Source organism: Perna viridis, chromosome 12 (assembly GCF_037379345.1).
Source record: "Perna viridis isolate PV_CMFRI_1.1 ecotype Kerala chromosome 12, ASM3737934v1, whole genome shotgun sequence".
In the NCBI taxonomy this organism is placed as follows: domain Eukaryota; kingdom Metazoa; phylum Mollusca; class Bivalvia; order Mytilida; family Mytilidae; genus Perna; species Perna viridis.
The window spans coordinates 14,728,061-14,791,734 of NC_142456.1; the positions used below are offsets into that span (position 1 = coordinate 14,728,061).

The following is a 63,674-nucleotide window of genomic DNA, read 5'->3' on the forward strand; positions in this document are numbered from 1 at the left end:
AAAGGCAATCAATAATAGAATTTATTAACCTTGACTAATACTGCATGCGTTTATTACTGTTTATTTAAGCCTATTGATACTTCGTAAGACATAATTCAGATTTTTTATATGACGTCTTCATATCGTCAAACAGTATATGTTGGTACAACCCTACCTTTAGCACCTGCGCACTGTCTCTTTTCTTTCGCTGTCGCTTCGACACAAAACACACGTTTAAAAAGGTTTACGCGATGATTTAACGGCTGAGAGCTTATCTAATTGAAATCAAATGTATTAATACACACATTTTACACATACGATTACATAAATATACAAATTCAATCAAACTTCCATACGGGAGAGGTTAAAGGGAACAGCCGTTATTTTGGCTACGCCTAGGGAAATTTTTGTCACAAAAATTACGTATTTGTCATATAAAAAAAATAATTCCCTTCGGGGTAGATTTGTACTAGTTTTAACACGGGTTTGACATTCGCTCGGTGTTCAATATTCAAATATAAATGCAGTACTCATGTTAAAATGAGTACAAATCTACCCCTCCACGAATTATTACCTAAATAATCCGTCCGTTCAAAGATACAAATAAGTTGCATCACGTTGCTAATTGACCTGTGATATAATTCCATTGAAGTACGCACTGATCACATGTCATATCCGCCGGAAGTCCCAACTTCAGGTAAAAAGATTCAGCTCCGCTGCCTATCTTGTGCTTTGTCACACCTGGCTGTCCCGCTATTTATAGAACATGTTTGTCGAGGCAATTCTGTGTTATCTGTGTAGTGACATCGTTCTGTGGACATATCTTAAACTGCATGTAGCCTAAGTGGTTAGCTGTAATAAGAATCTCGACGTCGATGTCTTGACATTTCTGATACGTCCGTCCGATGAAACCAGTAGTATAAACTCCTCCGGCCTCGTGTTCACCCTCACCATCATAAGGGTCGTCACAAGCGCCATATTCTCCATCGTTTTGGTACCACTGTTTCTTAAAAAAAAAATTTAAGTGCAATTAAATTTGAAAAAAGTGCTATAGTCTATCTCAGAATCGGGTAAAGAACGAAGATGAAGTAGCAATGTTGAGGACCAACAAGTGGTAATCCGTACACAAAACAACACCAAAACGACAACAGACAATAACAGACAATAAATGAATCTCACTACTTATATATTAGTTATAGATAAACTGGTCAATATCGTGATATTTGGACTGTCCACAGGACAATGGTGTTGACTAAGACAGTGATAATGACCGAACAGCAGGCAGTCTAAATACAAATGTATCACGATATTGACCTATTGATCAACAACTATCATGTTTATTTCATTGAGGAATCATATCCTTGATTTTTGTTTGTTTGTACATGTTATTAAACTTTAAGAAGTATGACTTTGTCACACGCATGTCTGAATCGCAACTGCGTTTTATTAAAGGGTCGTTACTCTAAATCCCCTGCTAGGTATTATCGTGAAATGTTGTGATAATGGCCGATTTTTTTGTCTGTTTTTCTTCGTGGTATTGAATGATGGAGATTCTACCGTGGAATTAAGAACGATGCATGACCGCCTTTTATCCAATCAGAAAATCGGATTTTTCACCGATATGAAACAAAAAAAATTTAAGGTAGGTCATAACTAATATTTCTAGTTTATAATTTTTCCTAGTTTCTCTCCGAGATTACCTTTAACCCTTAAGGATTTTAATCTAAAAAGTCTAAGTGAGGGCAATTTTTTTACAACATTTCATTTGGATTCTGTTCACTATTTTGCAAATTATTTTAAACTGGTACATAAATATTTGTTTTATGGATTTATTTAAAGAACACTTAACTGACATTTTTTTTTATTGGAGATCACCGAATTCGATCTTCCAAAAAAAAAACTATAATCATCATTACATAAAACATATATAAAACAATGCTTTTTAGAAAAAAAATCCCCGCCAAATTTCCCCTTCAGAAAAAAGACTGTTTTCAATTATTTATTTTAATTAACTTAAACAAATCATTTTTACATCATTTTAAACTCTTAGTTTATTGAAAATATACTTGTATGGATGATTTCGCAAAATACCATAAAAGAATGCTCCATGTAATAGGTACATATTGTATGATAGACCTTAAGACGGTTAAATTACATAATACTGAACCAACCCTGTCAACAAATACCACTTTCGTAGGTCTTAAAGTAGATTTTTACTGAATTCCTACGAAGATTTCATTTAGATTTTTACCGAATTGATATTCATTATTAAGTTTCAATACTCCAGTTCTGAGATTTTTCTATAATTTTCATTTATAAGTGTTCATACTAGATGTGTGTGAATAATTAATATAGAAAAATACAATTTTGTCAAATTTGTATGTTTTTTTTCTTGGCATGATCCTTTTTTTTTTTCCAATTTTGCCTGATTCTTATAGATTCCATTCCTCAATTAAACACTTACCATCAATCCGCCACAGAACAGTTAGTTGTCGTCATAGTTAATTTCAAATCCTTGTCCGGAGAAATATCGCCACATACCAGAGCGCTGTGGAGGAACTACGATCCGTCCGTGTCCTTCAACGTTTGTAAAAAATAAACTTTGTATGATGAAATCTATTCTTGATTTTTTGGAAAACATTTTCATAATAACCACTTACTAGCAGCAATAAGTGATGTCTGAACTTAAAGTGATTTCATATGTATTAGTTAGAATATATTTTAATTTTAATATTTTATTTTCTTAACCATTTAAATTTCCCTTAATATACTTTTTTACAAAGTTTTTGAATAAACCTTATTTTAATACAAATTAGTGTAGAGAAGTGTCTCTGTATAGAACACTACTGAATCATGAAGTGTTTCAATAGTTACGCCATGGAAACGAATCGGAACCACGTGAACGACATTGATTGACAGACCTAAAATAAATATTCGAATATATTGTAAACACGGCGGGTGTGTCTAGAAAAGAAGAGGACGCTTACCCTACCGGTGCACTTGGTCCATGCTCCCAGTTTTTCGTGGAGTCCGAGTTGCTCATTTGCTTTTGTCTTTTTGTATGTATGATTTTAGTTACTTTATGTTCTTTGTTGTGCATGTCGGTTTTCCGTGTCTGGTCTTTGTCCCTGGATCACATTCTTTTGATTACCGCTGTAACATTTGTTCCCTTGATTACTCTTTATTATGACAAATGCACTTTCGAATTCGAAATAGGTTTTCTGGAAATCAGTCATAGTAGAAGATAAAAAAGGTACACATGGAAAAGAAAATAGAATAGTCACAAATTTTCTGAAATTTTCCATTTTTATTTTAGACTATAAAACGAAGAAAAATAAAAATTATCCAAATTTTATCATATTTCTAAATCCATCTTTATCTGGCCTTTCACGATTACAATTCTATTAACAGTTACATGAATTTCGATTCTCAAAACTTCAGTAGAAACATGTTTTTTTGGACCCAACACTTTTAACATCATCTGTATGTTCTTTTTTTTTGTTGTTTTGTTTTTGTTTTGTTTTGTTTTGTTTTTTGTTTTCCATTGGAACCAGATTAAATTTCGCGTTGACGGTTTCTTGTTAGGTGTCGGTGCACCTAAAGTGTTGCGTATGTCATCTAAACTCTTGAAGAGTTCTCTTTAATACGTATGCATGGCATTACTATGGTGATAACTCCTACTAATAACAGTTTTATCAGAAAACCATTGATGCTAAAGGAGAAGACTATGTTATTGTGCAAGTTATAGATACTCTTAAATGTTCATGAACATTAATTTGAAACAAAATAATTTTCTTTTTTTTAACAAATTAATCGCGATCAATAATAAGGGTATTTGAATTTCCCTCGCTATGGGCGCCACCATGATCGGTTGAGCTGTGACGTCACGAGTCGGTTTGTAAAGTGAAAGTAAATGGGTAACTGATTTCGATGTCCGAAGAAAGCGCAAATTTGGGATTTTTCCCATTATTTCAACCCAAATATACAGAAGAAGAGATTGAGGCACAACGTGTCAGCAAATGTCAGACAACATTGCCGAACAACGAGAATTGCAGCCAGAAGACTAGAATGTCTGAGGAAAATCTAATGGCTTCTTCGGAAGAATGTTGGTGTTGCCGGTCAAAAAAACTTTTCAATATTTCTCATTAATCATTTGTACAATCGTAAGCTTGACAAGACGACATGTTTTGGTGATTAGATGAACAGGATCGTAAAAATATTTACGGAATATTCTTTGTTTACATATTATATGCAGTACTTATATCAGTATCAAACCGACTTAATGACTTCGGAAGTGATCGGTGAAAATCGATAAAGTAAGCTGCAAGATGACTTTCCACATATATATCAAAGATTTCGAATTTTGCATAGCCTTGAGCATTTTACAAAGGCGCATTTTGCATTGAATTTTTTTTAAATTTTTACTTACATGGGTATGATTTTTCATGAGAGCCTAACTTCATGCAAAGGTGGGCTTTCCCTTTAAGGCATGTGCAGCTATTAACGCGTCCAGAATGGTTAAAAATGTTCGTGTTATGAAGTCGTGACATAACAATTGGCCTTCTTAATGCCGGCCAATGAGTACTTAGGTTAAATTCTACATACATAATACCCATTATGACGTATCACCGACTTCTTATATTGAAGTGCGCATACATGTATCACTTACTAACATTGCACGCTTGGCGCAAAATTAATTATGCGCACCCAGGCATAGCTCGACTGGGCATTCTATAATTGATTAACTGCGAGATATCCTAGCTTTACAAAATATTTACAGGTATAGTGAATTTGCATTGTTTTTATAAAGTTTACTGGAGGGTACATTTACAATTTAGCTTTAATTTTGTTTAGGATTAGATAATCGTTTTATTTGGCTCTACTATATTTTACCGTTTGTCTAAAATTTACATATTATTTGATGAAATTTGCGATAGAAATCTTTTTATATTTTTCTTGTCTTGCCCCAATGTTCTAATGGAGATATAGTCTCAGTCCATACGCCCTGCGACAAATTTGGAGGCTCCAGCGAGATTTATATTTCACCCATGCCACCGAGCCAAACATAATATTCGTCACCCGTTTGCCGTAGTTGACAGTCTGATGGTCCAGCTCTCAAGACTGAAAAATGGTGCCCGTGAAATATATAGCGTTCGTAAACGCCGTGGGAGTGTTAATGGTCGAAATTATATCTATGTTAGCGTTTACTGGTTATTGAAATTAATTATTTCAACATAAGGCCGCCATATTTGCAGTTATGTGCAGTTAATTGGTGATTTAAATCTACAGTGTCATCATGAGGGAAATATTTCATTGATTCATATTATAAAGGCGTTCCGATTCCAGTTGATTGACTTAAATAAACAACGTCGTGGGATAAATGTGTATTGATTTTTCGAACTGACCGTGATAATGCTATGCATTCCGCGTTTTGGTTAATACATCAATGAGATCCACCTGTTTGAATTCCGTCTAGAGAACATTTTTTAACCCATTTGATTTAGACAATTGTATTGTTTGTATTTTTTGTTGAACCTTTTTTAACATTTTGGTTTAATTTTGTTGTATATTTTTAGCTTGAATTTCTTCAGCGGTTAGTTTTTGCAGCATGAACACCTATTAACTTCATACACTGAGCACTTTGTTTAATTTTTTGGACAGTGAGTTATCATTAATGACTAAATAGTGCTCAGAACCCTAGCCGGGGGCTAGGCGCTCTGCAACTGGGATGTGTGCATCAGATGTTGGAATGGGATACCACTGGCGTGTTACATGCTGGGGTTGTCAGGATATAATACGAAAACCTGACCGAAAACCATAGTGGTGCACCGTGTTGGGAAAGATTCACGTTCCTTGCACGTTAAAAAACTGTACTGTTGTATTCAATAGGAATAGGTTCTTTTGCGCTCCGCCACAGGAAGCTAAATTGCCTGACCCTACCCATCCGTCTTTTTTATCTTGTGGCAATCAAAATTTGTTGACCCTATTATCCTTGTGTCCCATCCTTTTTTTTCATGTCATCATCATCACTTCATGTTCATCGCCTATTATAGCTGAAATATTGCTGCTCGGGCGTTAAACCCAAACAATCAATCAATTAATCAACCGAGTGCGAGGGTAAAATTGTAATCTATTTTACAGAGACCATACGATAGAGGTAAGTTGAGTTCACAAGTTAGGAAAGATATGCTCAGAAACAAGTTTTGGTCTGGTCTAACAGACTCAGTATTGAAAAATGCTACTCACTACAAAGATGACACTGTTCATGATTTTGAGGAGCTACGAAAAGAGGTAAGAGTAATTGAACTTGAGCTTGAACTTTCTGGTACTTCTACAACCGAAACTTAAGTTTCTCTTCAGCTTGTTTCAGCGGTTTCAGATATGAATGATCTTTTAAAAACAATTGAAGATCTTAATAATAGACTAACAACCTGTGAAGGTGAGTTAAAGGACGTTTAAGATGGAAAGAGACAAAACAACTACCAGGTTAGGAACTTTACTACTGGTAATTATGGAGGAAATGATCGAGGTCAACAAAGAGAACGCGGGTGTAATGCATTTAGAGGACGTGATGGTAGAAGGCCACCTAATTACGGAGGTAATAGTAATGGTCACAGTGACGACTCAATCAATAAAGTTCAGGATCAGGATTTAAATGGGTAGTAGTCTCTGTTGTGGGGTGAACTAGAAGCTCCAAAGATGGTGACAGCCCTAACATTGATCAAAGTTTATCTAAAACGAAAACGCTTTTAGATAGGATGTTAGGTATGGAAACTCAGTCAATTGTGTATGTGAGGTCTTTAGAGTGTAGTGCCTTCATTGATAATTATTCTATGATCTCCTCGGTTTCTGATGGTATTTTAAAGTTAATGAAGCCAGTATCTATAGCAAAAATTAAGACGAGTCTCAATTGTCTCTTGGTGTAACAGGTAGTTGAAAACTTCCTTATTTTCGTTATATTGAATTCGATGTTCAGATACCTTTTCTACATGAGAGCCCTATTTATTTACCTATGCTAGTTGTTCTTGAAACTGAGTATACTGATAGAGTTCCTATCATTATTTTGAAGATATGTCTTGAGAAGTGGATGAGACAGTTAAAGTTCCAAACAAGTGGGAAACTGCATTTTTGTCTTTGCAAGGTTCTAATTCTTGTCATGTATATTCGTCAAACAGTCGTCCATTGAATTAAATGTCCTCATCATTACGTACAGTTTCTGGTTTGGTTAAAATGAAGGGGTCGTACGGCGATAATGGAATTTTTGTAACAGATAATTGTTCTTTTTCTGGTGACATCTCCGATCAGATTTTCGTTTTTCCTAGGGTAGTCACTATCAAAGGTAAGACTAAACAACGAGTTCCAGTTACATGTAGAATTTGTTGTGTAACAGCAAAGCCTGTTATAATTAAACCAAGCTTTCTTCTTTGTGAGATAAATGTGGTAAAGGATGGTCGTCATGGTTTTGATTTTGAAAGTCAATCGAGGATCTCTAGATCTTTGACTAGTAATACCATATAAGGTAAATCCGTGAACGATTTAGGTTTCAAGATTGGAGAAGACTTGCCAGATGAAATTAAGGAGAATTTGGAAGGTATGTTAAGTAATTGGAAGTCTGTGTTTTCAACTGGTCCTCCTAACCATGTGTGTACCTCTTTGATCGAACATGAGATCCACTTGACAAACGATACTCTATTTAAGTAGCCGTTCAGACAGATTCCACCGTCGATGCATGATGAGGTACGTGAGCATCTTAAATAATTGTTAGACACTGGAGGAATACGAGAATCTGATAGTCCATATTCGTCTGACGTAATACTGGTACGTGTGATGGATCTTTGTGCAAGTGTATATTTCAGATTACTGAATAAGCGAACAATTCGAGATCAGCTTAGCATCCCGAGAATAGAGGAAACAGATTGTTTAGCTGAGAGTAAGTATTTTTTTCAAAGTTGGACTTAATATCAGCTTTTTTACAGAGTAATCTTGAGGAATCTGACAGGTATAGGACAGCTTTTAATTTAAGGCTATTAGGTTATCCTATGTGTGTACGAGATTGCCGTTTGGTTTAACAAACGCATGTGCTACTTTTCAGTGTCTAATGGAGAGATGTATGGATGAGATACATTTGAGGGAATGTCTAATTTATCTTGATGACATTGTTATTTTCTCAAAGACTACCAAAGAACAAATACAAATGTTGGAATTTGTTTTCAGGAAGTTGAAAGAGAATGGTTTGAAGTTAAAAGGAAGTAAGTGTGAATTTTTTTCAGGAAGGAGATTAAGTATTTGGGTTTTGCAGTTTCAGAAGATGGTATAAAAACTGACGCTGCAGAAGGTAAGTGCTGTTCATCATTGACTAAAAAATTGGATATCAAAGACATTTGCAACCTATTATAGGAAATTCGTTAAGGATTATGCTAAAATAGTAAAACCATTAAACGACCTTTTTGTTGGACACCAGACTAATAAGAAAACAATGAACAGTTAGAGAAAGAACAAACCTTAACCTGCCAAATGGTCTTAGGGACCTGAACAACAAAAAGCCCGGGAGATGCTTATACGGGTAATAACAATGTCACCTACTATAGGTTATGCTGACTACAGTTTGCCGTTTATCTTAGAGATGCATGCAAGTGAAAGTGGTCTTGGTGCAAAACTCTATCAATTTCAGAATGGTAAAAAAAGGATAATAGCGTTTGCTAGTAGAGCATTGTGCGCCACTGAGAAACTTTATCCTGCAAAGAAGAGAGAATCTCTCGAACTCAAGTGATCAGTTACTAATACATTCAGTAACTATTTATGTGGAAATAATTTTGAGGTACGTACTGATTACAATCCTTTGACATATGTGCTGGGTAAGGGTTAATTTGATGCTACGTCTCAAAGATGGATAGCAGCTTTAGCAGACTATGATTTTAGCATAGTATATCGGTGAGGACAGTCCAGCGTAGCCGCAGACAGCTCATCCAGGATTGACGAGGATAGACAGGTAATGTTCACTGAAGTTGTTAAAGCTTTTTGTGATGCAATGTTGGTTTTATCTAGTTGTCTACTGGCTGAACATATATTGATGTCCCTGAGTCTAGATGTAGTAGAGGGTAATGATTTTCAAGTAAGTGAATTTTGTTTAATTTGATGGTCGGATTAACAGACAAGAGATGAATATGTTGCTATAGTAATTGAGATCAAAACGAGAGGACATAAACCTATAAAGAGACAACTAATTAAGGAGTCACAGAAGGTACGTAAACTTGTATATGACTGATCGATTAAAAAATAAAGGATGATGTGCTAAATAGGGTAAGTACTATCAACAGTGAGACTACACACATTTACCAACTTGTACTACCAGTTGACTATAGAGAATTAGCTTTGAAATTGTATCATGGAAGATTATACAAACTAAACTAATTCAGCACAATGATTACCTTTGTTTTAAAGGTAATCATTGTGCTGAATTAGTTTAGATTGTATAATCTTCCAAACCCCTAGAATTGGTATGTATTGATTTTGTTTAGTTTAGAACCGCCTAAGGGTGGTTATGAAAGCATAATGGTAATAACCAATCATTTTACTCGCTATGCACAGGCAATTCCTACCAAGAAACAGACAGCCCAGACTACTGCTAAATGCTTATGGGAATCGTTTATACAGCATTTTTCTTTTCCGGCGCGTATACATAGTATCAGGGTAGGAATTTTGAATCGAGAGTTATAGGTAAGTTGTGCAAGATGGCAGAAATATAAAAGTCAAGAATAAATCCAGCACACCCATCTGGAAATGGTCAGTGCGAGAGATTTAATTCTACCTTATTAGGCAGGTTATGTACTTTTAACGATGATAAGAAGGCTGATTAGAAAAGCTACGTAGCTCCTTTTGTACATACATATAATGCAACGAGGCATGAAAGCACAAATTACAGTCCGCATTATTTAATGTTCAGATGACAACCACGCCTTAGTATCGATGCTTTTGTAGAAGTTGACATAGATTTAGCTCAAGGTAAAAATATTGAGTCCTATGCCAAACAATAAGAAAAGAAGTTGTTGCAACCTGCTTATAAGATGGCTTCCAACGTTTGTGAGAAGGTGAATAGACGGCATAAAGCCAGGTATGATTTGAAAAGCAGAAATTCAATCTTGAAGAAAGGTGATAGGGTTTTACTTAAAAACATACACATTAAAGGTAAGCAGAAGTTATCGAATCAGTGGAATAGAGAATCATATATTGTTGATTCTCAACCAAATAATTCTCGTGTATGTCATTAAGCCAGAATTTGGGAAGGGTAAATTTAAGTCTAAGACAGTACACAGAAACTTACTTCTTCCGATGCATTATTTACCAATTGAAAAGTTGGTATATCTGAGTGAGAAATTAGTTATATTGGTAAAGTGCAACAAGGGGGTGAATGAAACAAAGGACTCGACAGCAGACACGGTGGATAATTCAGGTAATGAAAGTTTATAAGAAGAGAGTGAATCTGACGATGACTCAGCTCCTTTGATAATTTCAGGTCATAAAGTTTCAATACATCTTAATCCGCTGGCGGTGTATTCAGTCCTTCAGAGTTGATAAATACTGAGTTTTGATCAAAGGGACGAACAAAACTACAGTTATTGATGTAAGTGGTAATGCTAGCATGACTGGTCTATCAAAATCTAGGCATGACTATGACACAAGTTAGTCAGATGATTCATTTGGTGGGGATCAACAGGTCGAGCAAATATCAATATCCGATTTTAGAGGTCAGATGTAAGTAGTCAGATTGACGGTACAAAAGGCTTACATAGTTAAGAACATACACAGCAACCAGTGTTACGTCCAATTGGTAGACCGACAAGGTTGCCTGATCGATATGGTGATTAAATATTTTTTACATGTTGCATTGTATTTGTATATTTGAAACTTTTTTGTGAGAGAACAAATGTATCCTTAGAGAGGTATAGGCCACCTAAGTATATTATGTCGTCATTCAGAATGGTTTAATGTTTAATCTCATTTGTACATGAAGACTTTTTTTTTACATTATAATATAAGTATGTACGCTAATTCTTACATTTTCACATCAGGTCGTGGTCGTGACATGGAGCAGGTAAAGTGAAAGCAGTTCAAGGTTGTTCCTGGTGGAATTTATAATAAGCTTTGAGATTCAGCTGAAAAACGACTTCAACGATTTAAAGTCGCTCTAATGCTGAAACAATATGTTTACAGGTATATGGATTTGAATTGTTTTAATAAAGTTTACTAGATATGGTGTTTATAATGTAGCTTTAAGTTTAAGATAAAATAATCGTTTTATTTGGCGATACTACATTTTACCGTTTGTCTAAACTTTAGCTATAATTGTGCTGAGAGTAATCAAGGGAAATATATACATTTTGTGAATAATATATTTACAGTTTATAAAGAATTTGGCTCTTGTGAAACTTGTCATGGCCCAATGCTCTGTTGGAAATATAGTCTCAATATACACGCCCTGCGACATATAAACCAATTGATATTTGAAAATATCAACAAGCGCGACAGAACATCGAGTTTTTGAATGAGCGAGCAGCATATTGTTTCCCCGAGTCAAAAATATCAACTCCTTCAGAAGTGCAAACTACGGAATTATCATGCCATTAGAGTGCATACTTTTATATGCAAGCCATAAATATCAACGATTATTGTTAAATTGATCCGCGTATACAAATCGTTGACCAACGTCATTCCACACAATTCTTCAATACAGTTAATAATTCTGGAGTCTGTTGTTCAACTTGTCATTTATCTTAATTAGTAATTAAAATAACTAAATCAATTGATTAAAATTAATTATGAAATTAACTTGTTGTTCAACTTGTCATTAATTTTAATGAATCATTAAAAATGCTAATCATGTCATTAAATTTAATTCACTCACTGGACCTGAATTAAAGTTTAATCAGACAATTAAAATCACTAAATATGACCGCCCTCGCTATGCAGAACTTGGCAGGAGTACGTAGAGAGTGTCATTTTAAGGTTTCAATCCCCTTTTAAGAGATTTTAGCAATGAGGATTTGAGACAAAGATATAGATTTGGCAGGAATTCTATTCAGTATTTAACAAATATTCTTAAACCTGTGTTAGAACGCGATACAAGAAAGATCACAGATCTATCCGTTGAGCAGCAAATTATGATTGCCCTTAGGTTTTATGCCAGTGAGAGCCAATTACAAGTTATTGGGGACACCATGGGCTTTGACAAAAGCACTCTGTCAAGAGTCGTTGATAGGGTTACCTCTGCTTTGTTTGACATAAAGGATGATTTTATAAAATGGCCATCTAAGGCAAAGCAGCAACGGATTAGGCAAGGATTTGACGGCATAGCAGGATTTCCAAATGTCATGGGTTGCGTGAATGTAAGATTAATCAAGGGAACCAAGGTTATAGCGGTAATCAAAAGTAATCCAGGGACAAAGACCAGACATGGGAAATAGACATACACAACAAAGAACATAAAGTAACTAAAATCATACATACAAAGTAACAAAACTAAATGAGCAACTCGGACTCCACTAAAAACTGGGAGCATGGACCAGGTGCACCGGTAGGGTAAGCGTCCACTGCTTTTCTAGAAACACCCGCCGAGTTGCTCATAAAAAGTCAAGTCCGGGGTAGACAAACGAGGAAAGGAAAACTATGACCCGTTGAATACATCAGTTTTCATGGTGCAGATGGATACATCATAACGATCCACAAGTTCATGATGACGACCATAAAACTTTTGTAGTGATGACTTCAATCTTGTAGCAACATAACCCTGTTCCAGAAGCCTATTTGGTAGAGTTCTACCGCGATACAAAAAGCGTAGTTTCGGCAAGCCCTGGCATAACGAATGAGTTGTGATATGAACACTCCATACGCAGGAGCCGAAGGGATGTTGCCACAGATGAAAGGAAAGTTGACAATTCTGAATGAAAAATCATCACGTTTGTCGTAAAGTTTGGTCAATAGTTTTCCTTTACCATCGATTTCTATGTGTAGGTCAAGATATGAGGCTGACTTCACAATGTCTGTAGTATCCTTTATCTCAAGTTCTTTTGGGTAGATGCGATGTATCAAATCCCCGAAATTAGGATTGTTTTAAGATAATACGTCATCTATATAGCGGAAACTCAGATTGAAGGATCCAGCCAAACGAATTCTTTCTTTCTGATCAGATCTGAGTGTGGTGATCCAGTATACCACCCTAAACTGCAGGCAGTATGTGTTATATTATCCTGAATATCTTTTTAACCAGTATACCATCCTTCTATTGATAGACAAATATCAAAAGATCCATTGACTTAACATTTCTCATTGTGAAGTGTTTTTTCCTCTGCAAAATCATCCTTAAAAATGTTGGTCTGCTATTCATTCTGGTAGTAAGGTGAGCAAGTGAATTTTCATGGAAATGTCAAAAGTGCCCACATATTTAAGGGATTTAAATAAGTAAAAACATTTTACCTGGAAAAAAGCGAGAGAAAAATACGTTCAGTTGGTAGGGTTTCTAATGAGTTGGTTGATAAAAAGCAAATCAACATCTTTGGTGTCCTTGTTTGCTATAAGTTCATTAATTGCATCGTCCTTAACCTCGGCAAAAGTCATTGTAACTGTCGTCTGGTGTTTTTGTTTTGGGCGGAAATTAGAAAATGTACAGTAATAACGGACTGCGCAACGATATGGACAAGATGCTTTTCCGGTCGGAGCGGGTGATATACTCGAAGGAAGGGTGGTATACTCTAAGGAAGGGTGGTATACTTAAAGGAAGGGTGGTGTACTGGAATACCACATATCCTTTTATCCAATCAAAATTCTCGAATTTAATATGAAGTATAATATAATTTGTTATTATAAATGATCTGTGGCGGCTTTCGTTGGTCAATGAAACGTTTTAAATGGAGTGTTTAGAATATAAGTAATTTCATTTGGCTATTTTTATGTCTTTTTGTTAGTTTTCAACGTCAGATTAAAAAATGCTAATCGAATGTCATTATTACTTGGATTCAATTCATTTCATTTCAGCCTGTGCGGCCATCAACAAACAACTTTTTACCGGTAACTTCATAATTATTGCATTAAAAAATAGTCATTATTTATTAATATTTTGTTTTGTAGGAGAGTTTATTCTGGATCAACAAGCATCAGTAACAATTGCCTGGGTAATACAAATGTACGGTACATGTGTTCAACGGAACATCATCAAGCATATACACGGAGAGAATAAAATTGCATATGGGTGCTAGGTGTTTGTTATAATATTCGAAATAATGTAGAATTTGTGAACATTTTTCATTTGAGAGGGAAAAGGATTAGTGACTTTCGTGAGGAAGCTCTTTCATTAACCTAATAGTGTGTTAGTGTTTTATCCGCGTAATATAACATCACATATCTTAGGTCATGTTATAAGAAAGCATTGGATACTGTAGATTCTATCAATCCTTTGCCTGCTACAAAAGTGGAATTCCCAATTCTATTCATGTATTCGACCTTCACCTATCTGTATGGCACTATAATGTCAACTAACTTACATAGTTTCATTTTGGTTCTCGCTCATTGCCTCCATGAATAATTCCCTGTGTACACAGCTGCCATGTATATCTAAAAATGGGAATTATGTAGCAGACGACATATTTATGCTGCCATATGTACTTTTGTTGGGGTTTAACGCCCGAGCAGCAATATTTCAGCTATATTCAGGCGGTGAACATGAAATGGATGAAAAAATGAACATGAAATGATGATGAAATGAAAAATGGGATGGGACACAAGGATAATGGGGTCGAGAAATTTTGATTGCCACTGGAAATTGGGAGAGGTGGGTAGGGTCGGACAATTTAGCCTCCTGTGGCGGTGCCCTATGGTGCCTACAATCATGCAATGATTCAAAAAAGTTCAGCAACAAAATTTGATCATTTGATTTACTAGTCACTCCATTAAGTTTTAATGACTCATTAAAATTAATTACGGATTAATTTTAATGACAATGTGAACAACAGACCCCAGGTTAGTTACATAAAACAAGGATATCTGAGCAGGTAGTTGTTAAAGTCATTATAGATAGTTTTATATAATTTATTATGTTAATTAATCTCCGCTCAATCTTAAATACAACATTTTTGCTTGAGACATAAACGATGAGGTGAGCCGTTATTGAAATCGCAGTTGTTATGTTTATGGTTTAAAATTAAAATAAATTGGTGATATTCTCTGGTGACTGCTAAAACGCAAATGATAGATCACATGTTTTAATTTTGTTTTGTTTTGTTTTTGTTTTTGTTTTTGTTTTTGTTTTTTTGTTTTGGTTTTTTTTTTCTTTATTTTTTGGTTTGTTTGTTTTTTTCTTTTGTGGGTGTATTTTTTTTGAATTTTAAAAAAAGTGTTTTTATTATAGATTTCTTTTTTTTTGTATTTTTCGTTTTGTTTTGTTTTGTTTCGTTTTGGTTTTGGTTTTTGTTTTGTTTGTTTTTTGTTTTTGTTTTGTTTGTTTTGTTTGTTTTTTGTTTTTAGTATTTGTTCTTTATATGAGTTTTCTAGCCATATGTATCTTTATTAAAAATTTAGTAATTAAAAAACACAGTGTATTTGTGTAATCGTATTAAGTCAGCAAGATATACGTTTGCGCCATAAACGCTTATTTTCCTATTAGTGTATCAGGAAGTTTGTACCATACAAAGACTATAAACTGAAAGCGTTACACTCGTATATAAAAGTGAATGTATGCCATAGAGGAAACGGTAAGTTATCAAAGTGTGCAAGTATAAAGTGTAGTGCTACATGGAGAAAAAATACTGAAATGTGTTTTAAAACTGTTCTGTATTTTTATCATATAAACTGAATAGTGTGTTTTTGTTTTCAGTATCCTGTTCTTAACATTTTATGGTAACATTTGCCAAAATGTGTAAATATTCGCCACTTCTAATGTTAAGCGGAATTGTGTTTTACCTCCTTGTCATTATTGTTGCTACATATGGCAAGAATTGTAATTTTTATAGTAACAGCAGAACCATATATTATTATCCTGTTATTCCAATCGAAATTAATGTAACGGAATGTAATATTAAGGAAGCTGACAAAGTTAAACTTCGTAACAACAGGCCAAAAAGCTGGGCACTAGAAACTCTCCCGCTCTATATGTTTGATGGAACAAATGTTAAGGAAATCTATTGTGAAAATGTCGGGATTTGTTATTTCCATGATGGAATATTTCAGTCAATAAGGTGGTCTCTCAAAATACTGAGAATGGATAGGAATTTACTTGAGACTTGTCCATACAATGCATTGGTAGGATTACAGGAATTGCAAGAGGTAACAATGAAATTTCAAAGGACGGGAATGAAACAATGTTTCTTTCCATCAAGTATGGAATTGAAATCTTTAAAGAAAATTGACATTTCAGGAAACAAGTTGATATCAATTGAATTCAAAGAAATAAAGAACGAACGTTACAAAACATCAATTCTTGATTCGAATAAACTCACAGAGTTAGATTTAACGGAAGTGTATAATATTGATCATTTTGCTGCTAAAAATAATAGACTGATGAAAATACAAGAAACATCGTTTCTTGAATCACGACAATCACTTCAATATTTGTACCTGTCTAACAAGCAGTTAACTGATCAAATCTGGAATTATTTGGCATTGGTTCATAGTCTAGAGGTCATTGATCTTGGAACATACAATATCTCTTTTCTAGAACCATCGGTTATTAATATGCAAGCACATCTAAAACGTTTAGATTTGTCGAGAAATTCTATCCTTACCCTTCAAAATGTCCGATTACGATCCGGAAATTTAACATATTTATTGATAAACGAGAACAGAATTCAGACTATTCCTCGTGATTTTATATCCTGGAAATCGTTTTGCGATCCATGGTCGGGAGTTCTTTATTCTTGATCTTTCAACAAATGACATAAGAGGTGTTGTTTATTTATCAGTTCCTAAATGTAATGGAAATTGCAAAATTGATCTCAATAAGAACAGAATCACCGAGCCAGCCTTTCAACTGTACCCGGACGCACAAATAAATTTACTTAATATATCGTATAATCGATTGGAAGAGGTACCGACAAATTCGCCAAATGTTTACCAATATGATATTTCGTATAACAGGTTCAAAACATCTTGCAGGCGATGACAAGTAGTTTAAGAAAAGCAAACAAACTAGAAATGGAAAACATAAGTTTGTTTTGTGACAAAAACTTTCATGTCAAAGACGATGCTGTTTTCGAACTTGATAATGTACAAGTTCTCAATCTAAAGAATAATTGCCTAAGTTTGGATTTTCTCTGTAGAATAAAAACGAAAATGAGATATACACCCACGAATGTTTTGATAGATGGTAATTATTTTAACATCAGTCAAACTCATTTAAAAAAAAAAAACATTTTGCTCATTCATTGCCGATAACAAAACGTCATATTCTATGAACGATATGAAAATGGGAAATGTGGACTTCATGAGAATGTTATTTTACAACACAACAGCTACAAGACCGTTGACCAGCATATATGTCAGGAACAATAATATTAAGAATGTTAATCCAATGTCTCTTATTTTGGAAGGACGGTCGGACTTGAGAGAACATTTACGAATTGATTTTAGGGACAATGAACTTACAGTTATTCCTAACATAACTATTAACTTCGGAGATGCAAGGATAGATATGTTTTCTAATGCAGAGTTTGAACTTAGTTCTGCAAATGACTATATTACAGAGGTAAATGGGATGTATCTGAGACTAAATGATACGCGTATATTATGGGACTACCCTATCAATATCAATTTGAGCAGGAACTTTCTCTCAGAAGTAAATAACATTATCGACGTCGAGTGTCCTTCCCGCAAACATTATATGAGACGTGTGAAAATCGGTATTGACTTGAGCTTCAATAACATTGAACATTTTGATACTCACACAGTTATACAAATTTTAAAAGAGAAGGAAGAATATTACCTGGACATTATAGATATAGATATTTCATATAATAAATTAACTTCAGTACCAGATTGTGTAGATGAGAATACAGCTTATTATTACAATCTGGACGTATCACACCACTCTGTCAATTCTGCAACACAAATCGTTGGATGTACAGTACGTGTAATTGATTTAGGCTTTAACCAAATAACATATATTCCAGCAGATTTCGGGGGACAAAGGATAGATGAACTGCACTTGGAGCACAATTTGATTAGTACCGTACATGATTTAGGGTTTAATTTGTCGTCAGATATTCGATATTTACATTTCCAAAGAAACTTACTTGAAGATGTTCCTTTGGCGTTAACTGAAATAAAATTTCTGAAATATCTTGATCTAAGTTTTAATAAGATTGAAAAGTTCAATAATATACATCTTCTGATAGACTTCAGACACCTAAGAACTCTCATCCTCACTAGAAATGATTTTGTAGTCGTTCCATATTAAATGTCTCACTCAAGTTTACACTGTGATTGCAATCTCCTCCCTCTAAGAAACTATACAGTGGACGTGTTTGGTCGCTGCACATCACCATCGAAAGCTAGAGGATACCACGTGTTGTGTTTTCCGGTTAACGAATGTCCAAGATCAGAACCGTTATACATTTATCGGCTAATATTGCCAAATGTCAGAGTGACAACTTTATAGATTTTTCTCTTTTGTATAATATGACTGGCTCAGTACCAAGTTTAGTATATAGACAAGCTGGTATTGTAATGCTTACATCTTTAGAAATAGAGCTGTTCTCGAAAAATTAAAGCATAGAAAAACAAATAGTGATTTATAGTGACGTAAAATTTACATTCATAACAAACAAGATAGGCAAAAGTGACTTTGCTTGTGTTAAAGCAACATTTAAAACAAATGAAACTTTTAAGAGGTGTGTGACGATTTCAAGTAATAAAATGGTTGAAACAATTGAAATCAAATGTTAGCGTGGAGAATGCAACACTAGGGAGCTTGCTTTCAATGAGTCCACATCATAATATTGTACTCGTTCTAAGGCATTATCGGCAGAATTCAGATCCGACTTGTTCCAGAACGTCATCGAGGAGGAAAATGCAAGTAGTTGCAGCCATTTGCGAAGAAGATGCAACGAAAAAAGAAAACCATATTTACGAGGGACTTCATAATCTAACTCAATCGACTGCCAGTAATGTTCAGCTTAATAGAGCAAGAATAAAGAAAAAAGTACGCCTTCGAGAGAAAGGACTTCTCAATCGACATATGTTAATGCAGCTTTTGATAAGTAAGTGTCGAAAACAAGTTGTTATACAATTAGACCAAAATGCTTTGATGTTACTACCGCTACTTTTGGATACCAAAATATTTAAAATTGGTTTGAATTGGTTAAACAATATTTTCCTGATGTAATATGTGTCAAGAGTCAATTGTTCACAGTATCATATTCTGTGCATAAAACACATTGCCATTATGAAGTATCTATTCATCATTTTTATTTTACAATTCCATTATAACTAGAGTATATATATATAAATTTCTTTATGTAAACTCCATACAAATAAAATTACTCTTAATCAAGGATAATACAGAATACATGTATGTTTTATAGCAAATATTTATTTTAATCAGATGTAGTTGTTGACAATCATGTTTATTGTTTTCAAATACAGAATATTAATACTATAATAATTTTTGTTACACTGCAAAATTTTGTGAAACTGGGTGTCGTACATGTATATCTTTGTGTTTGTCAATGCTGAATTGATGTTTCAAATGTATGATCATTAATTTATATGTTTTTAAGCAAACTTAAAGTTGTTAGTAGGCTAAGACAACCTTGCTCTACTTATCAATACTAATATGATTTCGGTTACCTTAACACCTCTCATTAACGAATCAATTTGATTTGTCTCCAAAACGTAAACTATGCTCATTTTTGTTTTGTTTTGGTTTTGTTTTATTTTTTGTTTGTTTGTTTTTCTTTGTTTTTGTTTGTTTGTTTTTCTTTGTTTTTGTTTGTTTGTTTGTTTGTTTTTTGGTTTGTTTTTGTTTGTTTATTTTTTGATTTTTTTTTTTTTTTTGTTTTTTTGTTTTGCCAATTTTCATACCTAGTTAGGGCAAATAAAATGTTGAATATATCTTTATCTACATCTTAATGCCTAAATTGTTTTACAGTGGTTATGTAATGAAAAGTAGCCCTTTGAGTTTATTGGAAAGGTTGGCAATTTTTCATCGAACTAAACTTGAAATAGTTATTCCTTTGATTAAATTGAAAGATACTACAAAACCCACTGCATCTGAAACTCTTGTATTTTTTAAATCCCTCTTACAGGTGTAATAGAAGACAGTTAAAAATTCAATAATTATAATTGAAAGACTAATCAAGGGAACCAAGATTCTAGCGTATATCAAAAGAATGTAATCCAAGGACATAGACCAGACATTAAAAACAGACAAGCATAACAAAGGGCATAAAGAAACTAAAATAATACAAAAAAAATAAAAGTCAATGAGCAACTCGGACTCCACAAAAAACTGGGAGCATGAACCAGGTGCACCGGTAGGGTAAAGATGTTTGAATATAAAAAAGCAGTATTTGATATATATATTTTTTGTATAAAATTAAATGAAAAAAAGTAATGCGATAGATGCCTTAATTTACAATTAATTCAAAACATACTAGTATTTAAGTGTCAGTATCTGTAAGAAAGCACTGAAAATGACCATTTCAAGGACAGACAACTCTGTCAAAAACCTGATTTTTTCTAACATTCTATTGACAAAAATTCTGATTAAAGCCAGTGATGCAGGGATTTAATAATGGTCTTTTCAAATAGAGAAGGTATCCTTAAGTGATATTACATTATCAGATTGGTGGGTTTTTGACATGCATGTTTCTATTTTTTTCCGCCCCGTGCAGGTTCGGGTGATAAAAGAATAGGCCTGCAGCAGCGCTAAGCTTGTCGTATAAGGCGACTAAATAGTGCTCAGAATCCTAGCCGGGGGCTAGGCGCTCTGCCCACAGAGCAACTGGGATGTGTGCCCCAAGTGGTGGAATGGGGTACCCCTGGCGTGTTAGATGCTGGGGTTGTCAGGCTATAATACGGAAAACCTGACCGCAAACCATAGTGGTGCACCGTGTTGGGAAAGATGCCACGTTCCTCGCACGTTAAAGAACCCTGCTGTGGTATTCGATAGGAGTAGGAACCTTTGCGCTCCGCCACAGGAGGATAAATTGCCCGACGTTACCCATCTCCCCTTTTTCCAGTGGCAATCAAAATTTGTCGACCCTATTATCCTTGTGACCCATTCTTTTTTTTTTTATTTCATGTTCATTTTATCATCCATTTCATGTTCATTGTCTGAATATAGCTGAAATATTGCTGCTCGGACGTTAAACCCCAACAAACAAACAAACAAAACTATTTTTTTCCCATTTTGCCTCATTCTTACAAACCCTTACAGTTAAAGGACGATTGATGCTAAACAATCTAAGTAGTGCATCTAATTACCAACAAAACTAGTCAACTTTTGCATCGTTGATTGCGTATGCCTAAACACATAAAATGTTCAATAAATATTAAGTTTAAACTTATCATAAATAAATAACACGTACATTTGTTATGATAATCTTGAAAAGAACGCTTTACGAAAAGATTCTTTAAATGAAATAAAAGAACAAAAACAGGCGTAAAAAATCTTTTTTTTATTTTTCGAAGGTCGGCCAATTTGAAAATTTCACTTTCAGTGGGAAAATAACAGGAATGGAGAGAAAATTATTTTTGTTTTAATACTTTGCTTCCTGGTGCTTTTCAAAAATAAAAGGTAATGTATAATGCTATATTAAAAAATGTCCTCCTTGATAAACATCACGGTTATTTAATACTTCCTGGACGTTAAATAAGAACAACGGATATTTTTTTTTATAAAATGAAACCGATTATAGTATTACATACATACATTGCAATTTTTTGTTTAAATCTTGAACTGGAATGCATTAAATTAAAAGTACTTTGCTATGACATGCTACGATGATAAACACAGTACTAGACCTACAGACAACGGGGGTTTTCGCGCAGAGTAAAACCTTGTTTCCAATGCTGCACCCAGTAAGGACCATTGCTATGGTTTTCTACTCTCCAGTTTTTGACTTGATTTTGCCATTTGTTATAAAACCGCATCATTTGGAAATTAACTAATATATAATTGAAAGAACATATTTTTTTAGTCACATCGAGGTATAAAATTATGTTCACTATGATTTGGTCGTTTGATCTACTTTTTTTGCGATATCAAAGCATTGACTATGTGATACGAACTAGTGATAGACGGATGATAGCTAGAATTTCCACAATGACACATGGCAAAGCTCAAACGGCTAACATATTTCAAAAGATTCAGAGAGAAAAAGGTTACATAATATTCTTTCAGCGAATCCACCGGTCCCTTATTTGGAAGTCACTAAATGTTGTAATATTCAACTGTAAAAAAAAATATATGAAATGGATTTGTTGTACTGATACACACAAAAATAACATCAAATAAACGCTGTTAATTGTTTAGCTGTGAAATATTCGAAATAGAAATGTGTTATTTGATATAAAGGAAAATAGAATCAAGAATTATTTTTCAAATCTGTAAAAGAGTAATCAAGGGAACCAAGGTTATAGTGGTAATCAAAATCTCCCAACCTTTAAACAGAAATAAGTATTATCGATAAACCTAGACTAGCCTAAATTTCTCAGGAGTGGATTTGTTAGAAACATTTGATGAAAAGGTCCATTAGAATATGTTAAAGAGTACATTTATCAAAACCTGTTCTTTGATAAAGTTGTAAAATAATTCCAGCTTAATAGTATGATAAATCATTCTAAAGTAGTAAAAATACTTTTTACCTGTCATGCTGTCGGTGTATTATAATTTTGAAGAGCATTTGAGTTAAATTGTCAATATACTTATAACATAAATGTAAAAAGTAAAGGAAAATGCAGCAAACATACGTGTGCTTAACATATCTCTGAATGTGCGTATCACATTCCGAAATGAAGTTAATCTTGAAATTTGGTTGATAAGTTTCGTAAAATAATGACTAGTTACTTTAACTATGAGTTCAATTTCTTCCATTGTCGTTTTTAGTTTAAAGTACAATGACAATATTTCAAATTTCCATGATGAATGACAGATGAGAAGATTAGCGGCATCACCACTGAAATACGGAGATCAGGTAACACGAAGACCACGGAAGAACGAAAGGGATCGCCACTCTTTCATGTGATAATGCCTTTGCAAAGAACAACTTTCTATCTTGTATCCAGCAAGTGGTACTTATTAATCATTTAAACGTATTTGTCGATCATAGTTGGAAACGTTCAGTTTAAATAACGGAAGATTAGGTTTAGTGATACTTTTTCATTCATATAGCTAAATCAAATTAGCAGACTTTATTAAAATCAGATAATAGGGGGCGTCATGCATGTCAAAATCCTACCAAATTCTTTTTTTTTCTTTTTAATTCAGTTGTAGACCTCTAAACCAGTCTTATTTGCACTTTCCGCATAAAAATCACATAGACTGTTTATGATATTGGGTCTTTACAGGAGTTTCCGTTCTTTATATGGTAAATGAATGCGGAAGATGTATGCAAATACAAATCTGATAAAAAAAAAAAAGGATTATCATTGCAAATCCTATAAACCAAGAAAACGTCGTTTGTTTGTTGGAATTTTTTTCTGTGCCTCGTTTCACAATTACAAATGGCAGTGCCTGAGTTTTATATGGATTTTACTTCAAGTTAAGGTTCAGTTATGTTTCTTTGTCCATCTCATTTTGATTGTGCAACCATATGGTTTGAAGTCATCACGCTTGTCGTAAAGTTTGATCAATAGTTTTCCTTTACCATCGATTTCTAAGTGTAGGTCAATATATGAGGCTGACTTCACAGTGCCCTTTATCTCAAGTTCTTTGGGGTAGATGCGAAGTATTAAATCCCCAAAATTAGGATTGTTTAAAGATAATACGTCATCTATCCTGTCATCTACACAATCCTGTGAATTGTAGTTGTTTGAAAAATTAAGTTTAAATCCAAGACTTTGACTTCGGTTTATTAGTTTGTTACATGAAACATCCATATTATTATGTTTAATATTCGTATGTCATAAAAATACAAGTCAAGATGTATCATCAAATAATTGTCTACAAACTTGCAAAAGAACTTTCGAAAGCCAAATGTTACTATACATTTGTCAGAAGGTTCCGGCTAAGGTCTAATTTCGTATCATATTAATCAGCTGTTACATTATTGAAAGAAATTGCATTTTTTTTAACATTTTAGTCGTTTTTAGCAAAATATAATACAGTAGAATCCCATAAATATTTTAGGTTTTGTCCCTTCTTCCCATTACCAATTGTCAGATTCAAGGAAGTTTTAATATTGTTCTCCGTGAAATCAAGCGTCAAATGTCCAAGCATGCAACTTGTACAGCCAAAAAGAAACATTAAGTATGAGTTTAAAATATTGATCCCATTCAGCAAACGGCTGGTTAAGACCCATCAAGAAAATAAAGTTAAAATGTCGTTAAATAACATGGTCATCAATTCTGAATTGTTCGAAATCATGTTATTCATTGAAAAAGATGATCTGTTGTCAGACACTAACGAACAAGACAGCGGCTTTTCCCTGTTATCGGTCTGTAGATTAATAATGTTGTCGATAAAAACACCCTCTTAACCTGCTTTTTTCTTTAAGCTTTATACTGCAATGAAATTCTAATGGCGTGCAATTGTTCCGTAGATTTTAAACTTAAAGGTGTTTACTCTTGAAAACCGGGAGAGAAAAAATTGTCTACTTAAAAAATCCTTATATTTTTTACCAAAAAAATGCCTGTATCGGGTTAAATCAGGGTAAACTTCCACACCAACTACGCCACTTATACCATTCTTCATAAAACATAAAACATTACAGGAGTAAAACATATATTAGAAAAAGCAGGTAAATCAGTTGTCCTTTTTAAAACTTAACAAATAGTGGTTCAAAACTGTGAATGTTTTATGGTCAAAAGACCAGGGTAGAAAGTTTAAGTTTTAAGTAGTAAGAGAATTTTTTCTTGTATTACAAATTGAAAGGCCAAGTTTGCAAAAAAAAGAAACGTTTAAGTATTCATAAATACGGCGATTCAGCGGAAATGCGTTTCATCTACTCGTCATTGCATTATTCTAATATAACGTCCTTAACAGGCTTCGAGACCAAAACTGTGGTCGATTTACGATTGTTATAGAATATATATGAGCAGCACACGAATTATTTGGCGAGGCTTTTGTATGTGTGAATTACTGTCCACCTCAATCATGTAAACAAACACACGTAACATTCCGATCAGTATCTGCTGTTTTCATTCATTTCAGTAGCGTGAATGAACATCAAATTCATTATTAATAAAAATATCAAATGTCATGCTTTAGAAAAAATATATTGTATTCCGTGAAAAAAACTTACACACATACTCGGTAGCATTCTCCACGTGCCACGTGGGCCATCTTGTATGAAACCAAACAGTAACAATCGTCAATGAAGGAAACATTTTACCTGTCCATGTTTGAACACTGTGACCTTATAATCCTAACGACTATTGCAATATCTAACATCGTTCTACTTAATTCGCACTTCCTTCATTATAAAAACATACAAAGCACAGTTTCACTAGCGACCAGTTCAACTGACAAAATAGCGTATAATTCATAATGAAATATCATAAAAACAAAACAAGTTTTCTCGTAAATTGGCTTTGTTTAGCCCACATAATTACAATGGGCATTGGGAGATAACTCTAATAAAAATTTGGGAAGGAGTAATCAACGGAACCAAGGTTATAGCGGTAATCAAAAGAATGTAATCCAGGGACAAAGACCAGACATTGGAAAGTAATATTAAAGGCGCTATCGTCATATTTAGAGATAAAAACAAGACATTTTCGCAAGTATATGAATTTTCAAAAGTTGAAACAAGTATTTGTATCAGTTTAGCGTACAGAAAGGATTATAGTACCAGTAATACATTGTTTACTTCGATAATCGATTAGAGAAGGTAACAATGTATTTGCCATATGCTTACAAATGTAATATTTCGTATGACAGGTTTAATACGGAGATTATATTGCAAACGATGAAATGAAAAATTCGTTGACAAGTGATGTCTTTAAAAAAGATAGACGACGTAGTAAAATGTATTCTTTATACTCATAATTTTCTACATTTCATTAAGGAAATAACCATGGCATTCAACTTCAATTTTCGATACATTTTTTTTTTCGAACGCCACTAAGTTATTGGTATTTGCCAATTGGGAAACAGAATCACGATCAGGTGACTTGCGTTTCCATGGAAGAGCGTCTTTAAGGTCAAAGAGTAGAAACCAAAACTATACCGACTGCGTCGGAAAAAGCGCAAACAGAAATTGATATCGAAGAGAATGCAGTTTTTGAACATAAAAATGTACAAGTTCTGAACCCAAAAAAGATTGGTGGGGATTTCATCTGTAGAATAACAAAAAAACGGGATCCACAACTATGAAATGTTTTATTGATGGTAATATTTTAAAAACTCATTCGGGAAAAGTATTTTCTTCAGAACTTTTGGACAGAAAGTTTTACTCTATGGTCAATATTATCTTGACATATACAGAATTCATAAGAACGTTAGTCAACAACATAAAAGATACATTACAAAGACTAATTACTAATATTTATCTCAGAGGCAATAATATAAAAGATGTTTTTTTTTTTTTCAAATGAATTTTGTTTTCGGCATACGGTATGACTTGGTAGAACATTCACTACTTGCTTTTTCGAAAAATGCAATGAAAATTATACCCCAAAAACATAAGCCTCGGAATTGTTGCTAATATTAATATATAAAGTACTATAATTGAGAAAGGTTTCATGTCATTACACGATTGTTTTTCACTCTTAAAACTGAAGGAACATCATGTGTTCTCTTATCACATACAGAGAATTCAAATGAAAGAGTAATCATGGGAATCAAGTTTATAGCGGTAATCAAAAGAATGTAATCCAGGGACAAAGACCAGACGTGGAAAATAGACATAAACAACAAAGAACATAAAGTAACTAAAATCATACATGCAAAGTATCAAAAGTAAATAAGCAACTCGGACTCCACTAAAAACTGGGAGCATGGTCCAGGTGCACTGGTAGGGTAAGCGTCCTCTGCTTTTCTAGAAACACCCGCCAAGTTGCTCAAAAAGAGTCAAGTCCGAGGTAGACAAACGAGGGAAGGAAAACTATGACTCGTTGAATAAATCAGTTTTCATGGTGCGGATGGATACACCATAACGATCCACGAGTTCATGATAACGACCATAAAACTTCTGTAGTGATGACTTCAATCTTGTAGCAACATAATCCTGTTCCAGAAGCCTATTTGTTAGAGTTCTAGAGCGATACAAAAAGTCTGTGTAGTTTCGGCAAGCCCTGGCATAACGAATGACTTGTGATATGAACACTCAATACGCAGGAGCCGAAGGGATGTTGCCACAGATGAAAGGAAAGTTGACAATTATGAATGAAAAGTCATCACGTTTGTCGTAAAGTTTGGTCAATAGTTTTCCTTTACCATCGATTTCTAAGTGTAGGTCAAGATATGAGGCTGACTTCACAGTGTCTGTAGTATCCTTTATCTCAAGTTCTTTTGGGTACATGCGATGTATCAAATCCCCGAAATTAGGATTGTTTAAAGATAATACGTCATCTATATAGCGGGAACTGAGATTGAAGGATCTAGGCAAATTTAGACTTCATTTACTTCATTGTACTTCATTGTCTTTTTAAAACATGATTTTATCATTATATAATTTGATTTCAGAATAGTAAATAAACGTTTAGGCATAACGCAAATTATCATGAAAATCCATTTTAAATCACATCTGCTTATAAGGTGCACAAATTTATTGACTACCAATTTAAAATATTGTTTACTTTTATTATTTTTGGAACCGGTGTGCAGTTTCTACAGTAATGAAAAAGTACAGTGTTTCCAGTGTGTTCCTTACAAATGAACAATCAATTGTTGAACGAATGATACTGTTGTAAAACCTTTGTTTCTTTTGACTATGATGTATACATGCATTTTGACTTTCTACTGTCGTAAATTGGAACACAAATAATTGTGATGTATTGAAACTCCTAAAAGCGTTTTCAGAGAAAATATGTTTCTACAATATCTATCTTTAATATGTTAGCCGCAGCAGATTCGGTGCAGGCATTTTCGATTGAAATGGTGGGATAGACAAGTTTTATAGTGCATTAAACCTTTTGCTTCAATTACGGTATATTTCAACATAAACAGGCAGCATGAAATGGCCAATTGTAAGTTGGTAAAATCAGTTGTCAAAAGAGATTAGAAGATATGAACTACAAATAAGTGAATAAGTCGCACTTAAGATAAATAGGAGCTAAATACAATTTAAATACAAATAAAATTGAGACGACGCCAACTACCACTACAGCAAATGATAATTTTTTTTCCATAAAGTGCACGAAATAAGAAAAAACTTTGTTGAAAGAGACAAATGAATTATGTTTGCAAAATTTATGTAATCGGTACGTATCACGTTTATTGACTACTTCGGTTTAGTCGGGTTTAAACAGACATTTGAATTATATTTACTGCTTGATAAGCAGGTATGTTATTGCGTCTCCACAATGGATATTTGATTCTGGGTTTTGTTATTTTTAAAAATACAATACAAAGTGTTTTTTGTTTTGTTTTGCATACTTTAACAAATCTTAATCATTTATAAAATCAGTACAAAAACATACTTGTAATAAAACTTAAATGTCTTTATTGGTTCATGTTGTTTTGTTATGGAAAGTAAGATAATACCATATATAACCTGTCAGTTGAACTCATTTTATCCAAGGACATACAACTAATTCATGAAGGAAGTATAATTCTATTTATAAATAGTTCTTTAATATAAATTTTACCTGAAAGCGGTTTCCGTTCTACATTTTAAAATTATTGAATCTTGACAAAACTTTTTGAATGTGGGGAATATACCATCAACAACACATTGAACACTCAGTAATAACGGTGAATCATGGGCAAACTTATCCCGTCTCTCATAATTAGTAGAATTGTGTTTTTCTTTGTATTCATTGCCGATGAGACACGTGGGAAAAACTGTTTTTATGACAGCTCAATTAAAGGAGTATATTATTATCCAAATACACCGAATGAGATTAACATAGCGGAGTGTAAAATTCAAGATTCTACAATCGTTCGGTTTTATAGCGGAAATGGAAAATATTGGTCTCTGGAGACACTGCCGCTTTATATGTTTGAGGGAACAAACGTTCAACAAATATCTTGTAATAATGTAGGAATTCGTTTTCTGCATGACGCAATATTCCAGCCGATAAGAAGATCGTTGCAAACAATAGACATGGACATGAATTTACTTGAAACTTTCCCACACAAAGCATTTGTAGGGTTAGAGAACTTACAGGTAGTTTTAATGCGTAATCAAAGATTGGGAATGAAAGAATGCTTCTTTCCACCTGAGATGGGACTGAAGTCCTTAATGAAAATTGACTTAACAGGAAACAGGCTAAAAAATGTTGAATTCAATGATTTAATGAACGAAAACCACAAAACAATGGTTTTAGACTTTAATGAACTAACATATTTAGATTTAACGGAAATACACAACATTGAACGTTTATCTGCTAGAGATAACAGGCTTGTAAACATAGCAAAAAGTTCGTTTGTCAGCTCTAGGCAATCGCTAAAATATCTGTACTTGTCTAAAAATCAACTAGATGATCGAATCTGGGATTCACTCTCCTTGGTTCATAATATTGTAGACTTCGATCTTGGAACAAACAATATTTCATTTCTGGCGCCATCTGTTATTAATGCGCAATCAGATCTCAAGCATTTAGATTTGTCAAAAAATTATATCCTTTCCGTACAAGATGTCCGATTACGATCCGGTAAGTTAACACACTTATTGCTACATGAGAACAATTTAAAGAACATTCCTTTTGATTTTATAACCTGGAAATCATTTCGAGATCCATGGTCGGGTGTCCTTGACCTTTCAATCAACAGCCTGGAAGATTTTGTTTCCATATCAGTTTCTAAATGTAATGGAAACTGCAAAATAAATCTTAGTAAAAACAAGATTACTAAAGTAGCTTTTCAATTGTACACTGAAACAAAAGTTAGTCTGCTAAATATATCCCATAATCGACTTGAACAATTACCAAAACAATTGATAAATGTCTACCAATACGATTTTTCTTATAATCCTTTCAATACAAAGGACATCTTTCAAACAATGAACGATTCTTTGAAAGGAGCAAATACACTAGGAATGAATGATATAGGTTTATTTTGTGAAAACGACATAGAAATACCAGAAGATTTCATTTTTGAATTTGACAACCTAGAAGTATTAAATCTGAAAAACAATTGCCTGCCATTGGATTTTATCTGTCGAATTAAGACAAAAATGAGAACGTTGAAGATTGTGTTAGATAACAACTTATTTAAAAACATCAGAAAAAACCCATTGGGAAAAACACTTTGCTCAATTCACAGTGATAACAAAACATCATACTCAATGAATAACATAAAATTGAGAAATGCAGACCTGCTAAGCATGTTATTTCACAACACAACAACTGCTTTACAAAGACCTTTGACAAGCCTTTTTCTAAGGCACAATAACATAGAGAGTATGTCTCCAATAGATTTCGTTTATAGGCCAGCAAAGACGTATTTTCATGAACATGTAGAACTTGATTTCATGGGAAATGAACTAAGAACAATTCCAAACATTTCAGTTCGTTTTGGAGACGGCAACGAACGTTTTTACTTTAGACATTATTTGATATTGGAACTAAACTTTGCAAGAAACAATGTCATCAAAGTTAATCAATTTACATTTAAAAATATCTCTATCGACTGGTTATATATTAAAATAAATATGAGCCGGAACCTTCTGGCAGAAGTAAATGATATTATAGTCGTTGATAGTCTGTCAAACAGATATGGTTTGTCAAGAGAGACGATCAACATTGACTTGAGCTTTAATGGCATAAAACATTTTGATACCCACAAAGCGATGAAAGTGGAAAAAGAAGAAAATCCTCTTGGTTATATTGACATTAATATCTCACATAATAAACTTTCTTCAGTACCTGATTGCATTGGCCAGAATGTGGCTAGATATTACTCAATTGACGCATCACACAATTCTATCAAAGCCGTCGGGGATGCCGTAGGGTGCAATACAGTACGTGTATTCAACTTAGAATACAACAAAATTTCATATATTCCAGCCGACTTCGGGGGACAAAATCTGTATAAATTGTACTTGGGGCACAATTTGATAAGTAGAGTACACGATTTAGCATTTAATATGTCGACAAATATTAATTATTTATATATTCAAGGAAATCTACTTCAAGATGTTCCTCTGGCGTTGACTAAAATAAGGTATCTTCAAAATTTAAATGTAGGATATAACAAAATTACACATATTTCAGCCGACTTCGGTGGAAAAAGTTTGTATGAATTGCACTTGGAGCACAATTTGATAAGTACCGTACATGATTTAGCATTTAATTCGACAAATATTTATCGTTTATATATTCAAGGAAATCTACTTCAAGATGTTCCTCCGGCGTTAACTTAAATAAGAAATCTTCAATATCTTGATTTAAGTTTTAATAAGATTGCAAGGTTTAACAGTATACATCTGCTGACAAACCTTCGAAACCTAAAAACTCTTATTCTCACACGAAATGATTTTATTGTCGTTCCAAATGAAAGGTCTAGTCCAATTTCCATCCAGCCTTTACATTGTGATTGCAATCTCCTTTCTCTAAGAAACTATACACTGGACGTGTTTGGACGGTGCACATCACCACCGGAAGCTAGAGGATACCATGTGTCGTGTTTCCCCGCTAACAGGTGTCCAAGATCAGATCCGTTATATGTATATCCAGCCACTATTGCTAAATGTCAGAGTGACAATTTTACAGATTTTACTCTTTTGTATAATATGAAAGGTTCAGTTCCAAGTGTAGTATATCGACAAGCTGGTATTGTAATGCTTATATCTTTAGAATTAGTGCTATTCTCGAAAAATAAAAGCATAGAAAAACAAAAAGTGTTTTATAACGACGTAAAATTTACATTCATATCAAACAAAATTAGCAAAAGTGACAGTGCTTGTGTTACCGCAACATTTAAAACAAATAAAACTTTGAAGAGGTGTGTGACGATTTCAAGTAATAAAATGGTAAAGCAATCGGAATCGAATATAAGCGTGGAGGGTGCAACACTAGGGAGCTTGCTTTCCATGAGTATTGTCGTCCACATCATAACACTGATACTCGTTTTAAGGCATTACCACCAGAAGTCAGATCCAACTTGTTCCAGAACGTCACGTGAGAGGCAAAGGCAATGCGTTGCAGCAATTTACGACGAAAATGCAACGAACAACGATAACCATATTTACGAAGGACTTCATAATCAGGCGACTGGTACTAATGTTCAGCCTTATAGAGCAAGAATAGTAGAAACTAGTACGTGTTCAAAAGAAAGGATTTCTCAGTCGACGTATGTAAATGCAGCTTTTGATTAGTATGTGTCGAATTCAGGTTGTTCTACAACTAGACTGTAACGTAAATTGCTCTGATGATACTACTGCTACTGTGGAAAACCAATATATTTTGAGTTGGTTTTATGTGAAAACAATATTTTCCTGATTTAATCTGGTATTTTTTACAGCATCACATTCAATACATATAATACAAAAAATGACGTTTGTCAATAGCTGAGTTGTGATGTACTGGATCAACAATAAAACGGGATTTCACTCATAAGGAGCTTACATACACAGCACTGTTGGGTCACATAGAACAATTCCATTTCACAAGAAACTCATCATAGGTATCTATGGTTTTATCATATGAGATTTAGCTCCTTTTGTTATTCGTAGTTGTATTAGTGTAAATGTCAGTGCTTTTGTCTTTAAAACACTGTAAATATTGTTTACAATATTCTCTCAAAGAAAAATACTCCGTTATAAATAGAGTACGTATAAAAAATACTTTTGTAAACTTTGTACAAATAAGATTATTCTTAATTCAATATTATGCAGAATACATCTATGTTTAAGAACAATCTTTGATTTTAATTAATTATAGTTGTTAACAATAATGCATAATATTTTCAAATGTGGAATATTAATACTATGTTCATTTTTTGTTATATTACAAAATTAGGAAAACTGAGTGTCTTATGACTTTGTGTTTTTTTAATGCTGAATTGAGGATTCAAATGATAATTCAATATTGTTTTTTATTACCTAAAAAAACGATGGCTGATATAATTTCCCTCAACCTATCAACACTAATATGATTTTGGGTATCCTTATACCTCTCATTAGTGACTCAATTTGATTTTTCTGCAAAACTGCAGCTTATTGTTCCCCTTTTTTTTTTTTTTCTTTTTTTTTTTTGTGCATTTGTCTTATTATCATTCCTTATTAGGGCAAATGAAATGTTGTGTATATCTTTATCTTACATCTTAATACCTAATGTCTTAACCTAAGATTATAATGAAAAAAGCACTTTTCAGTTATAAGGTATTTTGGGGGGAAGGGTTAGCATTTGTTCATCTAAGTGCACTTTAAATATTTATTACTTGAGTATTGCATTTTTAAACAAGAATTACAGGTGAAATAGAAGAAAATTGAAAAATCTGAAAATTTCCCTTTTTACAATCATATAATTATTGTTACTGCAACACAAAGAAAGTTAGTTTAATTTCATTCAAAATTCATTTGCAAAGAAATAGCTTTTTTCTAGGTTTGATGATGTCGAAAATTAATTTATTAATCCCTAAAAATAAAATCTGAGAAGTTTGTGACGCACTTTTGAATTTTTGCCACTTTTTATTGATATTTACCTTAACCATATTTAGCATTCTTCTTTTTTTTATAAATTCTGACAATTATGAAATCGCAACGAGTCGTCAAAAGAGTCCCCCCCCAACAAAAAATGAATGAACGGACATTATCAGAAAGTTAATTGAGAGTTTATAAAATGAACCTTCCGAGCCCAAATATGATGTAGAAAAATAAAAGCACTTTTGTTAATCTCTGTTGCAAGAATCGTTATTGAATAAAAAATAAAGAAAATGTACACACGAACGATTTGACCTGCTTCAAAATTTTACATAGGAACAATCTAAGTATGGTGTTCACCCCAGTATAAAAACGACACTGTGGTTTTGAAATAAGAGACAGAGCCTTACACGTCTGACCCCATCATTGTGTCTGTAAATTGATCGATTTCAAATCAACATATGGTTTCTACTCTTCACAACATCCAAAGCAGATCATTAAACATAAAATATCAAGTCATATATTATCAAATCCTGAACAGAAAACATACAACTAGATCATGGTTTTATATGTTTCTCTTTCTTATCAAGGATTGCTTAGATTGTATACATCTTCCGTAAGTCCTGCTTTACAAGTAGCAAAACTCGATGACACAGTTTTTTAATCATTTTGATGCATTTTAGAAGAGACAAGCAAATATCTATTTGCTACATTCACACATACACACATACATGAATTGCTAGTTACTTACTAATACTCATGTTTGAGCTCAAACATCTTATTCCATTATTTTGATTATAAATTTGTTCAGAGAGTTTAATAACTACTATATTATATTATATGTGAACAATTGATAGGAGACAACAATTTAATTATGAATAAGTGTACACAAATCTGTCTTGATCAATACACGTAGTGGGTACTTTTGACACAAATGTAGAATAGTTTTCTTTCAATATTTCAAAGTGGCTTAATTATTATTGACAAAAGACAAGGTCGATTCGTATCTACATTAGCAAAATATTTAAGAAATTTGTATTTGGCTTTGTCATTACGTAATTATCCAAAGTATTTTTACAAAAAAATTATCTGATGACGCCTTTACACATAAACTGATATTGAATATAGAAAACAGTATTTGCATATGTTTTAACATGAAATGACAAAACAAGAATGCGCTAATTAATAATTAAGTTGAAACATATCTAAAGGAAAATAGTTGCTAAAAGATAATTTAGACATGTTTATACCAACAAAGAAGAGGATTGTAGACATATTCGTCAACCAATGCATTATGGATGGCTAACCTAAATAGCACTTCATAATATTTACTCGATGTTCAGTATAAAAGTGCGAATTCATAATTTTAAATTATATTCTCTGGATAGTTTTGAAAGAAAATGCAAAAACCATTTGCTGTTAGAAACTGTAAACACGTATTTAACGTAATATAATAACAAAACAGGCACGAAAAAGTACTTTTTCGAAGGTCAGCCAACTGGGATATTTAACTTTCAATTGAGAAAATTCTGTGTTAGTTTAGACGTTGAGCTTCGTGATTTTTAACAAAAAGAAGTTTGTGTGTCATGCTATATTTTAAAAGTCCTTTTTGATATTCGTTACGGTGTATCAATATTTCCTGCTTGACAGACATGAATTGTACGTAAATGAAACCGATTAAAGTAAACATAGTGCAAACTATACATTGCGTGTTTTCTTTTTTAGATCTTGTACTGTAATGCTTTTTATTTAGGTACCTGCCTTGTCTTGATACAATAAAATATGTTATTGGCATCAGCATGGTCTATTAAAGCGAACGTGTGAATTCTTATTTTAACCTTACAAGCAGTTTCTTTTAAGATTTATCGGTACTGATTCACAAAAGGTACAAATTCCGGAAATAAAAAAGTTCTTGACGGATATCCATCTTCAGTATAAAAACTGATTTTTTTAACGTGTCATAGTTTTCCTTTCCTTTTTCGTCTACCCTGGACTTGACTTTTTATTAGCAACTCGGCGGTTGTTTCTGGAAAAGCAGAGGACGCTCACCCTACCGGCACACCTGGTCCATGCTCTCATTTTTAATTGGAGTATAGTGCAAGGTGCTCATTCACTTTTGTTATTTTGTATGTGCTATTATATTTATTCATATTCTTGTTGTTGTGTCTGTTTTTCCTGTCTGGTTTTTGTCCCTGGAGACTAGATACTTTTGATTTCCGCCAGAATATTGGTTCAAACTTGTCCATGCATACCGAATGCAAAGAGTAATCAAGGGAACCAAGGTTATAGCGGTAATCAAAAGAATGTAATCCAGGGACAAAGACCAGACATGGAAAACAGACATACACAACAAAGAACATAAGTAACTTAAATCATACATACAAAGTACCAAAAGTAAATGAGCAACTCGGACTCCACTAAAAACTGGGAGCATGGACCAGGTGCACCGGTAGGGGTAGCAAAATAACACTAAAATATTAAATATGATATCAGAGAAACTCTTGAATTCTTCATTGTGGAAGACAAAAAGAAATGATCAAATATTTCACTTGACAATGAACTCCCTGAGAAAAAAAATATATTGGAATTGTTATATATACGTTAAACAGTTACCTTAGATAAGCAGTGATATTTTGATAGCAGCAAAATTTACAATGTGGTCTTTAATATCTAGGTCGAGGCTGGAAAAGGTGTTATTTGATAATAATGATCAAGGTACCAAGATTCTTTTTTTTTTAAATCCATATAATCTTTCGACCCTATTTAAACAAAAAACAAGTATCATAAATAAAGCTAGATAAACTAAAATTGCTCAGGAGTGGATTTCAGAAACAGTTCATGAAAAAATCCATTAGAATATGTTCATGAGTAAATTTGTAAAAAAAAATCTTCTTTAGTAAAATTGTAAAAGTATTTCAGCTTAAAAGAATGATAAATCATTCTTAAGAAGTAAAATTATATTAGAATTGTCATGCTGACTGTGTGTGATAATGATGTTAAGACTGATTTCCACTATGCTTATATAATTAATGTTCAGGGGTTCAACGGAAATGCAATAAAAGCTCAGTGTAACGTTGAATATGTATATTGCATTTTACAATGAACAAAGTAAATGTTGAAATTGGGGATAAGTTTGTATCATAATGACAAATTTCTTTTTACTTTTCAACATTCGAATACAAAGCTGAAATTTATTATAGGAAACATCTCAAAGGTGTTTTCCACAAAATAAATATGTCTAACTTCTAACAAATCCTGAAGCATCTTTTGAGGAACCGACTCGGAAGGATTCGTTCCCTTTTTCAACGTTCATATCCTTATTCGCTATTTTAGGTCATTTCCAACTTGGCGAATAAAAAAATGAATGTTGAAGAAGGAAATAAATGTTGAAATGAGATCTCTGACCCCTCCCAAGCTATAATTCCGGACTCTGCGCGACATAAAATGGCAAATGAGGAAATGAATTCAGAAAAAGGAAATAAATGCTGAAATGCGATCTCTCAACCCTCACCCCACCCCCACTCGATTGAAACCATTCCTAACTCTGTACGACCTAAAACGGCGAATGAGGAAATGAATTTGAAAAAGGAAATGAATGTTGAAATGAAATCATTGACCCTTCCGGAGTCGATTGCAACAATTCCCAACTGTGTGCGACCTAAATGACAAATATGAAAATAAGTGTTGAAATGAGCCTTTTGTCCCTCCCGATCTCCTCCTGACAATCCCTCCTCAGAAGATGCTTCAGTATTTGACAGAACTTAAAAATATATTAGTTGTGATAAATACCTCTGATATGTTCTCTATCATAATTTCCAATTTTGAATTCGAATGTTGAGAAAGGAAAAAAGAGACAATTCTTTTTCATTTTGTGGCCAAAATTTTTACAAATTTGATTAATGTTTGCTTCTTTGTAGGTGTCAATGGGAGTGTTGAACATGGCTTTTATGTGAAAACGTTTCCGTTCGCAGATTTTTTTTCTCCGTCAAAATATTCAAATTATGTGAAAATCTGTTTTGATCATGATTCTGTTGAAATCTGTTGAATTGCCTTAAACAACAGTTCTTAAGATCATTAGTAAGTGCGAGCTGTCTGTACATCTGTTTGTAAAGGATTAAATTTTGTATCCACGTCCTTTGTTTTTGTTTTTGTTATTTTTTGTTTGTTTCAGTTGTTCCATGCGTTTTGTCTTTTGGTGTCTGTTTTACGTTTTACTCTTGGTTCCTTTCTCACTCTTTCAGTCCCGAATTTCTTATGTCTGTGTCACAATCACACTGTCTCTAATTCAATGGTTTACGAATTTTAAAACTATGCAGGATTTTTGCAATAGAAAGTTCAATAACTACACACGTGCACACAGTGTACAAGTTGCTGCACATAGAAAACATCCCAATGGCGACAAAACTGGTTGTTCAGAAGACTACGCAACATTCCTGCAAACCCCAAAATCAATACAAATCTTCCTTTACCATGCTAAAAAAATTAATCAAGATCAACCCAATGTGGTGTGGATCGTAATGTTTCCGTGTAGCTGAAAGCATGCATCTCACACCTTTTTATCATCAACATTATTTAATCTATCTATGTATATGTATTAATACTATAATATCCACGATCAAAATTCCATTACGTTTTATCCTTTTTGTTGAGGTTAACTTAATAAACCGGGTCATTTTTGTGTAACAAATCACTCCTATTGCAACTGCGAGTATAATGCACATAATAGTAAGAAATTCAAATTTTCTTTTATTTGATTGATAGTAACTTGACCAGAATTATAACGGGAATGATAAAAGTAACAATTTGATAATATCAAATTTATTTCGTTTTTATACAGTTGTTAACTTCTTCACATATATGATAAATGTGTTCCTTCTATTGCTGTTCGTTTTGGTAAAACACATGTTGATCCAATCCGACATCAGCTCTTCATCACACTTTTCACTGTAAAATAACAACTGCATTATATAGTAATACTACTGACTGTATTAATGATAATACAATGTAGTATGCACATTGTTGTATCTTTAATTAAAAATTTGAACTATAAATATATATATATGTGTATGTCATGAATACATACATGTACAAGTATAGCTACATATAACTGCTACCAAGATAATTGATAAGAATATTCTATGACCAAAGACAAAGAAAATATTAAATAAATATAACATTAAAGGAATACTTGTAAGTCTGAAAAGAATACTTGTATGTTGTTGCAGTGTACATGTACGTGTACTATGTATCTTAGAAGTACTAGGAAACTAGAAATAATCATTTTCAATTGCCAATCATATTTGTTTATTAATTATTAAATTATAGTTACGTGTCGAATGTATTACAAAAATCTACATTTTTACTCCCAAAAAAATCTTCACTGGGTGTGTGCGGATATTAAAGCCAAATCATTGATCGAAACAAGTGTCTGTGCTATGTGGAGTTCTAATAAAACGTTTAAAAATGTTTTTAGTTTTTATTAAGGCACCGACCATTTTCATGCTGGGGATTGATGGAAGGGCTTGAATTTCAAGTCAGATTAAAATTTTATGAATGTATGAGTTAAAAAAATCACTGAATTGGGAACTCTTTATTTCAAAAACATCCTACGATCTGGCCCCTCCTCACTTATAAAATTGTTGCCTAACAAAACCGTGTGACGAATTTTAACTATTATTTTATTTTCTGGGTGTCATTTGCTCGAAACAGAACATATAACGTCTTGGCATAAAATTTGCTTAGAACCCATTCCAAATTCGTAACTTGCTATCTTGTGAGAATACTACAGAATGAAGCTATAGGGCAATACATGTACGTTCTACATTACCACCTTCGGCAATGGAAATTTTTATAAGGATGTCTACTTTCCATCCACATTTCCCTTACAACATACGAGAGCCATTTTCTCGATCACGGTTTTTCCACTCAAACATTCAAACACAAATGAAAATATTTCAAATATCTGCGATGAATGACAAAGTAGAAGAGGAGTCGCATTACCATTGGAAATACGGAGACAAAGTAACACTAAGACAACGAAAAGAACAAAAGGCAGAAAACAGATAACCGCATACCACTAAAGAAAGAATGTACCCACAGAAAAACATGGTAATCATCATGAACTTGTATATATTTATGGTGTATCAATTTTCATTATAAGAACCGATTTTCGTCTACATTGCATGGGCTAAAATTGACGGATGTTTCTAACAAAGTAGTGAAAACTTACCCTTCTAATACACCTGGTCAATGATCCAAGTTTTTAGTGGAGTACGGGTTGCTCATTCACTTTTGTTATTATATGAGTGTAGTTGTTTATTTTATGTCCTTTGCTGTAGGTGTCTATAATCTTTGTCTGATTGTTGTCTCTCGACTGTGTTATTTGTATATCTAATACTGGTTCCCTGGGAAAATAGGAAAAGTGATAATATCGATCAGGTTACATGCAATGTTGAAATTGGTTGCATTTGTTGAAAATTTGAGAACATGAGGAAAACACTTGCTACATCAAACATTAGGAATCTAATTTCAAAAACTAGTTAAACATTCTGAAACAAACATAAAGTCAAATAAAAACGTAATTCCAGAATATCCGATTTTTTTTTATTTCTAGGCTCGCATTTATTAGATCGTAGCAAGAAATGCTAATATACTAATGGATTTAAATGTATATAAACATGTTTAATGTATAAAGTAAATGTTTGCTGACAAATATTATATAATAATGATCAGTTTCTTTAATTAATTTCATGTAATTTATTTTATAAATACATTTAAGGAGGTAGACCTAGGGTAAGGGACACAACTCTTACAAATCAATGGAGCGTTTGTATTTACCATTTTACATCAATCTCATGCATGTATTAAAGTAACTTGGACTGATTTCATTCTGTTTCAAAGGAAGGCTTGATAGGCTTTGGTGAAATTTAATATGATACAAACACATTACTGATTTAAAGAGTTATGTCCCTTACCCTAGGTCTACCTCCTTAAGAGTTCCTACGATTTTTGCCCACAATCTTTCCATAACCATTAAGATAAGAATCGCCAGATAGTTTCAGATATAAATACTTGAGTTTTTCCGGATTTATGAGGACAACTTCTCTTCTCGTCTCCATTATATTAAACCAAAAGTAGAACTTTTATTTATCTACGTGAGTGCAAGATTATGGACAGGATAATTGATAAAATGTTGGGTTTTTTTTTTGTTTTGTTTTGATTTGTTTTGTTTTTGTTTTTGTTTTTTTTCTATCTTTTTTGCTTTTGTTTTGTTTTTGCTTTCGTTTATTTATTTTATTTTTGTTGCTTTTGTTTTGTTTTGTTTTGTTTTTTTTTTGTTTGTTTTTTGTTTTTTTTTTTGTTTTTTTTTTTTTTTTTTGTATAATTCAAGATATGCAAAGAAAAGAAAGGTGATATTAAAAGAATGATAATCCTAATCAAAACAAGGAAGTGTAACGTCTTATTTTCCTTTTCTTCAGTTTTTATGACAATTTATTTTATTCTGTTCGTTCATTGTGTATGTAGATCGTCTTTGTTACATGTCTTCATGTTATGGCAATGTTTTTGGATTTTTACGTATTCGAATCATCCCATTGCTGACGCTTCAGTATTTTCTTGCCCATATATTAACTAAAGAAGGAACATAAAGAAATTTGAAAAGAGCCTGGAGCAACCATATTCACTTTCACCAAAGCCTCTAAGGGTTCGTTTGAAGCAGAATAAAATGAATCCAAGTTAATTAGGTGCTTACATAAGTTTGATGTAAAATGCTGAATACAAACGTTTCAATGATTTTTTAGAGTTATAACCCTTACCCTAGGTTTACCTCCTGAAACCCGAGTTATCTTTTCATTTTTGGCAATATATTTTATTCCAAACCAACGAATACCGTTAAATCTTGGTTAGTTTTCAATTTGTCTGTAATTGACATGGAAGTTATCAAATAAATGTGGTTTAAAAAACCAAAATAAGAGAGAATTTAATCTGTTCAGAAAGTGAAATATACACTCTTTTATACACAAGATTCAAAATCACAAACTTTAAATAAGGACTAAATGAATATCAAAAATTAAATAGATTTATTCACTGTATTCGTAATTTGGTGTATTTTTGCATTTGAATCTGCTCTAATTAAGTGTAAGATTTTATATGAATCAGACAAAATGGAAAAAAATGCATGTCAATACCCCACCAATCTCACAATTTTGTTTTCACTCAAGGATGCAAACAAGCCATTATATTGTATCTGCAACATTGGATTTGCTCAGAAATTTTTTCCATAGAATGTTAGAAAAGTGGGTTTTTATCAAATTTATCTGCCACTAATTTGCAATGCATTTAAATAAAATTATCTCAATTTACTAAAGTGATAAACAAAAATTTGTCTTGGCTGACACTTAATTATTTGTTATATGTCTTGCACTGCTATGCATACTTGAATCAGTTATAAACAAAACTTAAAAATATTAGACAGATCGTCATTCATGCAACGCAAAAACCCTCCAAATTCTCTTTTTATTTAATAGTGTACATGATATTGTTACTCTCAAGATTTCTTGATTCGGTTAATTTTTTCGTGACATGAATGGATAGTGTTCTTCAAAATGCTTACTTATATACACAAAGGAATGTAGTTACATAACAATATGGTGTATGCAGACTAAAAATGGGTCGGTATTTTTTGGGGGGAAAGGGGGGGTATCTGCACCATGAATCACCCTAACCATAAGTCTGAAATGCATATATAGTAGTACAATTGTATTTCTTGTCCAGACTCGGATACGCCTTTCCATGATTCTATGTCCATTTTCATTTCTTTAAGATCTGCTTTGATTCAAACACAACATGTAAACATGACATTAATTTCCAATCTACAATTATTACATCGTTTGCTGCTGCTTTAAGGAGGTAGACCTAGGGGAAGAGACTCTTACAATTCACCGGAAAGTATGTTTCAGCATTTTACATCAATCTCATGAAAGCATCAAAGTAACTTGGACTGATTTCATTGTTTCAATTGAAAGCTTTATAGGTTTGGGAAAATTGAATATGATACAGGCATATCACTGATTTCAAGAGTTATTTTCCCTACCCTAGGTCTACCTCCTTAATAATCTTAACAAAACTTTATTCAAATGCTGAATTTACATTGCTCGATTCACAGTGTAAATGCAGACTGGAACTTGGAAGTGACATTCCATCTGGAATTATTTTGAAGTCATTTTAGAAAGTGTAAATGTCTTAAGGTATCGCAAGTATTTACGCACGCAATTTAATATTTTCAAGTAATGCTATTATATTAAAATTTTGAGATTTTGAGGCGATGTTAAATGATTAATTTTACGGAATTCTTTAATGTTGTTTGAACATATAGGTACTGAATATTCTTTAATTAGATGAAAGCATGAGGGAAATCCGGCTGTAGATTTCCTTGTAAATGTAAGATTTTGATATTAGTGGAAAGATTGAATGCGTTATGCGAATAATTTGTCCTGTGTCCAATTTTCGAATGTTATTCAAATTTAAATCAAGCTTAGTTCTTAAAATGCTGTAGAAGTTGCCAAAATCCATCAAAGAAAAATCACACACATCTGTCAGAAGGTTTTGTCTGAGGCTTAATTATATCTAAAGTATTCAGCTTTAGCATTATTGAAATAGCGATGTATTTTTCTGGACATTTCTTACTTCGTTTTTTTGCAAAATTAAATACAGCAGACCTACCTATCTACCTTGTCCTGATTGTCCCGTACTACCATACATCGTGTACAAATTACTACGTTATCTTCCCTGTATCAATTTGATCCGATGGAGCTGTGTAGCGAATAGAGTCGTCAAATTCTGAGACGTTGTATAATATTGATTTGTTGTAACATGCATCAATAATTTGATCCTCTATCCTACATATTAACACCTAGATGAACTGTCCCGTACTACCATACATCATGTACTAAGTTACAGCACTAGACTAATCCTACAAGGAGAAATGACCCGGCCAACGAAAGCTATATATATATATATATATATATATATATATATAAGGGTCTGAAAAATTCCCAACGATGTTAGAACTGTCAAATTTGCGAAGCTGTCAAATATGGTGTTGCCATAGATGTCACAGCTGTACGAATTAGAGTCCCGCGGAGGGAGCGACCAAAAATTACCATATAGCCTAGCTGGCCGAGTGGTCTAGGCGCTGGACTTTGTACAGGCGGTGTTGCCATAGATGTCACAGCGGTACGAGTTCGAGTCCCGCGGAGGGAACGACCAAAAATTTGCATCGCAAATTTGACAGTTCTAACATCGATGGGAATTTTTCAGACCTTTCTATACGTTAACATATCTTCCCTGTATCAATTTGATCGATGGAGCAGTGTAGTGAATAGAATCGTCACATTCTGAGACGTTTATATATGTGTGTGTGTGTGTGTGTGTGTGTGTGTGTGTGTGTGTCAAATAGATAATGTATGCATAATCGCTTTAGGTTGTTACTTGATCAATGATCCTGAAGCTTAACATCACGACTAAGCCATTTAAATTGTAAATTAATGTGTCAACAACGTGCACTAGTTTAATGTTGTTTTTTTTATAAGTGATCCTTTCGGTTTATTTTTGGAACAAATAACTGTGCCTACAGTTATCTCCAAGTACTCTACAGTCCTGCACTGTCTTAACTTGCTTGTAAGATTGAGAATTGATGGGTATGTAATTGATCAATAACAAACTGTACATTAAACTAGTCTATATTTTATTTTTATATTTTAACTATAAACCAATTAATAGTGGCATGTATCAACATGCGCGACAGTACATAGAGTTCTTGAGTGAGCGGGCAGCATATTGTTTCTCCGTGTGAAAAAAGACTGAATCTTTTTATATTCAAGCTGTAAATATCAACGATTATTATTATAAAATTGATCCGCGTAAACAAAACGTTGATTAAAGTCATTCCGCTCAATTCTTCAATACCGTTGATAATTCTTGTTAGTTCCATTAATCAAGGAGCAGATTCTTGTTAAAATCATTATTATTTTATGTAATTGATTATTTATAAGTCTGTTTAATCTTTTTTTTTAATCTAAAATACAAGAGACATAAACGATGATGTGCGTCGTTATTGAAATCACAGTTGTCATGTTTATGGTTTAAAATTATAATAAATCGTTGATATTCTCTGGCGACTGCTTATACACTAAGGACTGGTCACGTGTGTTTTGTTTTGTTTTGCCTTTTTATGATTATTTTATTTATTTTTAATTATTTTGTTTGTTTGTTTGTTTGTTTGTTTTTGTTTTTTTTTTGGGGGGGGGTTATTTTCTGTGCGTTTTTTATATCGGTTGTACTGAAAATACCGATACACACCATGGGGACTGAAAACATATGTATATTTTTTCGATATGGAGTTCTTTAAACTATCAAATATATTTGTGTCATACACTTTACCAATTGAATATGATAATTCCCTTGCTGGCTGTACTTTTATGTTCATTTCTGACATACCCATGTTGGCCGTTTCTATATGGCCGCTGGTAGAGTATTGTGTTCATGTCTCGCATCCCTAACAAATGGATGCTAAAATCCGTTACATGTATTGACATTTCCTTTTTTTCATTTTAAGGCTTTATATTTTCTTTCCATATTCCTTTTGAAAACATAAGTACTAAAATGAATTCAGAAATGAACACGAATTCAATTTTAGGCTATAAAAATATATTAATTACGGTAGTTGTATACCAAGTAGACTATTAGTATCATGCACGATTTATATTTTTATTATACATGTACATGTATAAACAAAATGTGTTAGTTTATTGTTGTAGTTGTTGTTATTGACTTTGTTGTTTTTTTTCTTTCGTTTTTGAATTTGTTCGTTAGATGAATTTTCAAGTCATTTGTATCTTTATTAAAAGTGTTGAACCAATTTATTACTGACAAAAGACAAAACCCTGCCATTTATAGAGTATGTATTAAGTCAACAAGATAAACGTCTGCACCATTAGCGCTTCTTTTCCTATTAGTATAACAAGGAAGCTCGTACTATACAAAGGCTGTAAACTGTAAACGTTTCACCCATATATAAAAGAATTTATACCATAAAGGAAGTGATTAGTTATCAAAGTGTGCAAATATAAACTGAAGTGCTACATGTGTTTTTGTATTCAACATCCTTTTTTTTTAACATTGCATGGTAACATTAACAAAGATGCGTAAAGATTCGGCACTCCTAGTGTTAAGCGGAATTGTGTTTCACCTACTAGTCATTATTGTTGACACATATGGCAAGAATTGTTTTAGTTACAGCAGAACCATACATTATTATCCTGTTACTCCGATCGAGATTAACGTAACGGAATGTAATATTAAAGGAGCTAACAAAGTTTGGCTTAGTAACAGTGGGTCAAGATATTGGGCACTAGAAACTCTCCCGCTCTATATGTTTGATGGAACAAATGTTAAGGAAATCTATTGTGAAAATGTTGGAATTCGTTTTCTGCATGACGGAATCTTTCAGTCAATAAGGTGGTCCCTCAAAAAATTGAGCATGAATAGGAATTTATTCGAGGCTTGTCCATACAATGCATTGGTAGGATTAGAGGAATTGCAAGAGGTTACAATGAAATATCAAGGAACGGGAATGAAACAATGTTTCTTTCCATCAGGTATGGAATTGAAATCTTTAAAGAAAATTGACCTTTCAGGAAACAAGTTGATATCAATCGAGTTCAAAGACATCAAGAACGAGCGTTACAAAACATTACTTCTTGATTCGAATAAACTCACAGAGTTAGATTTATCGGAAGTGTACAATATTGAGTATTTTTCCGCAAAAAAAAAATAGACTGATGAAAATACTAGAAACATCGTTTCTTAAATCGCAACAATCACTTAAATATTTGTACCTGTCTAACAACCATCTAACTGATCAAATCTGGAATTCGTTGGCATTGGTTCACAGTCTAGAAGTCATTGATCTCGGAACAAACAATATCTCGTTACTAGAACCATCGGTTATTAATATGCAATTACAACTAACACGTTTAGAATTGTCGAGAAATTCTATACTTACCATACAAGATGTCCGATTACGATCCGGTAAGTTAATATATTTATTACTAAATGAGAACAGAATTCAGACTATTCCTCATGATTTTATATCCTGGAAATCTTTTCGTGATCCATGGTCGGGTGTTCTTAATCTTTCAACCAACGACTTAAGGGGTGTTGTGTATTTATCAGTTCCTAAATGCAATGGAAATTGTAACATTGATCTCAGTAAGAACAGTATCACCGAATCAGCCTTTCAACTGTACCCGGACACAAAAATAAATTTACTTAACATGTCGCATAATCGATTGGAAAAGCTACCGAAATATTTGCCAAATGCTTCCCAATATGATATTTCGTATAACAGGTTCAAGACCGAGGACATCTTGCAGGCGATGACAAGTGTTTTAAGAAAAGCAAACAAACTAGAAATGGAAAATATAAGTTTGTTTTGCGACAAAACTTTTAATGTCGAAGACGGTGTTGTTTTTGAACTTGATAATCTTCAAGTTCTTAATCTAAGAAATAATTGCCTAAGTTTGGATTTTCTCTGTAGAATAAGAACAAAAATGAGATATACAACCACGAAAGTTTTGGTTGATGGTAATTTCAACATCGGTCAAACTCATTCGAAAAATACATCATGCTCATTAATTGCCGATAACAGAACGTCATATTCTATGAACGATATGAAATTAGGAAATATAGACCTCATAAGGATGTTATTTTACAACACAACAGCTACATTAACAAGACCGTTGACCAGTATACATCTTAGGCGCAATAATATAAAGAATATTAATCCAATGGATTTTGTTTACGAAGGAAGGTCGTACTTAGTAGACAATTTACAACTTGATTTTAGGGACAACGAACTTACAGTTATTCCAAACATAAGTATTAACTTCGGAGAGGCCAGGATATTCCATAATGCAGAGTTGGAACTTAACTTTGCAAACAACTATATTACAGAGGTAAATGAATTGTATTTGAGATTACATGATACGCAAATCTACTTGTACTACACTATCAATATAAATGTAAGCAGGAACTTGCTGTCAGAAGTAAATAACATTATCGTCGTCGACTGTTCCTCCAGCCATTGTTATTTGCAAATCAGTATTGACTTGAGCTTTAATAACATTGTACATTTTGATTCTCACAAAGTAATTCGCATTTTCAAGGAGAAGGAATACGATTCCATTAATCAAATTGACATAGATATTTCTTATAATAAATTAACTTCAGCACCAGATTGTTTAGATGAGAATACAGTTTTTTTCAACAATCTGGACGTATCACACAACTCTATCGGTTCTGTAACAGAAATAGTTGGATGCAAAACAGCACGTGTATTTAATTTGGGGTTTAACAAAATAGCATATATTCCACTGACTTCGGTGGACGAAGATTAAATAAACTGTACTTGGAACACAATTTGATAGATACTGTGCACGACTTAGCATTTAATCTGTCGATATATATTCAATATCTATATTTTCAAGGAAATCTACTTCAAGAAGTTCCTCTGGCTTTGTCTAAATTACAATACCTCTATTATCTTGACTTAAGCTTTAATAAGATAGCAACGTTCAACAACATACACCTATTAAAAGGCATTCGAAACTTAAGGACTCTTATTCTGACTAATAATGATTTTATAGTCGTTCCAAAAGAACGGTCTCATCCAAGTTTTGTCCAGACGTTACACTGTGACTGCAATCTCCTCCTTTTAAGAAACTACACATGGGACGTGTTTGGACGCTGTACATCGCCACCAGAAGCAAAAGGATACCACGTGTCTTGTTTCCCTATCAACTCATGTCCAAGATCTGAACCAATATACGTATACCCAAACACTATTGCTAAATGTCAGAATGACAATTTTACAGATTTTAATCTTTCGTATAGCATGACTGGTTCGGTGCCAAGTTTAGTATATAGACAAACTGGTATTGTAATGCAAATATCTTTAGAAATAGAACTGTTCTCAAAAAATAAAAGTATAGAAAGACAAATTGTGTTTTATAACGATGTAAAATTTACATTCATATCAAACAAAATCAGCAAAAGTGACTCTGCTTGTGTTACGACAACATTTAAAACAAATGAAACTTTGATGAGGTGCGTAACGATTTCCAGTAATAAGACGTTTAAACAATCGGCATCGACTGTTAGTGTGGAGGGTGCAACACTGGGAAGTCTGCTTTCTTTGAGTATTGCCGTCCACGTCATAACACTGATACTCGTTCTAAGGTATTACCGAATAAAATCAGATCAGACCCCTTCCAGAGCGTCATCGAGGAGGCCCAAGCAATTCGTTGCAGCAATTTACGACGACGATGCATCGAACAAAGAAAACCATTTTTACGAAGAACTTAATAATCAAAGTCAATCGACTGGTACTAACGTTCAGCCTCATAGAGCAAGAATAATAAAAACTAGTACGGATTCAAAAAACAGAGATACTCAATCAACGTACGTTAATGCAGCTTTTGAATAGTAAGTGTCGATTACAATTTGTATAACAAATAGACTGTATCGTATAATTGCTTTGATGATATTACATGTACTGCTACTATTGTATAAAAGGAGATTAGATATGTTGAATTCGAGTTTGAGCCCCGCGGAGGGAACGACCAAAAATTTGAATCGCAAATTTGACAGTTCTAACATCGTTGGGAATTTTTCAGACCTTTCTATACGTTTACATATCTTCCCTGTATCAATTTGTTCCGATTGAGCAGTGTAGCGAATAGAGTCATCACATTCTGAGACGTTGTATAATATTGATTGGTTGTGACATGCATCATTAATTTGATCCTCTATCCTACATAATAACACCTAGATGAACTGTCCCGTACTACCATACATCGTGTACTAAGTTACAGCCCTAGATTAATCCTACGAGAAGGAATGACCCGGCCAGCGAAAGCTATATTTTTATATAGCCTACCTGGCCGAGTTGTCTAGGGCGTTGAACTAGGGCGTGCAGGCGGTGTTGCCATAGATGTCACAGCGATACGAGTTCGAGTCCCGCTGAGGGAACGACCAAAAATTTGCTTCCCAAATTTGACAGTTCTAGCATCATTGCGATTTTTTCAGACCTTTCTATATATGTGTGTGTGTGTGTGTGCGTGTGTGTTATCCGGCCAGTTCTCCAGGGAGAAATAAACCACACCAAATTGTTAGGTTCCAATTTTTATTGCAGCTTTATGGATGAACAAAAGGACCCTGCAATAACAATACGTAAATTCATAAGACTTGGGTAAAGAAAGATAACCCTGACAGCATAGATAAATTATATCAGTCAATTAATTAAAATAAAATAGTTATAATATAATAACATTACACCTTCTATAGGCAATATGATAGTTCTCATATAAAATGTATTTGTCTGTTGCGCATGAATCTCATGTACAATATTCCACATCTATATATGTTTTAAACGCAATGACATGAAAAATTAATTTAGCATGAAATATGTAAATAAGCAACAAAAGTCAGTTAAAAATAAGCTTAATAGTTACTGACTGAAAGCCAAATATTACCAAGCAAGCAAATAATATTAGGTAAGCAAATTTCATAAAAATGTAACACTTCCTTACCTCACACTTAGGTGCAAAGGTCAGTTTCCCAGTATATCAACTCATTACAATACTATGTGCAATAACATCAGCAGTATCATGGTTACATCTGAATACAAAATTACAATAATAACTATTGTGCTTCAAAATACGCACAATTACATGTAACGCATAACACAAATAAAACACATATTAAATCAACTTTATAAAATTTATGTTTTATCAAAATAATAATATTTTGATCATTTAGACTTTATATTTATTACTGATTTATAGTATCGCATTTATCATTTTTTAACTTTATTCTTATATTATTTTATAGTTTTATAAGTTTATAAGTCAGTCATCCATTCATTCAGCTCAAATCACTCAAAATGTTATTTTTGGGACAATTACCAAGATTATTACTAATAAATACCTTTTAAAGTAGAAGGAGTTAATAATGGTGACACAGGCATACAATAGACAATCAGACTTCCATCAAAATTAATATTCCAAGATATTCCAATAGTTTTTACTGAGTTACAAAAATGTCTGCCATCTGAGATTTTTAAATGTATAGAGAGTGACAACAAGAATAAAGAATGTCCCTCCAAAAGTGCATGTGACTTTCTACCAATTAAATATCCAATAATTCAAATAATCAATACTACTGAAATTCCAAATAAGGTAACAATCCAGGGTCATATTCATGAACTTAGGTCATATACTTAATTTAAATATAAAAATATAAACACAAGGTAATTCACTGATTTTATTTCTGAATGAGTTCTGATTGTTCAATAATTAAAAAGATCAAGTCAAAATTTGCAGCGGGTTGAAGTACTTTAGCGTGATCACACTCTCCCACTGTAAAGAAAATATATTACACAATAATACACACGTAAAAATCCCATATATTTTGTATTGGTTATGTGTTAAAAAATCCTTGATATGTGTCAATTATTTACAGTACCACTTTCAATACATATAATACACGCAAAAGGGAAAATAAATACCATTAGTAAGCATTTTGAGAGCTGAGAAATGATATACTTGATCAACATTAATTGCTCGATAGACGCTTACATAAACAGCATTTTTTGGACACCTAAAAACAATTTCATTTAACAAGAAACGCATGTTATCATAGATATCTATGGTTTAATCATATGAGTTTCAGATTATTTTTGTTATTGGTGGTTGTAGTAGTGTATTGTTTTGTATTTAAAATCGTGTAAATGATGTTGATATATTCTATCAAATAAAATAAATATCATGTTCTTTCAAGTCTCTCTGAACCAATTCACCATTTTTTAGCTCCCCTGGCCATGAGAGTTATTGCCATCACTTGGCGTCCGTCGTTGTCCTCTGTCGTCGTCGTCGTCTGTCGTCGTCGTCCGTCGTTGTCTTCCGTCGTCGTCGTCTTCGTCGTCGTTAACAGTTATACAAAACTCTTCCCTTCTGAAACTACTGGACTGATTAGAACCAAACATGGTATGAATGTTCCTTGGGGTATCTTGCATAGAACTGAAATGGGGATTTTCGATTCATTGAAAAAAACATGGCCACCGTTACTAAAATAGAACATAGGGGTCAGACAGCAATTTTTCACATATATCTCCAAATCGTTAGGTTTAGCTTATCTGACATTATTTGATCAATTGAAACCAAACTTGGTACAAATGTGCCTTGGTGTATCTTGCATAGAAATGATGTGGAGATTTTTATCTGTAAAAAACATAGCAGCCGTTACTAAAAATAGAACCTAGGGGTCAGAGTTAGACAGTAGTTTTTCGCATATATCTCCAAAACCGTTAGGTTTAGCCAAATTCTTTCAATAGCTGAAGTAATCCTTATTATTAGGACTACAATAGTCTTCAGGGACAAAAGTTGTCAGATGACTCCTTGTAAGAGTTATTGCCCTTGAAAGAGGAAAAATGACTTATTTTTTAACAGTTTTGAGTAAATATCTTGACAAACTATGATAGCTTAATAGAAACTTTCAATTGTTGTAATGATCCTTATGATAAGCCCTACCAAAGACTTCTTGAGTCAAAATTGTGGACAACTTCTTATTAAATTAATTGCCTTTTAAAGGCAAAATTTAACCAGGTGGGCGATTTAGGTTCTTGGGAGCCTTTTTTTTATTCAGCACTTACGTACAGACATACAAAATAGATAGTTTTGAGAAACACGTGTATCATTTTTCATATGAGGAATATTATACTAAGCTCTTTTTTGTTATATTGCAAATATATATAAAACTGAGTTACATATCTTTCTGTGTGTTTCAAATGTATGTTGAACGTTAACACAAACGGTGAAATAGAATAAAATGAAGAATTCCCTTTTTACAAGTGTTATTCCCAAAGCAACAGTAACAAAATAACAAAAATTAGTCTTTTTCTAGGTTTACTGATATTGAAATTTTATGTAATGCTCTTAAAACAAAATTTGGGAAGTTTTTGACGCACTGCCGAATTAATACAACTTTTTATTGATATTTCAGAAACCCCATTTAAGCAACTTTTGATAAATTCTACTGACGAAGTTGCCGCGAGTCTTCAAACGCCCCCTCCCTCCCTTACCAAAAAATAGAATTTAACAAGAAGTATTTACACTACTTCAAATATGCAAATATTTAAATCGGCAGTAATTATACGGAACAATCTAAATATGGCGTTTTTCCCAGTTTGAATACGACACTGTAGTTTTAGAAACCACTGACAAGGCCTATCATTTTTGATTTGATCACTTGATGTGTAATTTTTCTGTTTTTGAAATCAACACATGGTTTCTCCCCTTCACAGTGTCTAGAAGATCATTGACGTTAAAACTGAAACATCAAATCATATGTGCTTGAACTTAATTAGGATAATATACATCTGTTTTAAAAGCTACCAAGACTCAATGACCACGTTTTATCGTTTTGATGCATTGAAATAGATACTTGGAAATAGCCGATTACCTGTTTGCTACCTACATACATACAAACATACATACATACTTAAATTCCTACATACCTAGTTATACTTATATTTGTGTTTAAATATCTATTTCATGATTTAGTTTATAAAAGTTTTAATAATTATATTTTGGTAGATGTGAATAATAGACAAACGTTTGATAGCAGACAACAATTTAATTACGATGAAGTCTACAAAATTCTGTCTTTATCAGTAAGTAACCAATACACGTTGTGGCCACTTTTGACACAAATGTACAAAAGCCTTATTTTAGTGTTTTAATATTTTTTTTTTGGTGATAATTTACAAAAGACAATGTCGATTCGTATCTAGTTCAACACAGTATGTTATACCGTCTGTATAATTGACGTTACCTAATTGTACGAAGAATTTTTACAACAATATATATCTGATGACGCCTGTGCACAAAAACCGATCTATAAAAAAAGATATTCCGATATAGAAAACAGCATTTTTCAATGTTTTTAGTTAAAATGAGAAAAAATAGAAATAATTTAACAAGTGCATTAGTTAACAATTTAATTAAAACATATTTCAAGGAAACTATATGCAAACAATATAATTTAGACATGTTTATACCATCAAAGAAGAGGAATGTGTACCACTATATTATCGATGTCTTATGCCTAAATAACACTTCAAAATATTCACTCAATATTAAGCATAACAATGCAAATTTATAATTTGAAATTTATTCTAAGGATAGTATCGAAACACATTTGCTGCTAGAAACTGTAAACACGTACTTAATGAAATAGAATAACAAAACAGGTATTAAAAACCTTTTTTTTTTCAAGGTCAGTCAACAAAGATATTTAAATGTCAGTGGTTACCACATAAATGGAGAAAATTCTGTTATAGTTTAGACGTTGTGCTACGTGATTTTTTACAAAGAGAAGTTAATGTGTCATGCTATATTGTAAAAAGTCCTTTTAGATATTCTTCACGGTGAATCAATATACTTCCTGGTTGACAAATATCAATTGTACGTAAATAAAACCGATTAAAGTAAATAGAGTGCAAACCATACATTGCGTGTTTTTTTTTAAATCTTGTTCTTTAATGCTTTTTATTCAGGTACCTGCCTTGTCATGTTACAATAAATTATGTAGTTGCAATGACCATTGTCTATTAAAGCGAGCATCGTGAATATCAAAAATCTTGAATTCCATTTTAATCTTAAGCGCGGCTTCTTTTAAGATTAAGCGGTTATGATTCACAATATGTACAAATGCCATAAATATAACAGTTCCCAAGGACGACGGGAGTATGTTACACATAACTTGTGAAGAAAACAAATGCACCTCAAGTAAAAACTGTCTGACGCAGCTGAACACAAGTTACAAAAATGATTTCATTTGAAATGCCAACCAAATTTGGACCATTGCGTTAGTTCCAACTATTCGGTTATTGCCTTGGTATTTCCATTTGTAATATAGACTTATCTTTATTTTTCTTTTGACTTTTGACTACAGCGTAATAAATTAAACTTTATCCAACCATTGCATCATTTTAAAATGATTTAAAATATTGAACAATTCCATTTTATAAAAAGCTTTGCACTAACCTTTTCTTCCGTTAAATCGTGATAAAAAATTCTGCTTTATAGAGATTAATAATTCCTCGGTAAGTTTTAAGAAGGATGCGAATTTTTAATAACTTGGTTGGTAGGAGTGATTATTATAATCAAATAGAATAAATAAAACGTGCACAATATTTAGTCATTCTTTTAAGTCATTTAGTATTAACAAAAACTAGCTATTTTGTTCTAGGTGAAGGTAATAAAATGTATATTTCTCCAAAATTATCATACAAGGAATCAAGATTTTTATTCAAATATAAAATAAACTGACAGCATAATGATATGAATACACGGTATCAGCAAATCCCTTGATCCATTTATTGTGGAAGACAAAAAAATGATGAAATCTGTCACTTGACAATGAACTCTCGAGAAGAAAAAAAATAAATTTGATTTTTTTTTTCGATACGTTAAACAATTTTCTTCGATAAGCAGCAGCAAAATTTAAGATGCGGTCTTTAATATTTAGGCCGAGACTGGAAAAGTTTTTATTTGATATTAGTGAACAATGTATCAAGATTTATTTTTTCTAAAACAAATCCATAAAATCGTTCGACCTTTCAATATAAATAAGTTTAATAAATAAATCCAGATTAGCCTAAACTGCTCAGGAGCTGATTTGTCAGAAATAGTTCACGAAAACAAATTTATAATCTGTTTGGTAGCACATTTATCAAAAACTGTGCTTTAGTTAAATTGTAAAAGTATTTCAGCTTAAAAGTATGATAAATCATTCTAAAGAAGTAAACATATTTTGGAATTGTCTGACGGTGTATGGTAATGCTGACCACTATGATTGTATCATAAATGTTAAGTAGTACTCCATCTAAGAATCATGCAAGGTGTGATTCATTGGTAAAAAGCCTACATATTTTTATTTTTGATATTTTGTTTGATATAGTAAACAGAAATTAACATGTGGTTTTTCTTATAACACGTGCTCTTAGGAGATGAAAATTATATAGAATGCATTGTAAATTTCAAAATTAAGGGAGATAACTCTGTACATGGCGCTCAAATACAATAGAATCTATTGTATTTTCAATGTCGATTATCCCCTAAGAGCAGGCAGATTTGAATGAATAATTACACATTTCTTAGTATAGACCGATGAAACAACTTAATTACAAAAATAAAAATATGTACCCTTTTTGAGGGTGTATCACACTTTTCAGATTTTGCATGATTGTTACAAAGACAGCTACTTAACAAGTTAAGGGGTTGAAAGGAAATGCTTAGTATAACGTTGAAAATGTATATTACATTTCATAACAAATGTTAACATTACTTGATAAGTTTATATAATAGGACAGATCTCTAAAACTTAAGAATAATTAAATATACCAACAAAGGTTTACTGAATATATTTATAATATGACGGTAGAATTTTTTTTTTATCTGGTAAATGCATCAAAGATCGCCTATAAATTGCATGAAAACATCTTTATACAGACTACCAAATATAAGAATCGCCACTATTCTACATGTTTCTGTTCTTGCAGATTTATAAAGGCAACTTTACCCTTAAATACAAAACTATGGCTATAAAATGGTAGCTCAACATAATTTAGTCTATAAAGTGTCATGGAGCAGAGACGCTCTATAGACGTAGATCCTGCGTAGAAATATTGTAAAACTGAAAGATATTTAAATTATTGTATTATATAGATAATTAGACAATAGACATTTTTATAGTAATTTCTACTTTCCATCTACGTTTTCCTTACTACATACGTGTACCATTTTCTCGATCACGGGTTTTCCACTCATACATTCAAACACAAATGAAAATGTTTCAAATCTCCGCAATGGAGGACAAAGGAAAGGAGGAGTAGCATTATCATTGGAAATACGGAGACAAGGTAACACCAAGACCACGAAAAGAACAAAAGGCAGAAAACAGTAAAACATGGTAATCATGAACATGTGGATATTTATGGTGTATCCATTTTCACCATGAGAACCGATTTTCGTCGATCTTGAACGTAATATTTCTTGCGCAAATTTGCGGATGTTTCTAAAAATGTAGTGAAAACTTACCCTACTAGTGCACCTGGTCAATGATCAAATGTTTAGTGGAGTACGGGTTGCTCATTCACTTTTGTTATTATTTGGGTGTACATATGCGATTACTTCTAACCTCTCTTCGATTCTGTCAGGATTCGCTGTCATAGAACAGTTCTAAACTGTCAGAAACTGTTCTGACATGCGACACACCTTGTCAGGGTCTGTCATGACTTCGGACAAGCTCTGTCATAATTTGTCATGGATTCTGACAACCTCCTGTCAGGAACTGTTCTAAGTAGAACAGATACGTGGATTAGAAGAGTTCTTGGCAGATTCTGACAGTCATTAGCTCGATAATACTTCTCTGACTGAATTACGTACAGTACATATACGTGATTACGAAAAAAAGGCGTAGCACCCGAATCCCGATTCGTACGACGGGAAGGAAGCCTTGTTTAAACTTCATTGTTTTCAATTTTTACCCGACTTTTATGTATGGCATGCAGTACCAACAAAATGTATTGCCTGCCGTACTTGCTACGCCCCTGACTTTGAAGAATTTGGACTGAATTTTGTTTTGGTTGCAAATCTAGACACCGGTATGATACAGATTACTTATATATATTGACATTTTTAAACAGTTTATACAGACATTTTAGACATTTTGCAAAAATGACATTTTTGAAGAATTTTTATTTAAAAAAATGCGTCGCATGATAGTTATATTGAAAAATTTAGCATTTAAGTCATTAATTTTATACCCTCATACCAATTAAAAGTGTGCGCACTTATGCATTGTACAAGAATATGACATTTTTTAAAGAATTTTGACTCAAGTTAATGTATCACAGCCACCACATGATATTTATATTGAAAAAAAATATCATTTCAGTCGTTAATTTTAGACCCTCGTAGAATTTACAAGTGTGGGCACTCATACATTTTGCAAGAATATAACATTTTTAAAAAATTTAGACTCAAACCAATGTATCACAGCCACCATATGATAGTTATATTGAAAAAAAAATATCATTTCAGTCGTTAATTTTAGACCCTCATTGAAATAAAAAGTGCTTGCACTCTTACATTTTGCAAGAAAATGACAGAATTTTCACTCAAATTAATGTGTCAGAGCCACTATATAATAGCATATATATAATCAGCATTTTGTTATTAATTTTAGACCCTCATAGAAATTAAAAGTGTGGGCACTCATACATATGCTTGAATATGACATTTTGTAGAATTTTGACAGAAATATATGAGTCACAGTCACCCACATTATAAATGTATTGAAAAAATAAGCATTTTAGTCAATAGTTTTAGATCCTCATGAAAAATAAAACTGACTGCACTCATACATTTTGCAGAATTTTTACTGAAATAATTGTGTCACAGTCACTAATATAGAGCTAACATTTTTAGTTTCTACATTTTCTTCATACATGTATAAGGCTATGTAGGGAAATTGGAAGTGTTACATGTATCACTCATATTCGTGGCATTTTGAAGAATTTTGACCGAAATATTTAGGTATCAGTCACCCATTTAATGCAACATTGTCAATTTTAACCTTTTTTTAGAATAATTTGTGACCTTACGTTATTAAAAGTAGCTTTCACTCAAAAAGTGCTTTGTCAATTTTGAACTTCGTGAGAATTACCAAATGTCTGAAAGTGTGATCTGTACGACTTTAACACTTAGAACAGAAAAATAGACCTTTAATTTTCTAATTAAATAATTTGATATAATTATTATCACAGTGTATGACAGAATGTAAAAAAATATATATATGTAAACAATGATAATTTTGGACGATGAGTGACTGGACCGTGATCGACGAAAATTGGAACATGAACAACGATCGAGTGCTTGTGGGATGACGAGCCTTCTATATATAATTGGAAATTCAATGTAAATTTTGAAATCAAGATTTGTTTCCTAATCGGGTTAGCTAATTTACATTAGTCACAGTTTCATTTATTAATCGCGGACTTCCTGTTCTAAATAACGTCACACAGAATAGAAAGAGTTACTGTCAAGAACTGTCCAGGGGTATGACAGTTTAGAACAGCTTTTCGTATTTTCTTTGTTACGACCCAGGACAGTTTCTGTCAGGATCTGTCAGAGAATAGTACAAAATGTCCCCTGACCCAGGACAGCCTCTGTCAGACCCTGTCAGGATTTCTGTTCTATCTGTGGTCGAAGAACAGAAATTCTGACAGATTCTGAAAAAAATTTGAAGTGATCGCTAATGTAGTTGTTTATTTCATGTCCTTTGCTGCCGGTGTATATAATCTTTGTCTGATTGTTGTCTTTCGACTGTGCTATTCATTATCAAATACTGGTTCCCTGGATTTCTAAGATTAGAAAAAGGAAAAGTGAAGATATCGATCAGTTACCTGCTATTTTGAAATTGGCTGCTATTGTTAAAATGTTCTACATAAGGTAAAACACTTCTTACATCAAACATTCGGAACCTAATTTCAAAAACTAGTTAAACATTATGAGAAACACATAAAGTCACATACAAAATAACTTCCCAATAAGTCGTGCATTTATTAGATCGTTGTAAGAGTAATCAAGGAAACCAAGATTATAGGGTAATCAAAGAATGTAATATAGGGACAAAGACAAGACATGGACAACAGACATACACAACAAAAAACATAAAGTTACTAAAATCATACATACAAAGTAACAAAAGTAAATGAGTAACTTAGGAAAACAAGAAGTCACACTTCCTTGTTTTGATTATGGTATTCTTCTTTTTACTTAATGTTACCTTTTCTTTGCATATCTTGAATTATACAAAAAACAACAAACAAACAAACAAACAAAAACAAAAGCAAAAAAATAAATAAATAAAAAAACAAAAACAAAACAAAAGCAAAAAAATAAATAACAAACAAACAAACAAAAACAAAAGACAAAAAAAACAAATATTTCAGCAATTATCCTGTCAATAATCTTGCACTTACTTTCAAATGACTATGGACAAAGAAAAGTTACTCATATTGAACTTGTAAGAAATGCTAAAAACAATAATGGATTTAAATGTATATTAACATTTTTAATGCATAAAGTAAATGTTTGTTTTTATTGACAAATATCATATAAAATGATCAGTTTCTTTAATTTACTTTCTGTATTTTATATCATAAATACATTTAAGACTTCTTTAAGAGTCCTGCGAATTTTTGCCCACAATCTGTCCATAACCAGTCTGCTATAAGATAAGAATCGCCAGATAGTTTCAGATATAAATACATGGGTTTTTCCCGATTTATGAGGACTACTTCCCGCCTCGTCTCCACTTTCAACTTTCATGGGGGTATTAAACCAAAAGTACATTTTAAAAAGCATTTGAACCAACGGTTGTCAAAATAAAAAAAAGCTTACAAGACTTTTACAAAGAAATAAAGGTAAAGAATGTTTACAAGTTTGATATGAGTAACTTTTCTTTGTGAGTAGTCTTTTGAAAGTGAGTGCAAGATTATTGACAGGATAATTGATAAAATATTTGTTGTTTTTTTTTTTATAACAATGCTTGCAACGATAAAACAAATGTATAACGAACTCAGGTAAGGTAATAGTCTCTTTGTATAATAAAATCAAAGACAGTACATTTTTCTTCACATTTTGTTATAATGATGTATATGCTCCCACTAACATAAGTAAAAAAAATCAATCAAATGCGAGGAAAACTCTAAATCTCTAAGGTTATTGCTTTTGTTTCATCATATTTAATTACATGTTTCAAATAAGTTTTTCAAAATTACGTAACAACAGAAATGCTTACAGATGTTTATCTTAAGTATTTTTGCGTTTGGTCTCTCCTGGCAGGTTTTATTAAACCCGAGTTATCATTTTTGCCAATATTTCTTCGCCAAACTAGCGAATACCGTTAAACCTTGGTTATTTTTCCATGTGTATGTAATTAATATAGAAGTTATCAAATAAATGTGGTTAAAAAACCAAAATAAGAGTTAATTTAATTTAATTATTAAATTAATATAAAAAATTAAGTTATTCACTATATTCGTTTTTTTTTTTACATTTGAATCTGCTCTAATTAAGTGTTTAGATTAAGATTTTATATGAATCAGGCAAAATGGAAAAAAAATCAGAAACATGCATGTCAAAAAACCACCTATCTGAAAATTGTATTGCACTCAAGGATGCTTTCTCTATTTAAATAAATAAATATATGGTATCTGTAACTTTGGATTTGCTCAGATTTTTTTCCATCGAATATTAGAAAAGTGGGTTTTTGTCAAATTGATTTGCCCCTGAAATGATCATTTGCAATGTATTTCAATAAAATTATAACTCAATTTACTAAAGTGATACAGAAAATTGTGTCTTGTCCTTAATTCTAACAGACACTGACACTTAATTATTTGTTATATGTCATGCACTCCTGTGCATACTTGAATCAGTTATAAACAAAACTTTAAAATATTAGATAGATTGTCTTTCATGCATCGGCAAAAACCCTCCAATTCTTTTTTATTTAAAAGTGTACATGATATTGTTACTCTCAAGATCTCTTGATTTGGTTGATTTTTTTTCGTGAGATGAATGGATGGTGTCCTCCAAAATACTTACTCATATTCACAAATGACTGTAGTCAAATAACAATATGGTGTATGCAGACTGAAAATGGGTCGGTAGTTTGGTGGGTTTATCTGCACCATGAATCACCGCAACCATTAGTCTGAAATACAAATAGAGTAGTATAAAAAAGTACAAATTGTATTTCTTGCCAAGACTCGGATTACGCTTTCCCATGATTCTATATCCATTTTCCTTTCTTTAAGATCTGCTTTGATTCAAACACAACATGAAAGCATTACTTTAATCTCAAAACTACAATTATTTCATCGTTTACTGCTGCTTTAAGGATGTAGATCTTGGGGATGAGACACAACTCTTACAAATCACCGGAGCGTTTGTTTTCAGCATTTCACATCAATCTCATGTAGGCATCAAATTAACTTGGACTGATTTCATTGTCTCAAATGAACGCTTGATAGATTTGGAGGAATTGAATATGATACAAAAATATCACTGATTTCAAGAGTTATGTACCATACCCTAGGTCTACCTCCTTAATAACCTTAACAAAACTTTATTCAAATGCTGAATTTACATAGCTCGATTCCAATACAACTTCTGTTGACGCCATTTAATACTAAGTCTTGTGTTCTCTTTGTATCTTTTTTTCTGAGCTTTGTTTAAAAGTTTTGCGCTTGGTACGGAAGTACTTCATATATATGAGTTTCTAGTAGTCGTTATAAATTAAGGGAATAGCCGATTCTTGAATTCTTGTCGAAGTCGTTGAACCTATTATGTCTGGATGTCGTCGCTGACGCATCAGAAAAACGGCTATCACTATGTGTATGACTATGCTTACCGAAAGACTTCCGTGTGTGATACTCTCCACGTTGACGACTGTGAATTTACCCGGAGCTTTTACCTCATTGATAGACAATCCTCAGTGATTTGTGTGTTTAAAAAAATGCAGTTATACAAAGTCGTGTTTGCTAATTGATGACCATATGAACGTATATCTAACATCTTAATGCTGTACATATTTTCTTGCTGTGCTTCGGTTTTGTAAGAGTAATCAAGGGAACCAAGGTTATAGCGGTAATCAAAAGAATATAATCCAGGTACAAAGACCAGACATGGAATACAGACATACACATCAAAGAACATAAAGTAACTAAAATCATACATACAAAGTAACAAAAGTAAATGAGCACCTCGGACTCCACTAAAAACTGGGAGCATGGACCAGGTACCCCGGTAGGGTAAGCGTCCTCTGCTTTTCTTGAAACACCCGCCGAGTTAAAAAAAAAAAAAGTCAAGTCCGGGGTAGACAAACGAGGAAAGGAAAACTATGACCCGTTGAATAAATCAGTTTCCATGGTGCTGATGGATATACCATAACGATCCACGAGCTCATGATGAAAAAAATTGTTCAATTTCCACATAGTTCTCAATTTTAACTCCGGTATTGCAATAAACAATTTTGGTGTCGAACTATTATTCTCATATGTAAACGTAAATCGTTATTTTTACATTTTGAGATAGTAAACGGGTATGCATCCAATGGTTCTGATGTCAGACATGCATGAATTTGGAAACACGACACGTGACAGCCCTTTACTTCCTTAGAGATATGCAACGTCCAAATATGTCAATTGTGTTGTTTCTAAGAGGGATAAGACTGCAATCACAGTGTAAATCTAGACTGGAACTTGGAACTGACATTCCATCATTAATGACTTTGAAGTCATTTTTAGAAAGTGTCTTAAGGTATCGCAAGTTTTTTAGCACGCAATTTCAAGTAATTTTTAAGCTATTTTATTAACAGTTTGAGATTTTGAAGCGATGTTAAATGATTAATATTCCGGAGTTCTTTAATTTTGTTTGATGATAAATTTAGGTATTGAAGTCCATGAAAGCATGAGGGAAATCCGGCAGTAGTTTTCTTGTAAATGTAAGATTTCGATATTAGTGGAGTGATTGAATGCGCTATGCGAATAATTTGTCCTGTGTCTAATTTTCGAAAGTCATTAAAATTTAAATCAAGCTTAGTTCTCAA

At 32.8% G+C, this 63,674-nt stretch overlaps 1 protein-coding gene, 2 long non-coding RNA genes and 1 pseudogene across 4 annotated transcripts; 2 read left to right on the forward strand and 2 right to left on the reverse strand.

Annotated features, from left to right (window-relative positions):
* Positions 1 to 474: 474 nt before the first annotated feature.
* LOC148601328 (uncharacterized) lies at positions 475 to 2,620 on the reverse strand (annotated as a pseudogene).
* Positions 2,621 to 28,838: 26,218 nt separating this feature from the next.
* LOC148601329 (uncharacterized) lies at positions 28,839 to 38,003 on the forward strand. The gene is made up of 2 exons (XM_088556774.1): positions 28,839 to 29,943; positions 31,847 to 38,003. Exons 1-2 carry the CDS (start codon positions 29,049 to 29,051, stop codon positions 32,023 to 32,025), a joined length of 1,074 nt encoding a protein of 357 aa, XP_088412900.1. The 5' UTR covers positions 28,839 to 29,048; the 3' UTR covers positions 32,026 to 38,003.
* A 590-nt stretch (positions 38,004 to 38,593) lies between these two features.
* On the reverse strand, positions 38,594 to 51,196 carry LOC148601330 (uncharacterized). Of its 2 annotated transcripts, XR_015917374.1 has the most exons (6): positions 50,919 to 51,196; positions 50,522 to 50,609; positions 46,936 to 50,147; positions 43,593 to 43,842; positions 40,102 to 40,276; positions 38,594 to 38,816 (listed from the first exon to the last, which is right to left on the reverse strand). It is a non-coding gene; the product is annotated as an uncharacterized LOC148601330 (long non-coding RNA). The 2 variants fall into 2 exon arrangements; XR_015917375.1 differs by lacking the exon at positions 43,593 to 43,842.
* On the forward strand, positions 49,290 to 54,651 carry LOC148601331 (uncharacterized). The gene is made up of 3 exons (XR_015917376.1): positions 49,290 to 49,415; positions 53,585 to 53,661; positions 54,267 to 54,651. It is a non-coding gene; the product is annotated as an uncharacterized LOC148601331 (long non-coding RNA).
* Positions 54,652 to 63,674: the final 9,023 nt, after the last annotated feature.

Bases quoted from the DNA above. Each gene is read 5' to 3' on its own strand.
- LOC148601329 (XM_088556774.1), top strand. From the start codon at position 29,049: ATGGGCAAACTTATCCCGTCTCTCATAATTAGTAGAATTGTGTTTTTC. The intron at 29,944-31,846 runs GTAAGTTAACAC...CCTTTCTCTAAG, and splicing joins AGATGTCCGATTACGATCCG to AAACTATACACTGGACGTGT.